This window comes from Bos javanicus, chromosome 11 (assembly GCF_032452875.1).
Source record: "Bos javanicus breed banteng chromosome 11, ARS-OSU_banteng_1.0, whole genome shotgun sequence".
Classification (NCBI taxonomy): Eukaryota; Metazoa; Chordata; class Mammalia; order Artiodactyla; family Bovidae; genus Bos; species Bos javanicus.
In genome coordinates this window covers 21,314,940-21,375,887 of record NC_083878.1, presented here as the reverse complement: position 1 = coordinate 21,375,887, position 60,948 = coordinate 21,314,940, and the positions used below count along the sequence as shown (strand labels likewise).

The window sequence follows — 60,948 nt, the reverse complement described above, 5'->3', positions numbered from 1 at the left end:
TATTTCTCTGCCTTCATCTTCTTTTGGTTAAATGTTGCTTGGAGTAAACAGACTGGGACTTGGGAGACATTCTTTTAAAGCAAGGATGGGGTTATAATCACAGCATCACAGAGGTCGCGTGGAGCAAGCTCACTTCCGCTGCTTCATTTGTTCGTCCGTGAACAGATGTACTTGGATGTATACAATAAGAGAACGAGGCCATCCCCACTGCAGCTATATTTAGCCAACATTCAGGGAGTGACCTACATAAAATCTGTAATAGACTTTAAGTCATACCTGAGTTTAAAGAGATAGTCACACTCATTCAAATGCCATACACAGGTCAGGCGTTAACAGAGGGGAGGTGGCAGGGAGGTCTTGGACAGACAAGTGAAACATCAGATCAGCACCAGAAGGAAGATTCACTTCCTGTTTCCAGACCATTGTTCAGGCTAGTCCCTCTGCCTAAAATTACCCTTCCCCACATCCACTTACCAAATGATTAACTTGTTCTTACAGGCCTGATCCAAATCCTTCAGTTAAAATTAATTCATCCCTTCTTCATTTTCCACAGAATTTTATCAATACCTCTGTTGAAATTCTTCCAAACAGCCTACCTGGTATTTATTGTATGTTTTTCAGGACACTTAAAACTCAGTAGGAATATCTGTTTCGTCTTCCATTAGGCCAAACAGACTTTGCACATAGTAACTGCTCGATAAATATGCATTAGGTTGAAATGAGGCTCTTTTCTTCAACCTCTCTCTTTGCTGGTCTGGTTCTAAGAGCAACATGATTACAATGTTTTCATACTCTTGTGCTGGTTTCCTAATTGGGTCCTCAGCAGTGATCTCTTACATGATATTTTTGGGAGCTAGTTGTTATTTTCATTTTATTGTTACTCAAAGTAAATAAATTTAAATTACATTTCCCCAAACTACCTGCTCCTCTGGATTCCTGTATCTCTATTTGGGGACCACTCTTTTTCATAGTTGTTGTTTCATCCCTCAGTCATGTCCGACTCTTTTTCGACCCCATGGACAATAGCCCACCAGACTCCTCTGTCCGTGGGATTTCCCATGCAAGAATACTGGAGTGGGTTGCCATTTCTTTCTCCAGGGGATCTTCCTGACCCAGAGATAGAACCTGCGTCCTCTGCATTGGCAGGCAGATTCTTTACCACTGAGCCACCATGGAAGCCCCGTTTTCCTAGGTGTTGTTGTTGAGTCGCTAAGTCATGTCTGATTCTTTGCGACCCCATGGACTGCAGCACACCAGGCTTGTCCATCCTTCATCATTTCCTGGAGTTTGCTCAAACTCATGACCATTGAGTCATGATGCCATCCCCCTTCTCCTCCTGCCCTCAATCTTTCCCAGCATCAGAATCTTTTCCAATGAGTCAGCTGTTTGTAGCAGGTGGCCAAAGTATTACAGCTTCAGCATCAGTCCTTCTAGTGAATATTTAGGGTTGATTTCCTTTATATCTCCTTGCTGTCCAAAGGACTCTCAACAGTCTTCTCCAGCACCACAATTTGAAAGTATTGATTCATTGGTGCTCAACTTTCTTTATGGTCTAACTATCACATGTGTACATGACTACGGGAAAAATCATAACTTTGACTATACAGACCTTTGTTGGCAAAGCCACGTCTCTGCTTTTTAATATGCTAAGTTTGTCATAGCTTCTCTTCCAAGGGGCAAGCATCTTTTAATTTCATGTTTACAGTCACCATCCTCAGTGATTTTGGAGCCAAGAAAATAAAATCTGTCTCTGTTTCCACTTTTCCCCCATCTATTTGCCATGAAATGACGGGACCAGATGCCATGATCTTTGTTTTTTTAATGTTGTGTTTTAAACCAGCTTTTTCATTCTCCTCTTTCACCTGCACCAAGAGGCTCTTTAGTTCCTCTTCGCTTTCTACCATTAGAGTGGTATTATCCACATATCTGAGGTTGTTGATATTTCTCCTGGCAATCTTGATTCCATCTGTGAGTCATCCAGACTAGCATTTTGCATGATGTACTCTACATATAAGTTAAATAAGCAGGGTGACAATAAACAGCCTTGATGTACTCCTTCCCCAATTTTGAACCAGTCCATTGTTCCATGTCTGATTCTAAATGTTGCTTCTTGCCCTGCATACAGATTTCTCAGGAGACAGGTAAGGTGGTCTGGTATACCAGGGCTTAAAACCTTAAGAGCCAACTTTGAAATCACCGTTTCTCCCAACCCCCACCTAACCCTGTCAGTTCTTTCTTCCTTCTCAAGTATTCCAAATAACAATGCCTTAAGTCTAGAGAGTAGCATGGGTTTCCCTAGCCCAAGCTATTTTCATGTTACATATTATGTCAGAATGAACTCTGTGATTTTTAAGGGAAGAAATTTACTTTAAATTACAGTTGGTAGATAGAAACCAAAGAAATACTATGTAGAGAGCCAAAGTGACTGTCATTGTAAACATATTACATAAAAGTTAGCAGAACATTTGTCTCCCTCATAAATCAAATTATTCCCATTGTTTGAAAAGAGCTTAACTTTTTTTCTGTTATCATATATGAACATTTGCAGTGTTAACCCCCTTCTATTCTCAATTCTCCCCACTAAAATAGAAGACTAAAAAAAGCAGATCTTGCTCTCTCCTTCTGATGGAAATGTTATTACACAGGATAATAACCAGGGTAATGGCCAGAATGATGGTGACAACAAAAAGAAAAGCATCATTGATGTGGGAGTGGTGGTGCTGTATTTTATAAACTGGGTAAGCTGTCCTTCAGTCATCAGTTTTCACCAAAGTACAACGTGAATGGTACTCTTGACCCTGCTTATCTCACAGTCTTAAGTGAACAAACCCAGTGATACATGTAGAAGCTTTTGTGAGTGCTAAAAACAATGGGTACATAAAGGACAGTCATCATTGTGATACATAAAAGAGTTTAAAACAATCTGTGTTTTTACCTGGTAAATCTGTGCGGAAGGATTATTCATTGGCTTATGTTCATTATCTCCTGTAGGGAAAAGAGCTCAGTTTAATCAACATAATTCATTCTCTCCCTATTCTCTTCAGACATGCAGGGAACGAGGGGACTTACAGGATACTAAATCTGTACTTACGTGGTAAGCCAATGATTCAACAGAAACAGAAGATCAATTGGCATAGGTTATTTTATATTACATTCTAATGATCAAACTATATCTACCTGATATATCTCTTGTAGTAGAAAATCATCTGCTACCAAGGAGGGGAAGTTTCTCGATCAAATTGAATGATAAATGATTATTCATTAGCCAGAAGGGAATACCCATGAAGGGTCTCTTTCAGACTTCCCTGGCAGTCCAGTGGTTAAGACTCTGAGCTTCCATTTCAGGGGACACAAGTTTGATCCCTGGTCAAGGAACTAAGATCCCACAAGCCACATGGCAAGGCCAAAAAAAAAGGGTCTGTCTTATTCTTGGGGCTGAGTGAAGTTTATCTGAGGAGCTAGTTCCAGTCAGGAAGTCATTTATCCAGTGGTCACCCTATTGTTCTCAGGAGGCCTGTGTAAAATATTCTTTACTTCTCCTGCTTCTGATCCTTGCTAAACTTCAGAGCTCTGCCCTCTGTCATGCCCAGATCAGCTAAAGGAATTTTGTTGTCCTCCTGGGCAAGAAGGTTGATGGAAGGAAATTTCAATACAAAGGGTCTCAGAAGGATGCAGACAGAAAGAAAACAGTATTGTCAACAGTAGAGACAGGTCAAACATAAAGAAAGTAGTAGGTTATGAAAACCATTTGCACTAGGGAGGAAAAAGATTAGCCTAGAATGTACCTGTCAGAACCTCAGCCCTGAGGACGAGGTAAATTGCATAAAATGTACACCTCATAAGCACCCCTTTGCTTATCCATTTTAGCCACATCTCCTTTGTATCACATTGTATGAATCAAGCAGTTTATACATAAAATCCCCAGCTGCAAATATTTGGATGTATAGATGTGTACATTGTTCTCCTAGGACATTCAGGTACCGGAAACCCTTCCTTAGAGGAACCAGCCTCTATGTTAAGTTTATAAATAATATATAACCTCAGCTCAAAGCTTCTACACACCAAGGGCAGTCTCTATAAAATCCAGATGGTTTGAGATCACCAAAATCCCCCTCGTGAGCTTGAGTGGATTTACTTAACCTATTTCATGCTATGTCCCAACAGCCTGGTATAATGGCAAGAACCAGAACCTAGGGACAGAGATCAGATTCCCAGATCAAACTCTTGACATTTTGTAGCTATAGCCTCACTTCTCTATGACTGTTTCTTTACCTATCAATGGAAGATGATAACAGACCCTACCTTTATATGGTTGATTCTGTGTGGTAAAGTTTAAAAGAGAAAGCCCTCATGTTTCTAGGTCGCGTTGGCTGTCTGTTAGTTCCATATATATCTTGACCCTTTTCAGGAGGTCATTCTGAGGCAGTCCTAAAATTATTGCTAAGAAAAGTAAGAAACTACTCAAATTATAGATATACATGTAGCATTTCCCGTTTCCCCAGTACCACATCTGTGCTCTTCCTGGTCATTCTGTTATGATAATGAAATAAGAATAGTCAAGTTAACATCTTATTCATGTTGCGAGATAAGGGCAAGACAAGCCTACAACCTATATTTCTTAAATCCTGAGCCTTAAGCAAGACATAGGAAAAATCTAACCTTGCTTGGTTTTGGTCTTTTCCATGGTGCCTGTTGCTTCTCTCCTCCAGCTTATTCAACATTGCATCTTCATCGTCCCTGGATCAGGCCATCCCCTCGTCCCCAGACCTGTCAGTTGAAATCAAGAGTAAGGGAACAGGTGAAGTGACTGGACTTACTTTATGTGCTAACTTTAAAAAATTGAAACAAACACAGAAGCAACAGGTGTTATGTGCAGCTTCAGAAGAGTGAAAATATTAAGTTGAGCACATATTTAGCTTAAAACTCAAAGGTAAATATTTTGTCAGCAAGTATGAATTTCATTACTTAAAATTATGGTAGTTTTTAATATACTGAATTCTGTTGGGGATCAAACCATTAACTTAAACCCATTAATTTTATTAGCAGGGTATAGTTTGGGGAAATTAACTTGAGTAAGCATGAAGGCTGATATATCTGTTTCTATTTCATTAAACAGTAAGTTCTGTGATGGCCTTGTCCCCACTTGCACCATCTGTAGACTTCTTTATACCAGGAGATGCTACTCAAATGTGGCCTGGCTGGTGTGATGTTTTGACATGAAGCTGCTGGTTCAGAATGCAATCTAACAAGTAAAAATAGTATTGTGGACACTGGCACTCTTTTTATCCCATCTAGAATTTTAATCCTTTTCAGTGATGGGGGAATTCCCCAACCTTATGCAGCTTGATCAGAGGCCTCCCCTTATGCGAAGGCTGAAAGTGCCAGGTTCTCCTAGCCTCCCTTGCAGCTAAGGCATGATGGACATGTGGTAACATTTTGATACACTCACCTCAATTGGTGCTGGCAGTTGCAGAAGGATTTTCTAGGGCAGATATACTTGATACACTTTCTACTTTCTTAGAAATAGAAATGATTCTTAAGACAAGCAGCAGCAGCATCAACAAGGGTGGTAGTGGTGACCATGATCTGGTATAGACAGTTTAGGTAACTCCAGCTGCTGCTTTCCTCACCAGAACAGCTCTGCTACATGATTTGGGGCATTGCTGCTGGATGTATAATCCCAAACCTGGTTCTCCAGTCTCCCAGAGATTTTATGAGCTGTGCATATCCTTTTAACAATGTCCTTTGCTGCGTAAATCAGCCAGTTATTTCCTATTGCTTTGCAATTAAGAAACGTAATTGAAATATTAAAAATATATTAACACTATTCAAGATTGAGAAAGCATAAGTTACAACTTTGTTCCTTGCTGTAGAAAAGACACATCTAATTTCTGGTGATAAAATGCAGATCAGTGTTTACCGGGGGCAGGAGGTGGGAGTTGAACTGGGAAGAAGCACAGGGAACTTTTTAGGTTGATAAAAATATTCTATTGCTTAATTGTGGTCGTGTTTATCCAGGAGCAAAAATTTGTCAAAATTCATCAAAATGTGTACTTTGACTAGGTGCCTTTTATCCTATATAATTTATACCTCAAACTAGAAATTACTGTTTCATGCATATATTGAGGTCTGTGAACCAAAATGATAAATTGACAGACTCTGGAAGGCACACATGGATGAAAAAGCATTGGTCAATAGCTGCACAATTATAAATGGGGGATCTAAAGAGAGGCCCAAAGTGAAGGCTGTATGCTATTTGGAATCTTGTACATTTTTCATGTGAGCATGGAAATTATGTCAAGGTAAGGCATCTTCCCTAGCTATCTGAATCTCTTTCATAGCTGATATAAACATTACTAAGATGAAAAGTTTCTGCTCCTTAGCAAATAATCATTTGATATTTAATGAATTCCATGATGAATATAATTAAATCACAGAAAGTTAGAGCCAAAAGACACTGAGAAAATTACTTGATTTAACTTCCTCATTTATTGGAGAAGCAACCGAGGCGTGGAGAGGGGAAGATAAATCATCTGCTCAAAACCACACAGCTTTGAAAGTAATTGTTAGAAGTGATTTCTGTTACTATTTGGGGGAAAAAGTATTAAAATATGTGAAGCCACATTTTAATGGGATTTTTTATGGATAATTAGTTCCAGAAGATTTATTGATCTAATCTGCAGCTAATTAAAAGCAAACCCCCAAACTGCCATCTGACATAGGTAAAATGTAAATTTATGCATTTTCAGAAGTAAGACATCAAGTTCACAAATGTACAAATAGTTACTGATTTCAAGAAGTAAGATAAGGTATATGGTCACTAGAAAATAAATTAGAAATTTTATTTATTTAATTATGAAAGCAACCAAACCACATTATAAAAAATTTAGTAAATATTGAGGGGAAAAAAAACAACTCTGATGCCTCTACTTTTTGATCACTTGATTTTATTGCTAGTCAATCACTTTTCCCTTGAATATTTTACCTGATTGTTAATGGAGCCTATAATTTTATATCTACTTTTTTACCTATATTAAGTATTTTTCTTTCTTTTACAAATTGGACCTTTATTATTCAAGTTGTTTTTATTGTGGTTTTTTGTGTAGAGGTACAAGTGTCCCTCCTAAGACTCAGTCAGTGTTAACAATCTGCTGAAATTCTTCATTCCTTTCTCCATCCTCATAGAGCCACATTCAAATGTATATACAGAATATACAGATAAGGCGGGGGTTGTCATTGTAGGTTCATACTCTTCCTCTCTGCATCATCCCCTCTCACTTCATATATCATGGCAATCTTTCCAAGTTAACTGGTGTAAATCTAACAAATCACTGTTAGTGACTGAGTAACATCCATGGTAGGAATAATCTGTTTTAATTGTTCCTTTATTGATGGGCGTTCCCTTTATTTCCATTATTTTGTCACTGTAAACAATGCTACAACAAACATGAGCTGTATATATTGGTGCTTTTATATACTTGGGGGTTTAATAAGTAAGACTCATTTATTCTTAAGTATTGTATAGTTTTTACTGCTACTGTGAATGGCATTTTTCAATTTCCAATTCTCTCTAGCTGGTGTTTGTATTCTCTCTCTTTTTTAAATATTTATTTTGTTCTCAGCCATCTTACTAAATTCCTTTATTAATTATAGAAGATTTTAAAATAAATACTTCTAGATGATTTTTATTCTTGTTTTCAAATTTTATACTGGTTATTTCACAGTTGATTGTATTTGCTACAGCCTCTAGAATAATGTTTACTAATAACAGTGACAGTGGATATTATTATCCATCTTCTTATTTCAATGTAAATGACTTTAAAGTCATTTAGAATCATATTTTCTACCTTTGGTAAATAATGTATATCATATTTAAGTAACTTTAGCCTTGTTTTACCAAAATTTCTTAAAAGGAATGGCTACTGTATCTTATCCATCTTTTAGCAGCTACTGATAGACTTGCCTTTTTCTCCTTTGTCATAATAAATTATACTTATTCTCTGATGTTGAATCATCCTCACATTCCTGGAATATTTGCTTGGTCATAGGAGTTAGTTTTATTGACACCCTGCTGGATTCTATTTGTTAATATTTAGACATTTTTGCATCTATATTCAGAGAAGGCAATGGCAACCCATTCCAGTACTCCTGCCTGGACAATCCATGGATGGAGGAGCCTGGTGGGCTGCAGTCCATGGGGTCGCTGAGAGTTGGACTCGACTGAGCGACTTCACTTTCACTTTTCACTTTCATGCATTGGAGAAGGAAATGGCAACCCACTCCAGTGTTCTTGCCTGGAGAATCCCAGGGATGGGGGAGCCTGGTGGGCTGCCGTCTCTGGGGTCGCACAGAGTTGGACACGACTGAAGCGACCTAGCAGCAGCATCTATATTCATGAGTGATTTTGATCTGTGGAAGATTTATTGCTTTTTTATTTTTTATTCTACGGCAAAGGGACATTCACATTATCCTAGCTTCTTAAAATGAATTAGAGAGGTTTTTTATCTTGTCCTATAATCTAGAAATGTTTCAATTAAATTGGAATTGTCTGCTCGTCAAAAGATAGTATAGCATAGCTATGAAAACATTTGGTCTTAATGCCTTTAAAAAAATAGACACATCCTTAAACCCAATTCAATTTCTTAAAAGGTAATTGGTCTAGTTAACTTTTAAGCTTAATTTTATAATTTATATTTTCTTAGGACGTCATGTATTTCCTTAAGTTTATTAACAAATCTGTTGATAGAGGATAAGTATCTACATTTTTTGAACAGCTGCTGTGGTCATAGCACCGTCTTCATGTTTTCTTTATATTGTCACATCTAATTGAATCCTCACATTGATCAAGTATCTACATTTTTTGAACAGCTGCTGTGATTGTAGCACCGTCTTCATGTTTTCTTTATATTGTCACATCTAATTGAATCCTCACATTGATCCTGTTCAGTGTGGATCATTATCTTCATTTTACAGATGAGCATATTGAGGCTTGGGAAAATGAGGTAATGATGTACTGAGAATCATGGATAAGATATGGCAGAGGGAGCCAGAATTGGAATAGGTCTCCATGACTTCAGAACTGATGGATTCAATTCCTAGATTTCTCCAAATAGTTTTGCAGTCATTATATTTAATTACTGAAAAATAGTTGTTTGAGGAATTATGTCACTGTTGTCTTTTCCTTTTCAAATTATTGAATATTAGGATCATTTTCTATTTGTCAGTATAGTTAATGGAAAATTATAGTTAATATAAAAAAGAATATAGATTTTTTTCCCTCTTATTTAAGGCATTTTTAGGCTAGGTTTACAGAAGAAAATTGCTAGTTTGAAGAGTATGATCATATTAGTGAGTAACATATTTTGAAAGATACATCTTAAAAGGGAAAATAACAGTATTATGTGGGAAAGTAGTATGACTTTTTCTGGGAAGAGCTATACAACATTATGAAATTCCTTTGAGATCTTACCTGTAGTCTGCTTCATTGTCTGTGGGCATCCCTCACTCCCTGAGCCCAGTAATTCTGTACTTTGTCCTTCATAATCCTTGAATCACTGCCTGTGCTGTGCTGTGCTTAGTCGTGTCCGACTCTTTGCGACCTCATGGACTGTAGCCTGCCAGGCTCCTCTGTCCATGGGGATTCTCCAGTCAAGAATACTGGAGTGTGTTGCCATGCCCTCCTCCAGGGGACCTTCCCAACTCAGGGATCGAACCCAGGTCTCCTGCATTGCAGGCAGATTCTTTACTGTCTGAGCCACCAGGGAAGCCCAAGAATACTGGAGTGGATTCTCTAGGCAAGAATCCTGGAGTGGGTCGCCATGCCCTTCTCCAGAGGAACTTCTCAACCCAGGAATCAAAGCAGGTCTCCTGCATTGCAGACAGATTCTTTACCAACTGAGCTATCAGGGAAGCCACCCACTCCAGTGTTCTTGCCTGGAGAATCCCAGGGATGGGGGAGCCTGGTGGGCTGCCGTCTATGGGGTCGCACAGAGTCGGACACGACTAAAGTGACTTAGCAGCAGCAGCAGCAGCAGCAGCCTCTAATAACATCCATCTGGGCCTCGGCAGACCCTTGAGAAAATACTGATAAGTTTTTAGAAAATGCCTGTTTGTCTCTAAACCATGTCTGATCATTACATAGAACAATAGTTTTTAGTCTCTACTTTGAAGCCCTTGGGCTTTTCTAAGCCTGCCTCGGGAGCAAAGAGAAAGCCACCAAGCTGGTGGAGTCCTGGGCCCCCCCTTCCCTTCCCCTGAAGCAGAGTCTCTCTGTTCTCATCTAATTTACATACTATAACTTTGGAGGAAGAAATTTCCTTTAAAATGGGTTTCTGCTGCTTTAAAAAAGGTTCTAAAATGATCACAATAGAGATATAGGAACATTGAAACATTCATCTAAAAAGTTATAGCCAGATTTTTATGACATTAACTCAAGTAATAAGATTAGCAGCATTAATAAAGTTAATAAAAGCAGAAAGAATACCAGAAAATCTTCTGACCCTCCCCCAGACTGACCTAGAATGTATACCCCACACACCAGTGCAGGCGTAAGACCACAAAAGCCTAGGATTGTCTATTACTTTCCAATTACTGCTGTGACAGAAAAGGAAAGTTTTGCACTTTGGGGAATTGAAATTAATTGAAAGCAGACTTGAGTTAATTTCCATTCCGATGTCCTTTATTGAATGGGTCTTTAGTGCACATTTCTAATTTAGTAGAATGAGAACTCTTTATGTTGGGGGGAGGGTGATGAGGAAATATTTTCCCCTGAAACTAAAGTAATTCATCAGGACAAATCTTGCTAATGTTTTCAAAGAGGAAAGTCCATATGAACTTTGTGATATAAAAAAGTACTTTAAAGAAAATTATGAAAGGTGTTGTTTGTTTTTTCCATACAGCCTAAAAGCAACATAAGTTTCATGAAATGACATATTTCATGACCTTTTTTGTACCTGCGTCTTAGTCTCCAAAACACTCACACCTACATTATCTCACCCGATGATTGTAGCCATGCTGTGCAGTGGGCAGCACACTTTACTATCCATTTTATGCAAAAGGAAACTGTTCCTCTGAACGATTAGGGAAGCAGTTCCAATAGGACCATTATTTTTTCTATTGCTTTCTATCTTTACATAAACTGCTCATGTGACAGGATTCCAAACCACTATTGTATCAAAAACCACTTTTACTGTCATTAAAAGTATATCAGTTCTTACATGGGGTCTGATATCTATTTGGAAAAAAAAAGATTGAATACATTGTAAAATGAGAAAAGTTTTGATAAGTCTAATGAGAGATATGAAGATTGAGAGAAAGAGAAAGAATACAAAGTAGAACAAAAAAATAGGACGTAACCACTGATTCAGAGGCTATAAAATATTATTAATAAAATTCTATGTTCATTTTATTATCAATAACTTTTAAAGCTAAATGAAATGGATAATTTTTAAGGAAAACATAGATCATTGAAATTTGCTTTATAAAATCAATTACAGCAACTATTTACAGAAGATATTGAAAGGGGGAGGTTGAATATCAACCCCCAAATAAGAAATCACCCAGGAAAATATAACAGGAAATGTCTATAAATAACAGTGACTGTGCCATTTAATCCATACCCCAAAATAAGATATGTACAAGTCACTAAATCCATTCTGTGAGGTTCTGATACCAAATCTACTCTAGGATAGCCTAGATATACAAATATTCTAAATAAAATATTAGAAAACAAAAATACAACAGTTTGATTAGTGGTATTAGGTTATAAAAATATCTTGATGCTTAGAAATCTATTGATGTAATTCATTATTCAATATAATGCAAAAAAAAAAAAAAAATCCAACCAAAAAAACAAAGAGCACAGTGTGACCCTAAGAAGCAAAATAAAGAGATAAGACAAATTTCACAATGCATAAGTATATACGCATGTGTTTAAAATGAGGATGTTTTAGTGATAATGTAACTTTTTATACCCACTTCCCTCAAATATATATAATCAAATCATCCTTGAAAACATAGCAATTTATGGAAAGGCAATACATTAAAGTAAAATAGGAATCTGTCAGCAGACAACTCAAACAATAAGTAGTCTTATTTTCAAAAAGTTCTTGGTCCTCAAGTCAGCTTCTTACTTGACCTTTTCTCAAATATAGGTGTTGCTAGAAACTGGATGACCCCTGCCACTGAAAAAAGGTCACAAGGCCATTGTCACATCCTTGGTTAACTGCCTGAATGCTAGTTCCCTCACCAGACCATAAGCAGAGAGTGTATTTTATTCATTTTTGTATCCCCAGCTCCTTTCCCCATTCTGAGCTTGTGGTCACCAAATATTTTGTGGAAGTGAGTTGAATTCGCATCTAATAGACTACCAGAGAAACATACTCTTTACCACATGTGCTTCACATGAGCAAAAAATAATCAGTGAAAAATATGGAAAGAGTTTAGCCTGGAGGTGATTTTTGTTAGAAAAAAAATCCAATTTTATTTTATTGAGCCAAGTTTCACTGTATCCACCATTGGGCTTGAGAAATCAAAAGAGAGTAGACAGAATTTCCTAACAAATGACCCTGCAACAAAACTAGTTATAACTGATACTCCATTGTTGCCAGCAACCGCAGAGTGCTCAGAACCAGTGGGAAGAGGGACAAAGCACAGAGAGTGGGCACTTCTGTAGCTCGTAAAGCACACAGAGGTTCTTTTTCCCTGAGTGTGGAAACCAGAAGTCCTCCCACCTCCACTCCACAGACACATTAATTTGTTTTTGTTCTATCTACAAATATTAGTCAAGATAATTTTCTTGAGTTGCTATTTGTCAACTCAGTCAGAAAAAGAAATATTATCAGCATGTCATTACACACGAAAATATCCAATGGCCAGAGATAATTATTTTAAGACTGCTTCGTTTAAGAGATCAAAACTTATCAAAAGCCTGTAATACTTCCAGAAGCTCTTCTGACTCATTGATTGGCAAAAATAAAAGGTGTTAAAATCTGATTTTGCAAACCTGGATGCTTCAGGGGCTCTGGGTCTGGCGTGGAAGATGTTTTCTTTTCCACACAGATGTTTTCTTTTCTTCCATCTCTATTCTTATCCTGGTTTGACTCACTTTAATTTCAACCTTTTAAACAGGTTCTCTCCCTGGATTCATCTGAGTGGAAGTTAAGAGCCTCCCAGAGACACTCTGCAAGAGGCAGAGGGCACGGTGTTACCTGAATACGAGGTAAATACTTCCTTCAAAAGAAAATTGACTCTTGCTATGTTTTTAGTAGGTCAGTCCTGATTGGAAGAGGGGAAAGGCAGTGGAGGGCAGGAGAGGCTCCTGGGAGACTTGTACAGGGAAGGAGCCCTGAGCTCCAGCGAGAGCTCCCTCCAGCCCTAGGGATGGCCCTAAATTACAGAGGGTAAATCCTGAACTAGTCCTCAGAAGTATTCTTCCTTCCAAAGCAGAGGCAGTGGCAGAACTCACTAGACCTGAATCACAAGCTGAGTTAGCAGTGCTTTGTAAAATAGAGCATCAGTTACCACTAACAACCTATTTTAGGTGAGAGTGGAAACCAGGTTACTGCTGATATTCCTGGGAGTATTCTTTTTCATAGTTCAGATGAAATGACATCTAATTTGGATCTGCCTTTGGCGCTTTCTGAACTGCTAAAAATGAGACTAGAGTAAAATCCAATCTTCAGAAAGACTAACCTCTCACCACCTCCCAGGGAACCCCAAGACTTGGAAATCATAGACGAATCCTGCACATCTATGACCTCAGTAGAAGAGTCACCCATAGCCCGAGCACCGTTGACAGAGGTCACCCTGCAGAGGGCAGAGCATGACTCATACTCTTTATAAGCCTGACTTGGCCATTCTCCTCAACTGTCATCTATCCTGCCTAGGGCAAGGATCATCCAATAATCTGTTCTTATTAGGGTTCAACAGCATAGTAACCTAGATATAATTGATAACAAATGCAATGCCATCATTAGTTCGATAATTTCTTTTTAAATTTTTGAAATGAATTTCTATTTCATACATGTCCTCCTCAGAGCTAAGGCATACTGAACCCAATCAATTGTAATTTCTTACCACATCTGGTAAGTTTGGCACAAGGATAAAAGCCCTGGGGAATTCCCTGTTTAGGACTCTGTGCTTTTACTGCTGAGGGCACAGGTTCAATCCTTGGTCAGGGAGCTAAGATCCTGAAAGCCACTCAGTGGTGTGACCAAAAAATAAAGAAGAAAAGAAAAATTAGGCCTAAAAGCATTCCATAAAGGGACCAGAATACATGAGGCACATTGGGGCTGGTTTTGCTGAGATGCTGTATTTTGATTCCTAAACTTCATACTGCACTATTTCAGTTTCCTTTTTGGAAAAAGTTAGGACAGGAATAAGTAAATAAAATATAGAAATGCTCCTGCCTCCCAACTGAATTACATACTTCTCACATCCCAGGTAGTTGGATAGCAATCCAGTTCTTCAGAGCCTTTAAAAATAAGTATGGAAAGATACTAAACAACCTCATTAGAATCTATCTAGGGCTCCTTAAATGTATGATGGGAAAAATCATTCCATGTGTAGATTATGTAGATTCATCTTGTTCTGATGTCATTTGAAAATAATTCCCTGAACTGAAGGTGAGTTGATCTAACGGGGCACATGCATGTCCTCTCCTCGCCCCATCACTTCCTGCCTTCACTGCTATGTATTTAGCACTCTTCTTAAGGCATCCATTTTGCTATTTTTTAATTTGGTTGCACTGCACAGCCTGTGGGTTCTTAGTTCCCCAACCAGGGATTGAACCTGCACCCCAGCCTACAACCCCTGCCCCACATTGGAAGTACAAAGTCTTAACTGCTGGACCACCAGGGAGGTCCCCATTTTGCTTTTTGATGATATAATCTGTGAACATCTTCATCAGGCTTCCTACCATGCTGCTGCTGCTGCTAAGTCGCTTCAGTTGTGTCCGACTCTGTGCGACCCCAGAGACGGCAGCCCACCAGGCTTCCCCGTCCCTGGGATTCTCCAGGCAAGAACACTAGAGTGGGTTGCCATTTCCTTCTCCAATGCATGAAAGTGAAAAGTGAAAGTGAAGTCACTCAGTTGTGTCCAACTCTCAGCGACCCCATGGACTGAAGCCCACCAGGCTCCTCTGTCCATGGATTTTCCAGGCAAGAGTACTGGAGTGGAGTGCCATTGCCTTCTCCGCTTCCTACCATAGATCTGTGTAAAAATGTTAAAAAAGAGTCGGGAAGGTACACGCATTGACCAGCAGTGTTGGCGGAAGGAAGGAACCCTGGACTGAGATCTGATCCTGACTTCTCATTCACTGTGTGACCATGAAAAAGCCAGGAACCCTCTCCAGGCTTCCATTTTCTCACCTCTATTATTCAGAAGCTCTCAAAATCCTTGCCGCTCTAAAATGCGAGGCTAAAATCTAGCAGGGCATCTCCAAATATTACTCAGCCATGTGATGATATGGCAACCAGGGGCCTTCCTTCCCAGCACCCAGTCCAGAGCCTTTCATAACTGTCCTTTTGTTCAATTTAAAAATCAAAAACCAAAAGATGCATTGTACCCAAACTAAAGTGATGCGAAACAGTTCACAATCTCCTCATTTCTAGTTCTTCCACTATGCAGTTTTAGCTGTCTTTTCAGTATTCAGGTCTATATTTCGAGAGAAGGAAACAAAACTGTCTTTTTGATCTTTTTTTCTGCTAAATGAATGCCCTTTTTATATATCTTGAACTTCTTTTCAATGAAAATTTGCACTTGGCTGTTCCAAGGTTACCTCAAATTCAAGCTGGTTAAATCACACTGGTCATCTTCAGCCTATCCAGGTACCCCCTTCAGATTTCATTCCCAGGCTCTGTCACAATTGCCACTATTGACCCAGACTTAAGCCCTTGGAATGATTTTCCTCTCATCCTATGATCCACCGCAGTGAAATCTTTGAGTCTTCTTTTACATGGTTTCTTACATTTTCTCCTTTCTTTCTATGTCACTTCTTTAATTCAACCTGACTGCTTTGTTCCCAAACATCTATAGTAACATCCTCATTAGTTTATCAACACTCTATACTTGTACTAGATTATTTTTATTTAAATATCTCTCTGATCATCTCTTGATCATGCTCTTGAATCACTCTCTCCTTGTTGAAATAGACAGTGAACCTCAAGGTCTTCCAATGTCCCAGACCTTCCTCTCCAACATTTTTTCTGATTCGTAGGAGGTATTCCAGCCTCCTAACGCTTACTCATCACTTGCATTCCTATCTTGTCTCTTTTCTTCCCTGTAGCCTGGTCTGCCCTCCTCACCCTACTCCAATTGTCAAATCCTTACTCATTCCCCAAAATCTAACTCAGGTCCAGTACCTTGCTGGGCTGTCAACTTCAGTCCAATAGGATATTATCCCTTTCTTGGAAAATTTGTAGAACTCAATTGGAACCAAAACCATGATTTTCTGCTGTATATAACTTATGTATATATAATCTCATCTTATAAACAAACTTCTTGAGTAAAGAGGCTAGTTTTTCCATCTCTGTATTCTTGGTGCCTGTTTTATATTCTTACATAGAATAGCAGCTCAATAAAAGTTCATTGAGACGAAGATGATAAACCTGCTAAACATTGTCAATAATAAGTATTTAGCACACAATCCTCCTATAACTAATTAGGTGTTATTAATTATTAATAATTACTTGTTAAGTGTTCTCTTACCTAACATCTGGTAATCAATGGTCATGGACATAAAGACTAAGAGAGAAAGAATATGGTCACAGGAAACCCAGGCTGAGAGAGTAGAACAAGGGGATTTAATATTCTATCTTAGTTTTAATGGGCATTTTCAGTGTGATGGAGTTAAAACAAGATGATCTGTAATGGCTTAGCCTTTGTTACATATATTAGATTCAAATGTTTGGGATTTAGAGAGCAAATTAATCCTTTTCTTCCTCTACTCATTTTGAGATGTACCTTAGAAACCTCACTTTCTGGGGCTTGTCTACCTCATTCCTCTTAAAACTCAAGGACCTGCTGTTGGTCTATTATGTCTACCTCTCCTCTTCTTGGGGATCTATGCTCCAGGTCTCCAAAACAAATATGAGATGGGCAGTGAATGAGCCAGTAGGTAGAAAATGAATCCAGAAAAAAAAAAAAAAAACTACACCCATCCCTTTGAAAGCAGTATTTCTAGCCTACTCGTTGAATTTTTAATTCCTCATACATCCTTAAGCTTAGGTTCTTTCTCTAAGCCTGTGGTTTATGAAGCTGAGAAAAGAAATACTCTAAATCTAGATGCAAAGTTTACATGCAAATCAAAGTCCTATTTCTTAAAAATCTTGTAAATTCAGTTTTAACAGCCTTTTGAACTTACTGCTAATACCGTAACCCTCATTGGCAAAAATTATATATATAAGTTGATGCAGTACTTTTGAAAAGTCATTAAAATGTTAATATAGAATATTTAGAATCACAGAAGCAAGAGAAGCTCATTTGTGAAAATCCAGGGGCCCCACAGGATGTGAGTGTAGAGGTGAGGTTGAAACTCAAACTCACATACCTCCACCAGGGCCATTTTGTTCCTATCAGAATTTTGACAACTTCAAGGTCTGGTCAAATTTACAATATCCCACAATCATCCATTAAGAATAAAAAAGTTCTAAGGCTTCTGGTCTCTGTTTAAATGTCAACTCCCTGACCACACGTATAAGAACAGGTCACATTTTCAAAGCCTGTATCCTTTCCATTGCTTCCGTTTTCTCCACAGCATTTACCATCAAACAACAATGCTGCCTGTTTATTTGTTTGCTCTTTGATCTTCTTGGCCCATCACCTCCACTTCATGAGGGCTTGGACATTTTTATTCACTCTGCATTCCCCAGGGTCTGAAAGAGTCTAGCACAGCATAGACCCCCAAATACATAGGTGTGAAGTAAATAAATGAAGCAGTATCATGGTTTAGAAAAATCAAACCAAACCATACCCAACCAGAACAACTTGCAATATAAATTAAGGGTTCAGCATGTGTGGTAAAGGTCAGAACTAAAAGATGGCCCAGAGACCATCCAGCCAAACCCTGTCATTTCACAAATAAAGTGAGGTCATGATAAAGTGACTTGACTAAGTCATAAGCTCTTGTTTTGACAGAAATAATAAAATGGTTCACTACAGAGTTCCAATTTCTTATGCAAATATGGTAATTATGTTATTTGATAATTTTTATCTCAGTGAAGTGGGCCTCATAAATAAGTGGAATAAAAAGACTGTCAGGTCAGGCCCTTCACCCAAATATACTTGACCTTACTATCACCAACATTGTGACTTTATTCCTTTGGATCCTGAGAGATTTTTTTAAAAACATGCTTGGGGCTGGTGCACTGGGACAACCCAGAGGGATGGTATGGGGAGGGAGGAGGGAGGAGGGTTCAGGATGGGGAACACATGTATACCTGTGGCGAATTCATTTCGATATTTGGCAAAACCAATACAATATTGTAAAGTTTAAAAATAAAATTAAAAAAAAAAAGAAATAAATTGCTATTTTCAAAAGATATTTTTAATATCTTCTACTACATTTGGAGAAAAAAAAAATATATATATATATATATCAGCAGCACTATCTTCTGTAGGTAACTTACTTACTTTGCAATTTCTGTATTTAAGTCTTTATGCTGAACCAGCCAGTGAAATACATTATTCCACTGGTAGAAGTTCTCTAGCAGAAACAAAACTAGAAATAGCACGTATTACTGAGAAGTCAGACACATTAATGCTAATCCAAAAAAAGGAAACAAAAACCAAACCAAGACTCTCAAGTTAGAGGTTAATAACACATCTCAATCAAAACCAGTGACATTTTTTATCAGACATTTGTGAAATTGCAGTTTTGAACTCTGACCTGCTACAAATTAAATTAAAAGGTGCTGTTCTAATTCCGTCTCCTGGTACAATGCAGCACTGATACAGAAAACAGGGAGCCTACACTGCACACACCCGGTTTACAATGGAAAAAGGAGGGTGATGCTTCCATTCTCCATAAGGAAGTTTTTAACACATGGTTCCTGAGTGGATTTGTCAATTAAAGGGTTACAGTAGCTGTCAATGCTGGTTTAACATTTCAATAAAGCAAATCATCAATTTAAACTCAAAAAAAAAAATAATAAAAAATAAAAATAAATAAAAACATGCTTTATTTACTTTGTTGTCAGTTACCACTTTCACTAGCTGAGAGCAATACTGAGAGCCAAGCTAGGTGCCAGTAGGGAATGGAGATGGGGAATCTGAGCTCTGAAATATGGTGCTTCTGGACTCAAATCCTAGCTTGATGATTTAAATAGCTGATTGACCTTGAGAAAATCAGTTACCCTCTCTAAGAGTCTGATTAGTTCATCCTCTGGTATGATTGTTTCTAGTAGTGATTATCACTATCCTTTTCAGTTCTGCCTAGGACAAAGCTGGAGGCTCTCACCTAAAATTGATAGAGATGAAAGAAGCAGCAAACTTGGATCCTCCCTAGAAGTCTAGATTCATCGGTCTTTAAAGGTAGGGACTGTATGTTAAGCTTCTTCTGCAGTCTGGAGCACCTAACTCACACAGGTAAGCACTGTGCAGGCTCCGGTGACCACTTCATGAGCCACAGTTAAGAGCTTGATCCACGGCAGCAACCTGAGCCCAGCCGTGGAGAAGGAGGGAGTCTCCAGTGACCAATTGCTTGGCAATATTGGGCCTGAAAATGGGGTTAAAAGCTTTTAGATTCAGGAGCTATGCATGCAGTTATCTCTCAGAAGTGCTGAAAGAGCCTGGAAGTGTGAAAGGGAGAAAACCATATCTATCAGGAATTCTCTCAGGTAAAATATCTTGTGTGAGTGAAAGAAATGCTTCTGTCAGCACCCTGAGAAAGTGTATGTATGTGTCTATGTTTGGGGTGGGGGCAATGGCTTGATTAGCAACAAGTGGTTGCTGAAAAGCCTTCTTAGAAGGGTGAGTCTGGTTTTCCTGTAGGATTTTGATTTTGCTAAGTGGTGTAGCCAATATGTGGAGAAGACAATGGCACCCCACTCCAGTACTCTTGCCTGGAAAATCCCATGGACGGAAGAGCCTGGTGCGCTGCAGTCCATGGGGTCACTAAGAGTCAGACACGACTGAGCGACTTCACTTTCACTTTTCACTTTCATATATTGGAGAAGGAAATGGCAACGCACTCCATGTTCTTGCCTGGAGAATCCCAGGGATGGCGGAGCCTGGTGGGCTGCCGTCTATGGGGGTCACACAGAGTCGGACACGACTGAAGTGACTTAGCAGCAGCAGCAGCAGTAGCCAATATGAGGCCAGAGCTGAACTGCTCTTCATCTTGGACAGGAGGCTGAGTACTGCCATTGTACTCTACCTCCAGGGAGGAATCAGACTCTTTTCTGAAGTTGAATAATGAAAGAAAACCTGTTTGACTGTCAGATTTTAAGCTGGCCACATGTCTCTGGATCCAACTTTGCCTATGGGACCTTAATTTTATGCCTGAGGGTTATTCCCAATGTGTCTCTGTAGCCAGTTAGACATTAGTTGGTGTGATTTTGCTACTTGCAACAGTTAATGACTGGACTAGCTGAACTTACTTGATTCATTTCTCTATTTCATAGTATTTCAAATAAAACTTTGTAGTAGTTAGTATATGATGCAGATGTACAGATGATCACAGTTCATGCATTTTATCAAACACTTGCCTGTGTGTCTTTGTTCGTTCCATCTTCTATGCCTCAAATATCTTTCCTTACCTAATGAAATGCTTCTCATCCTTCAAGGCTCAGTTCAAGCCCCTCCTTCTCTGTGAGCCTGCCCTGGTCCTCCAAGCCATCATTAGTTATTCCCTTGTCTTCCCTGATGGTTCAGATGGTAAAGCATCTGCCTACAGTGAAGGAGACCTGGGTTTGATCCCTGGGTTGGGAAGATGCCCTGGAGAAGGAAATGGCAACCCACTTGAGTACTCTTGCCTGGAACATCCCATGGACAGAGGACTGTGGTAGCTTACAGTCCTTGGGGTCGCAAAGAGTTGGACACGACTTCACTTTTTTACTTTCTTTCTTTCTTTCACTGCATTCTCATACTATGTTATTAGTGTCTCTTCCTGTTGGGATTTATAGGCAGTAGTCTGTTTCCACATGATACTATAAGCTCCGCCAGTGCAGGGACTGTTTTTTATTCATAGCCATTGCACCTGGTGAGTATCCGGTTCCTACCAAAGTAGAATGCTAGACTGCAAGCCTCAGATAACATAGACGATCTCTTTATAGGAGCAATTTTCTCAATGGTAAGCAATTTTAAAAATTATTATATATTTTTAAGTTTTCAGATGTTGCACAGAGAGGCATGCAAAATTAGCTTGAGTTTTAAAGATACAACATTTATGTCATTTGTTCATATTCCTCTGATATGAAAATGTGAGAAGTTTTTGCAGTGGACACTCAAGTCAAATTTGAGTTTAATTTAATTATTAATTCCAGAAGATTTTTAGATAGTGATTGACTTCTGGTTGGTAAAAGGGTACAAACTCTCAGTTACAAGTAAAATAAGGTCTGAGGATTTAATGCATAACATGGTGACTATAGTTGATAAGGGGATTCCCAGGTGGCATTAGTGGTAAAGAACCTGCCTGCCAATATAGGAGACATAGGAGACATGGGTTCAATCCTTGGGTTGGGAAATTCCCCTGGAAGAAAGCATGGCAATCCACTCCAGTATTCTTGCTTGGAGAATCCCACGGACAGTGGAACCTAGCAGGCTATAGTCCATAGGGTCGCACAGCGTTGGACACGAATGAGGCGACTTAGCATACAGGCACGCCAGTGTAGGAGATGCAAGAAATATGGGTTCAACCCCTGGGTCAGGAAAATCCCCTGGAGTAGGGAATGGCTACCCACTCCAGTATTCTTGCCTGTAAAATTTCTCGGACAGAGGAACCTGGCAGGCTACCGTCCATGGGGCTGTAAAGAGTTGGACACGACTGAGCAACTAAGCACTCACACTCATAGTTGATAAGACTGGACTGTATAACTGAAATTTACTAAAAGAATACAACTTAAATGTCCCCACCAATAAAGGAGAGGCATCCTTTCCCAATGCACAAATATATCAGATCATCATATTGCACACTTTAAGTATCTTACCATTTTATTTATCAATTATACCTCAACACAGCTGGGGAAAAGGAAAACAACACAGTAACTTATTTATCTTTATTAATAGCAAGGAGACATTAAAAATAATGAGCTAGAAAGGCAGACTGGGAAAATCAATTTTATATCTATATACAGTATATACCTAAATTGTAAATTTTGTTTTAACAAAAGTTCACTATCTATACATGTAGACTGAGAAATCTCTCAGAGCACTACCCTTTGGCAAAGACCAAATATTTCTTGTATTTTAAAAAGTTCTTATGATACATCATATACACAAAATAGCATATATAATACATGTACAAGTCTAGTCTTCAAAGCCTTTACAACATCTGATAAGTAATATTTTTAATGAATAATAAATATTTATCAGGTGAAATATCTTTGAGACTTTCGATGCTTACTTCAATTATGAAGCCACTGCCAAAAAGCAGGAGGTGAGACTAATATTGGGTATTGAGGTAGGTACATCAGGTGAAGTACAACCAAACAGAGACAAACAGGCTATAACACTGTTTGTAAGCCTGGCTTTCTACCACATTACTTTAAAACAAAATTACAGGGACTTCCTGCGTGGTTAAGAATCTGCCTTGCAATGCAGCGGACACTGGTTCAATCCCTGGTCTGGGAAGATCTCACATGCCTCAGACTAACTAAGCCTGCCCACCAGGAACTAGAGAGTTCCTGCAACACAACGAAGACCTGTGCAGCTAAATAAATAAATAACAAAATTAAAAAAAAAACAACTGTAAAAGTGATACATACTCAGTGTTAAAAAAAAAATGGAAAACCTGACCGATTGTACCCTCTTTCTCTTTCCTCCTCTTGGCAGTCAATAGAAAACCAAATGGTCCATCAGGAGTCACTGGAGGACAGTGGAGGACAGGAGGGTGTGACAGACCAGGAGTGGCACAGAACCCTGAGGGACTGACGCTTGGCTTGACTATATGGGATTCACTGCAGTGAGGGGGTAGCTGGACTGCCCAAATCTTGAGTTTTGTCTCACAAATACAGTCTCAGAGCTGCAGTCTCCCAATCTCCTTTGTAAAAACAGTGACCTTCTACTCAATTCCATTTGATTTTTACAATGTATCTTTTCAATAGCATATTATTTCATCAACGATCCCTCAAAAAATCTGAATCAAGTGGTCTTATCTCTTTCTTATAGCTTATTCTATCATCCACATGAGTATTCCCAGGATCATTTATTTAGTCGTGCATTAATTGTAGGCTTCTAACCTACAGTGATGAAATTCTTGTTCAGAATCCTCCATTGACTCCTAATATTCAAACATCCTAATACAATAGACAAACCCTTTCATGATCTGACCTCTATCTAGCTCTTCAAACTCATCTTTCATCCCCTTCATATACAAACTGGGCTCCTGACACAAAACACTCTTGTGGTTCCCTGTCCTTTCTAGCTTGTAGGGTCTGTAAGTGGTGTTTCCTCAGTCGACATCCTTCCCCTACTCTGGGCGAGCTGTCAAACTCCTTGTGTTCTTTAAGATTCTGTACAAGTATCACTCTTCCCTTTCTTCACATGTCTCAGGAAAGGCCTTGCTTTTCTGTGCTGCCTTAGTGTCTTGTCCACACTTCTACTATAGTATTTATCTATGTTAAATGACTAATTTAAGAATCTTGCTTCTACAAGATCAGGGGTCTGCATACTCTTAGAGTATCCATGAATCACCTGAATTATAAGCAAAATTTTATGCAGATCTATTTTCTTCTCGGGAGAAGGTTCAGAGCTCACGTCAGACTTTCAAAAGAGTCCATATTTATTCTCTCAAAATCAAATTGAGAACACTGCTCTAGATGATGAGTCCCTAGAAAAGAGTAAGTTCTGTTCTTTGGGTCTGTTAGCTGAATGAGATTTTCAGTTATTTAAAGATAGATGTTCATACTAGTGAAGATATATGGTAAATTCAACTTCCTCTATTCTTTGATGTTTTAAAGTAGACCAGAAGTGTGATACAATGAAAAGCACATAGAATAAAAAGAAAGAGATGGAAGGGTTTATACCAAACTACTAACAGTGGTTACTCTTGAAAAGAGGGATGGGTTAGGGGTCAGATGGACTTACGCCTTTTACTTATACTCTTCTATCTTGAGTTCCCTGGTGGCTCAGAGGGTAAAGCGTCTGCCTGCTATGCAGAAGACCCAGGTTCGATTTGTGGGCCAGGAAGATCCCCTGGAGAAGGAAATGGCAACCCACTCCGGTATTCTTGCCTGTAAAATCCCATGGATGGAGAAGCCTGGTAGGCTTATAGTCCATGGGGTTGCAAAGAGTTGGACACAACTGAGTGACTTCACTTTCTTCTATCTTGAACAAGTGTTTGTTTTGTAATGTGCACTTTTTAGATTTTAAATTAAAAAATAATACTTTGAACTATGGGACTTTAAGTGCATTAAACATCTTTAAGTGCATTAAACATTCAAATTCTAGCTGTTTCTTATTTAGCTTTGTGACCCTGGAACCTTACTAATCTTTATAAACCTATGTTTCTTCAACTGTAAAATCAGGATAAGACTTACTAATCCCACATAGTTTTGCATCACAAAGCCTAGTAGAAAGTAGACAGTAAATTTAGCTGAATGTAAAGTTAAGGTTTTTTCGCACTCTTCAAAAACATCTAAAATAGAACTCAAAAAACATAGCCATTATTATCTCAATACTGTGAGTAAACATTACAGTATGCTTAGTCACTCAGTCATGTCCAACCCCTGTGACCCCATGGACTGTAGCCCGCCAGGCTCCTCTGTCCATGGGGATTCTCCAAGCAAGAGTCCTAGAGTGGGTTGCCATGGCCTCCTCCAGGGAATCTTCCCAACCCAGGGATCAAACCCAGGTCTCCCACATTGCAGGCAGATTCTTTACCATCTGAGCCACCAGGGAAGCCCATATTATTATCTCAATACCGTGAGTAAACATTCATAAATGCAGTAAAAGTTTGATGTCATATGGCTGGTTTATGATGTGGCTATTAGCTGTGATTGCTAATTAATAAAGGAATCCCATAATACATTCATTTGTTTTTTAATAAAGCAGGGTTACAAAAATTTTCAAAACAATTTGTAATATTTGTACTTCAAGAATGAAGTACAAGCACTGGTTTAAACTAAGTAAAGTATGTTTAAACTGGGTTCTCAGTTTATCCATGTTCTTTCTAATTACAAATTCTTTGCAGTTTCACTCACCTTGTGGCCTGTCTCCACCTGTAGACATTACACCATATTTTGTGCAGCCTTCTTGATTTCTTTATAGGTTCTACAAAAAATAAAATGTCATTGATAATGACAGGTACCTTGTAATTTCTATCATCTTTTATCCTATAATTTCATAACTAAAAGTCTTATTATATATGCAATTGACTAAAATTTCTAATAGTTAAAAATACATAAATTAAATGCAGAAGTCCTTGTTCCTCTTAGTCTTTTAATTTTTAAGTCACTTGCTGTTAAGTAGGCACAATGACCTTGGTATTTGTCTCTGGAGTGACTAATAAAAATTAATTCTTATGTATTTGGAAATGTAGTTGGAATACTTTAACATGGGTTAGGGAGCTTCACTGAATCAAAAGAATTCAAAGCAGCTCATCTGACCTGAAAATAATGAAAGCCAAAAATCTAGAGATTTTCATGAAGTATCCCACATTAAATGAAATCACCTACATCAAGTGACAAGTGAAGTAGGTTTGTAATAGGTTTTTCTGTAGGGGCTAAGCCAGGTGATCTACAGTCAAAAGTAGGTATAAATCCTTTTGGAGAACACTCTATGAATTTTGTGAGTAGGACAGCAGATTCCAAGCCAGCTGTGTTTTATTTATTTTTCATTATCTGAAGCCTCTTGGGCAGTTTGGCCAAGTCTCTGAATCTTTGGACCTTCAGTTTCTTAATTGGTATAATTGGCACAGTAGTAATAATAGTCACCTCACAGTTCAGAAGTGAAGATCAAGGTGAGTGAGGGCTGAGGGGCAGGGCCAGGATATAGGAGTGGGCTTGCTGAACCACCTTTGTCATTTTGTCAAGGTCCCTGTCCTTTATCCAAAGTGAATCTATGTTTATTCCCAGCTTGGCTTGCTCTTTCTTTCCCTTTAACTTCACAGAAAATTTTTCTTAAAAGATTCTTTTTTTTTGTACAAATGCTGTTCTTTGTCCTAAAGGAATATGAGAGGCAATGGATGGCCTTACCGACCCCGTCAGTCACTGCTAATTGCCACCCAGTAACCATGTTCCCTGTTTTCTAAGAAACCTGTTAAAACAAAACAAAACTGTATTCCCCATTCTCCTTCACAGGTAGTTGTAGCCATGGGGATAGATTCTACTCATGAGTTACAAGTAGAAATAGTGTGAGTGACTTCTGGGAAGTCTCCTTAAAAGAGACAGCAGATCTTTTTCTTTCCATTCCTCGTTCCTGCTGGCTGAACACACAAATGAGACAGGTGGACTCCTAGCAACCTTCTGTACCAAGAGGTGAGACACTGAGGATGGCAGAAGAGCAAGACGGAAGGGATCTTGGTCTCTCACACCAAGGAATTGATTGAAGAGCTCTGGATTGCCTATCTATGGACCTTCTTTTTTTAACGTAAGAGGGAAGTGAGCTTCTAGCTTATGTAAGCCACTATTATTTAGGTTTGAGCCCAACCTTACTTATATGCTGGTCCTTTAGGAAGTTGTCTTGAACCAAGAACCATTTTTAAATCTTAAAAGTGTCATTACATTTCCTCTGATCCTACGTGTGCTTTCCTCATATCAACAAATTGTCTACTATTCACAAGCCTCTAGGGTATCCCTCCAGTTGTTTTTACCCTTTCTTTCTTGCATCACCCATATCTTGGATATTGTACATTGATTTGAGCTCTTCAGATAGGAACTTGGAAAATGGGGCCACTCTCGTAGGGAAGGAAAAAGGAATTTTGGCTAAAATTAAATTTTAGCTTTTTTGCGTATTATAGGAAAAGCAGAGTTCATTTCAACTCAGAAAACATTTATTTAGCCCATACTATGTAAAAGGCATTGTGCCAGATCTTGGGAGGGAATATAAAAATGATATTTTTATATCATTTTTCCTCCTTCAGGGAGTTTACAGACTAGTGGGAAAGATGAGACATACATATAGCTATAGCATATGATGGATTGGGAAAATGCAGTAAGAAAAGTATAAAGTACCTAAAACTTGCAGAGAAAAAAAAAATGAGTTCTGGTCATGGGGATTAAAGAAAGTGTCATAAAGAAGATAGGTTATGAGCTTGACTGTGAACAGTATGTAGATATGGCACAAAGGGGATCAGTGAAGTGGATAGTGATCAGAGGTGGACAGTTGCAATGCATCAGAGGATTTAGGGGTTCCAGGGAGTATCATTGGTAGAGTAGAAGGTAAGCCTGGATAGGTGGATTAGAGACAGATAAAGGGCAGTGAATATCTTCCTGGGAGTCTCATCTGATGTGGACAGAATAAGGAGTTACTGAAAGCCTCTGAGCAGGGGAATAACCAGATCACATGTTCTCAGTAAGAAGATGACAATTTTGACTGCAGAGGAAAGACCAGCTGCAGAGTGGCTAAGATGGGCACCTTTAATAATCCAAGTAAAAGGCAATGATGGCCTGAATTAGGGAAGTGACTATTAGAATGGAAAGGAGGGCACAGACAGAGCAATATTTCAAAGGTTACTGCATGAGCTAAATGTATGCTTTGCCCAGAAAAAAAAAAAAAAAGTTGGAAAAAGAGTAATTCCCTGATACAGAAGTGGAAAGAATTTTTAAAATTACTCTACACTGTCTTAAACTAGGAAACTAAAAGGAGGCTGAATATGCTATAATAATGAATTTATTGGTTCTACAATTTTGACAGAGACTTAACCTTTCTTTTTGCCCAGATGTCAATTGGGGGTACTCTGATTGACCCTGGAGGAGGTAAGGAAAGAATATTGAAGAGCATCTCAGGAAAGAATGCAACCAACCCTTCTGTCCCATTGTTCATCTTTTGCCCAAGTGTTATAGTAAATAGCAGATGGAAGGTATTTTACAAGATAAGGTTCTTCCACTTCTCCTCCGTTTATCCCTTTGCCCATCGTTATGCACCATCTCCACCCAGCCCAACCATGCACACATTCCATAAGAAATCCAGAGAAAATTTAAGAGGAGGAGGAGGTTTTCTAAATAGCATTAAGAATTTCCTACTATTTGCCTCTTCGTTGCTCACTAAAACCATGCCAGCATAGCTCCCCCAAAATGGAAAAGGCTAGCATAGACCCATATAAGGACATTGTATTCTCCAATAGCTTTCAGATAAAACACTCCCCTCCCCCAAATCCTAAATAGCTACTTCTTCATTATCAGGAGATACATTTTAGAGATCTCCTCAAATGGACACATTTGAGCATTTAATCAGCCGCCATTTTCTCTTTATATTTTCCTGATTATTGAGGAAGATTGAAATGCTTATTAAAACCTTGTAATCTCTCTTTTCTCGATAAGGGCAGGAGCAGACAACAAAATAACCATGAACCTACGAATCAGAAGCGTGTCTTGTGTAATCTTTTGCAATTTATGGTTTAGTTCATCTTATATGGGGCATTGAGAGCTATAAATGAAATAAAATAATGAGGGTTTTTTTCTTCCATGATTCCCAAGGTGATGCCTAGCACTCTCGAAAGCAGAAGTGATTAATCAAGTCATCGGGGACAAGCAGCAGTAATGTGACTGTCAAAACTATAGATATCCGTTAAACTGTGTTTCACTCTCATGTAAGGTGTTTGTGTATTTGCATGTGTGTGTGTGTGTGTGTCTGTGTGCTGGGAGCTAGTCAGTGGGAGAATCAGCATCTTCAACATTGTCTATGAGAGAAGATTAGCAGGAATTATTAATTTAAAAGATTCTTACATTTTATAAAAACCCAGAAGCTAAGAAAAATGTTGAGCAACTCATACTCTAGTCTTAAATTTCAAAATCAAAGGTCTTTAACCCAGGGTGTCCACAGATTGTATTTCAGGCCATCTATAAGTCTTCTGAAATTATATGCAAAATTTGGTGTGATTTTACATATCTTTGCAGAGAGGGTGGGCTGGTTTCTAAAAATTCTTAGAGTGATCCTTGACCCTCAAAAAGGTGAACTCCCTTCATTAAAGAAAAGAGGACAGAGCAGGAGAGAAGGAAAGAGAGAGAGGAACGAGGGGAAATAAAGAGAATTCAGGAGTCTCATCAATTCTGTCCCAAACAAAATCAATCAAATGTATGTGAAATTTGTACAAGGCACTTATCTATTAACCTTTATATTTGTATGAAAAGTTAGCAATAGTATGATCATCTTCCTTTCAGAAGCCTCTGAGGTTTCAGGCTGGTTTTGATTGCATTTTGGAGCCCATGGTATTAGCAAAAATTTAGATGTTAATTCAATTCTTGGAAACTATTTAAAAGAAAGTGTCTAAAAAGTTCTTTCATATAAATTCTGATTGTTTATGCTAAATCCTTCAGAAGTGCCTTTAAATGGCTACACCATTTGCAGCCAATAATTTTGTATTAAAAGGAGATTAAAAAAGACAAAATTTACACAAAGACAAATTTCTATATTTTTCAGAATATTATTGTTTCAGCATATAAAAACTAATTATAGTGGATTCCCATTCTCACTTAAGAAAAGAAAGCTTTCAAGTGAAACCTAATTCTTCTTATCATGTTCCCCAAGCCCCTGCAAAGGCTTTAGAATTTTCATTAATGTTCCTAATTAATTAATACATATTTTTCTGCACATAGAGGAGTAAACACTTAAGAATCCTCTATCCCTTTTCTATGTTACAAAAGGCATGAATTAACCTCCCTCCATTTCTAATCTTTTTCATTTTTCATTCTTAATCCTAAAGAGGCATACACATATTGGATTTATCTGCTTTGTAAAATAGGCAGTCAGTCATCCTTTCTTTAAGATTGCTCTCAAATTTTAAGTCAGCTTCAACTAAATATGTAAATAAGCAAACTCTTCAGTCCAAACATTTTTTAGTTGACAACCTGCAAAGGCAGATTATGACATCATATAAAAATTAAGCAAGAAGATGAATATTTTACAAATTGTTATAACTTTGAATACATAGTAATTTCTTTAAATGACTTCCTTAAATAAAAGTTAGCATATTTTGAACCCACATTAGTAAAGATTTATGAGATTTCTTCTCTTATGAAAATATTTGCCCTCTCAATGCCTCGCAAAGCATACAAAAGCACTACTTACCCCATGTTGCTGGCCGTGGTTATATCATCATCAGATCAAGGCGTATCTGGATTCTGAATTAACTTAAAGGTTATAAAAAGAAGCAGCAGAGGTTTGACTTCCCCGGAAACGAGACTGTCATATGCTAACTAGGCTTTTAAATGAGGAAAACTAGTGTCTCTTCTAATTATATAAGCTCCAGGTCAAATTCTAGCATCAACTAATCAAATAACTGAACTGCATTTAGTTTCAAGGAGTAAAAAAAAGAAAACTGTTTAAGATGAATGATTTTAGTATCTTTGAAAACTGGAGACTTGGGCATTGAAAGTTATTCTTATACCATTAAAAGTTAAATATTTTAAAAGCAATGTATATATCTTGCTACCTTAAATAATTTGAAGAAAAGTATTAGGGAAATTTTAGTTTGCAGTAAAACAGGTATTTTTCTGTATTTTCCAGAAGTTCTGAATTTGCATTGTATGTCCTGGTCCCTGAAAACATCCTCTCAGCTTATCTTAACTTGTCCAGTATTCATCTCCTTACAAATTTCAATAAATAAAAATATTTAACTCTAAAATCATACCAAGTTAATGCTAAGCAACATATCCAAAATTGTCTAATTTTTAAACGTATCTTTTGAACACTTAGAGTCTTTTAAATTAAATACAAAGTTATTGTGATTTATATAAAAATGCCATTTAATTTCAACATTTTAAAAGACATTTCAACCCAAATTTATCATAGTACAACTAAAAATAGAATTTGGCAATGATTTATTGAGGAAATACAAATTTTCACAAGAAGTTGAGAAAAGAAGTATATTACAGAAGTTATCTATTCCATACACCATTTTGGAGGAGTTAGTTTTACAGAAATAGTTTCAGCAAAAATGCTAATCTTTAAAAAAATTTTTAGTGGAGTGTAGTTGCTTTTCAATGTTATGTTATTTCTGCTGTACAGCAAAGTGAATTAGCTATACTTATACATATAGCCCCTCTTCCTCGGATATCCTTCCCATTTAGGTCACCACAGAACACTGAGTAGAGTTCCTTGTGCTATACAGTAGTAAAGTCTTTTTTTTTTTTTTTTTTTAGTAGTAAAGTCTTTATTGTAATTTTTAATAGGTAGCTGTCATGTACTGCTTTGGCAGTTTTAAAATTACTTTATCTAAAAGTAAAGGCGCTTCCTGGAGAAGGCAATGGCGCCCCACTCCAGTACTTTGCCTGGAAAATCCCATGGATGGAGGAGCCTGGTAGGCTGCAGTCCATGGGGTCGCTAAGAGTCGGACACGACTCAGCGACGTCACTTTCACTTTTCACTTTCATGCCTTGGAGAAGGAAATGGCAACCCACTCCAGTGTTCTTTTTTTTTTTTTTTTTCTAATTTTATTTTATTTTTAAACTTTACATAATTGTATTAGTTTTGCCAAATATCAAAATGAATCCGCCACAGGTATACATGTGTTCCCCATCCCGAACCTTCCTCCCTCCTCCCTCCCCATACCATCCCTCTGGGCCGTCCCAGTGCACCAGCCCCAAGCATCCATCATCGTGCATCGAACCTGGACTGGCAACTCGTTTCCTACATGATATTTTACATGTTTCATTGCCATTCTCCCAAATCTTCCCACCCTCTCCCTCTCCCACAGAGTCCATAAGACTGTTCTATACATCAGTGTCTCTTTTGCTGTCTCGTACACCGGTTTATTGTTACCATCTTTCTAAATTCCATATATATGCGTTAGTATACTGTATTTATGTTTTTCCTTCTGGCTTACTTCACTCTGTATAATAGGCTCCAGTTTCATCCACCTCATTAGAACTGATTCAAATGTATTCTTTTTAATGGCTGAGTAATACTCCATTGTGTATATGTACCACAGCTTTCTTATCCATTCATCTGCTGATGGACATCTAGGTTGCTTCCATGTCTTGGCTATTATAAACAGTGCTGCGATGAACACTGGGGTACACGTGTCTCTTTCCCTTCTGGTTTCCTCAGTGTGTATGCCCAGCAGTGGGTTTGCTGGATCATAAGGCAGTTCTATTTCCAGTTTTTTAAGGAATCTCCACACTGTTCTCCATAGTGGCTGTACTAGTTTGCATTCCCACCAACAGTGTAAGAGGGTTCCCTTTTCTCCACACCCTCTCCAGCATTTATTATTTGTAGACTTTTGGATCGCAGCCATTCTGACTGGTGTGAAATGGTACCTCATAGTGGTTTTGATTTGCATTTCTCTGATAATGAGTGATGTTGAGCATCTTTTCATGTGTTTGTTAGCCATCTGTATGTCTTCTTTGGAGAAATGTCTATTTAGTTCTTTGGCCCATTTTTTGATTGGGTCGTTTATTTTTCTGGAGTTGAGCTGTAGGAGTTGCTTGTATATTTTTGAGATTAGTTGTTTGTTGGTTGCTTCACTTGCTATTATTTTCTCCCATTCTGAAGGCTGTCTTTTCACCTTGCTAATAGTTTCCTTTGATGTGCAGAAGCTTTTAAGGTTAATTAGGTCCCATTTGTTTATTTTTGCTTTTATTTCCAATATTCTGGGAGGTGGGTCATAGAGGATCCTGCTGTGATGTATGTCGGAGAGTGTTTTGCCTATGTTCTCCTCTAGGAGTTTTATAGTTTCTGGTCTTACGTTTAGATCTTTAATCCATTTTGAGTTTATTTTTGTGTATGGTGTTAGAAAGTGGTCCAGTTTCATTCTTTTACAAGTGGTTGACCAGATTTCCCAGCACCACTTGTTAAAGAGATTGTCTTTAATCCATTGTATATTCTTGCCTCCTTTGTCAAAGATAAGGTGTCCATATGTGCGTGGATTTATCTCTGGGCTTTCTATTTTATTCCATTGATCAATATTTCTGTCTTTGTGCCAGTACCATACTGTCTTGATAACTGTGGCTTTGTAGTAGAGCCTGAAGTCAGGTAGGTTGATTCCTCCAGTTCCATTCTTCTTTCTCAAGATCACTTTGGCTATTCGAGGTTTTTTGTATTTCCATACAAATTGTGAAATTATTTGTTCTAGCTCTGTGAAGAATACTGTTGGTAGCTTGATAGGGATTGCGTTGAATCTATAAATTGCTTTGGGTAGTATACTCATTTTCACTATATTGATTCTTCCAATCCATGAACATGGTATATTTCTCCATCTATTAGTGTCCTCTTTGATTTCTTTCACCAGTGTTTTATAGTTTTCTATATATAGGTCTTTAGTTTCTTTAGGTAGATATATTCCTAAGTATTTTATTCTTTCCGTTGCAATGGTGAATGGAATTGTTTCCTTAATTTCTCTTTCTGTTTTCTCATTATTAGTGTATAGGAATGCAAGGGATTTCTGTGTGTTGATTTTATATCCTGCAACTTTACTATAGTCATTGATTATTTCTAGTAATTTTCTGGTGGAATCTTTAGGGTTTTCTATGTAGAGGATCATGTCATCTGCAAATAGTGAGAGTTTTACTTCTTCTTTTCCAATTTGGATTCCTTTTATTTCTTTTTCTGCTCTGATTGCTGTGGCCAAAACTTCCAAAACTATGTTGAATAGTAATGGTGAAAGTGGGCACCCTTGTCTTGTTCCTGACTTTAGAGGAAATGCTTTCAATTTTTCACCATTGAGGATAATGTTTGCTGTGGGTTTGTCATATATAGCTTTTATTATGTTGAGGTATGTTCCTTCTATTCCTGCTTTCTGGAGAGTTTTTATCATAAATGGATGTTGAATTTTGTCAAAGGCTTTCTCTGCATCTATTGAGATAATCATATGGTTTTTATTTTTCAATTTGTTAATGTGGTGTATTACATTGATTGATTTGCAGATATTGAAGAATCCTTGCATCCCTGGGATAAAGCCCACTTGATCATGGTGTATGATCTCTTTAATGTGTTGTTGGATTCTGATTGCTAGAATTTTGTTAAGGATTTTTGCATCTATGTTCATCAGTGATATTGGCCTGTAGTTTTCTTTTTTTGTGGCATCTTTGTCAGGTTTTGGTATTAGGGTGATGGTGGCCTCATAGAATGAGTTTGGAAGTTTACCTTCCTCTGCAATTTTCTGGAAGAGTTTGAGCAGGATAGGTGTTAGCTCTTCTCTAAATTTTTGGTAGAATTCAGCTGTGAAGCCGTCTGGACCGGGGCTTTTGTTTGCTGGAAGATTTTTGATTACAGTTTCAATTTCCATGCTTGTGATGGGTCTGTTAAGATTTTCTATTTCTTCCTGGTCCAGTTTTGGAAAGTTGTACTTTTCTAAGAATTTGTCCATTTCTTCCACGTTGTCCATTTTATTGGCATATAATTGTTGATAGTAGTCTCTTATGATCCTTTGTATTTCTGTGTTGTCTGTTGTGATCTCTCCATTTTCGTTTCTAATTTTGTTGATTTGATTTTTCTCCCTTTGTTTCTTGATGAGTCTGGCTAATGGTTTGCCAATTTTATTTATCCTTTCAAAGAACCAGCTTTTGGTTTTGTTGATTTTTGCTATGGTCTCTTTTGTTTCTTTTGCATTTATTTCTGCTCTAATTTTTAAGATTTCTTTCCTTCTACTAACCCTGGGGTTCTTCATTTCTTCCTTTTCTAGTTGCTTTAGGTGTAGAGTTAGGTTATTTATTTGACTTTTTTCTTGTTTCTTGAGGTGTGCCTGTATTGCTATGAACTTTCCCCTTAGGACTGCTTTTACCGTGTCCCACAGGTTTTGGGTTGTTGTGTTTTCATTTTCATTTGTTTCTATGCAAATTTTGATTTCTTTTTTGATTTCTTCTGTGATTTGTTGGTTATTCAGCAGTGTGTTGTTCAGCCTCCATATGTTGGAATTTTTAATAGTTTTTCTCCTGTAATTGAGATCTAATCTTACTGCATTGTGGTCAGAAAAAATGCTTGGAATGATTTCTATTTTTTTGAATTTACCAAGGCTAGCTTTATGGCCCAGGATGTGATCTATCCTGGAGAAGGTTCCATGTGCGCTTGCTCCAGTGTTCTTGCCTGGAGAATCCCAGGGACAGGGGAGTCTGGTGGGCTGCCGTCTGTGGGATCACACAGAGTCGGACACGACTGAAGTGACTTAGCAGCAGCAGCAGCAAAGGTGCTTCCTAGGCAGAGAATATGTGAGCCCACACTGATCTACTTTTTAAAAAACTGAGATATAATTCACCTATGTCAAGGAGAAATACATTTTCCTCTACCCTTCAAGATTCTTCTGGCTGGTCTAAGAATTACAGGAAATTTGACATGAGATAGATTAACAAGAGAAAATCAAAAGTTTAATAACATGGAAGAGAATCAGGAAAGCAAAATAGCTCACTAAAATGGTCAAAGCCCTGACCTTAAAAATCACTTTCAGCTAAAGACAAAGGCGGATATTGAGAGTAATGGTTTGGGACTTCAAAGGAAGGCAATTCAAGTAAGCAGGAAAAGCAAATGTTTGGTAAACAACTGTTTGTTGGGCCAGGGACAGACAATGAGGCAGAGTGGACTCTAAATGTCTGGGCCTTGCTGAGTTTCCCCCACCACATCTAGCCTAAATTCTTTACAAGCATCTCTGGTGATACCTCTATGCTGGCAATAGATGCTTTATCTAAATTCTTTAGGCAGTTAAGGGGCAGGTGAAAAGAAAGACTTTAGGACTTAAAAGAGACTTTTAAGACTGTTTCTTAAAAATAAATCTCCCTAAATTAATACTCATGCCAAAGAGACACATTTTGGGGTGGTACATTTGGGGTGGCTTCCTTATGTACAACATACATAAAATTTGCCCTTTTAATATTAATATGAACAATTCAATGGTTTTTTGCATTTGCAAGTTTTACAGCTACTAACTCTAGAACATTTGCATCACTCTAAAGAGAAACAACCAGTCCATTCCAAAGGAGATCAGTCCTGGGTGTTCATTGGAAGGACTGATGCTAAGCTGAAACTCCAATACTTTGGCCACCTCATGTGAAGAGTTGACTCATTGGAAAAGACTCTGATGCTGGGAGGGATTGGGGACAGGAGGAGAAGGGGACGACAGAGGATGAGATGGCGGGATGGCATCACTGACTCGATGGACGTGAGTTTGAGTGAACTCTGGGAGTTGGTGATGGACAGGGAGGCCTGGCGTGCTACAATTCATGGGGTCGCAAAGAGTCGGACACGACTGAGAGACTGAACTGAACTGAAAGAGAAACCCAATGCCTCCCAACTCCTCCCTCCTTTGCAACTGTTAATTTACTTCCTGTCTCTATGAATTTGCCTGTTCTGGATACTTCACATAAAACAGTATTATATGTGGCCTTTTGCAACTGGCTTCTTTCACTTGTTGGCTTCCCTGGTGGCTCAGATGGTAAAGTGTCTGCCTACAATGCGGGAGACCCAGGTTGGATCCCTGGGTCGGGAAGATCCTCTGGAGAAGGCAATGGCACCCCTCTCCAGTACTCTTGCCTGGAAAATCCCATGGACGGAGGAGCCTGGTAGGCTACAGTCTATGGGGTTGCAAAGAGTCGGACACGACTGAGCGACTTCACTTTCACTTTCTTTCACTTGGTACGATGTTTTAAGGCTGGTTTATGCTATATCATATGTCAGTACTTCATTCCTTTCTGTGGCTGAAAAATATTCCACTGTAGAGATAAATCACATTTACCCATTAGCAGTTGAGGGACATCTGGGTTTTCAGTATTGGGCTGATATGAATGATGCTGTTATAAACATTTGTATATAAGTCAATTCTCTTAACGTGCATGCTTAGGAATTGCTGGAACATATGATAATTATATATCAACTTTCTGAGAAACTGTTTTCCACAGTGCTGTACCATTTTTCATTCCCACCAGACCAATCTTTGTTATTATGTGTTTTTTAACATAGCCATCCTAGCGATTGAAATGGCATCTTATTTTGGGTTTGCTTTGTATTTCCCTAAAGAATAACGATGTTGAATATCTTTTTGTTTGTTTATCAGACATTTGTATATCTTCTTAGAAAAAATGTCCATTCAAATCCTTTGTCCATATTTAAATTGGGCTGTCTTTTTATTTCTGTATATTTATATATGAATTCTGTATATATTCTGAAAACTAAACCTTTATCAGATATATGATTTTGCAAGTATTTTCTCCTATTCTGTGAAAGGTCTTTTCATTTCCTTGATAATTTCCTTTAAGACATAGCCTTGGAAGGAAAGTTATGACCAACCTAGATAGCATATTCAAAAGCAGAGACATTACTTTGCCAACAAAGGTTCGTCTAGTCAAGGCTATGGTTTTTCCAGTGGTCATGTATGGATGTGAGAGTTGGACTGTGAAGAAGGCTGAGCGCCGAAGAATTGATGCTTTTGAACTGTGGTGTTGGAGAAGACTCTTGAGAGTCCCTTGGACTGCAAGGAGATCCAACCAGTCCATTCTGAAGGAGATGAGCCCTGGGATTTCTTTGGAAGGAATGATGCTAAAGCTGAAACTCCAGTACTTTGACCATCTCATGCGAAGAGCTGACTCATTGGAAAAGACTCTGATGCTGGGAGGGATTGGGGGCAGGAGGAGAAGGGGACAACAGAGGATGAAATGGCTGGATGGCATCACTGACTCGATAGACGTGAGTCTCAGTGAACTCCGGGAGTTGGTGATGGACAGGGAGGCCTGGCGTGCTGCGATTCATGGGGTCACAAAGAGTCGGACACGACTGAGCGACTGATCTGATCTGATACTTTTTAAAGATGACAAAATTCAGGTACAGGATTGGAAACTGACTTTGTCAAGATCTGCATAGTTTATATTAAAATGAACACACAAACTCTCAGTTGAATCATATAATTTCTTTCTTTCTTTCTTTCTTTCTTTTCTTTTTTTTGGCATGTGCTATCTTAGTTCCCTGACCAGGGATCAAACCTGTGCCCCCTACAGTACCAGTACGGAGTTTTAACCACTGGACTACCAGGGAAGTACCCACATAATTTATTTTAAATTAATTACAAGATGATCAAAAGAAAGTTCAAAAAGGTGTAAATGAGTGATGGTTTTATTGGCAAAAGTAAATAGATAGTGTATGAGTTATTTCAGATGACAGATTTAGTTGTTTTCCTTACAAGTAAAAGCTGCAATTGCCACATTAAAACTTTAATGTAGGCTATCTACATATGGAGCTTTAGCCTCAGGCCTGGAGCAGCTGTGAAATGAAAGTTACCACACCATTCTAGTCCTTGGATATCAGTATATTGTCCTTCACCTTCCACCCTGCAACAGTAAAAAATAAATGTGTTCATTAACAAGACTAGAAATTTACAGTCTAGGTATAAGACTGTCTAGTATATTATATACTATGTCTGAAGAATTATATCATTCTGCTTTCAAACTTTGATTTAAAATCTGACATCCTGTTTTTATATCCTACAAAAAAAAATACTACTATTCCAACAAACATTGTCACTATACAAATTTTTACGTCTAAGATTTTAGGATTACATATGCTTAGTTTAGACAAAACCAGAACAGTCACAAAATGAAAAGTTTATATTGGTTATCTGACTTAGTTCATTTATTCAACAGATGTTTATTGATTTTCAACTATGTTTGAGATACTATGCTCTATGCTGGTGTTTTCTGGACTATTTGGAGTGGTGAAAATACACTTCACAGAACCAAACAGACCTTTATCCCATGGGTTAGAGTTTTCTCCCTTTATTAATATCAGTGGGAAAAGTTTATATGCTGTCATCACAGACTTGGCAACAGAAGAGGTGAACACTTTTCTACCCTCCTCAATATGTATCAACCACTTCATAACAATCAGGTTGCATTTTTAATTCTGGAAATAATAAGGGGGTAGTTATAAATTAACACGAAACCTCTGGATGACATATCTGGTGTGAGGATTAAATTTATAAAGATGTGTGAGGGTGGGGGTGGAGATTTGGATGAAGGTGGTCAAAAGGTGCAAATTTCCAGTTACAAGATAAATAAAGTATTAGGAATGTAATGTACAAGATGATAAATATAATTAACACTTTTGTATGTTATTTATAAAAGTTAAGAGAGTAAATCCTTAGTTCTCATCACAAGAAAAAAATATTTTTCTTTTTTTATTACTTTATATCAATGTGAGATGATGAATGTTCACTAAATTTATTGTGGTAATCACTTGATGATATATGTAAATCAAATCATTATGCTATATACCTTGAATTTATACAGTGCTGTATATGAATGACATCTCAAACTGGAAGAAAATATAAAATAAAATTTAAAACTATAAAAAAACCTTATCAAGATATTTCAAGCAAAAATAATTTTTGGCCTAAATTTTCTCAATAATTGCAACAAACTTTCCCTCTCTAATATGACTGCAAAAAGTTCCATAGGAATAAAGAAGTCAAGAGAAAATAAATGAAAAAATCTAATAGATTATCACTAGGAATGATATCAGAGAAGGCAATGGCACCCCACTTCAGTACTCTTGCCTGGAAAATCCCATGGACGGAGGAGCCTGGTAGGCTGCAGTCCATGGGGTCACTGAGGGTCGGACACAACTGAGCAACTTCACTTTCACTTTTCACTTTCATGCATTGGAGAAGGAAATGGCAACCTACTCCAGTGTTCTTGCCTGGAGAATCCCAGGGACAGGGGAGCCTGGTGGGCTGCCGTCTATGGGGTCACACCGAGTCGGACATGACTGAAGAGACTTAGCAGCAGCAGCAGCAGGAATGATATGTTTTGGAGGCTCATGATGGCCTTAGCCTCTCTCATAACATTTTCCCCCAAAATGATAACCCAACAATTCTTCTAAAATGTAAGTATATTTTAACTAAATACATTACAAAAGAAATTTAGCATTAAATTTTTAGGCAAATATGCCTGAAAAATAACTTTTAGACTACAGTGACTTTTTATTTTAAACTCACCTGTTTTCATTGAAATTTCCAGTGTACTTTGCCCCATTTGGGAATGTATAAGTTCCCAGTCCATGAAACATATTGTCCTTAAAGTGTCCTTCATATATTGCTCCTGAAAAATGCTCAAGTCTTCCAAAACCATTCATCTGTTTGTAACAAAGGAAATGACCTCAGTAACTAATCTTCAGTTTCATTAGTGTATTTCTAAGAAGTATACACATATGTCTGTCATCCACTTAGTTATTATTTAATCTACCATTGCATCACCCTTTATTTCCACAATGATAAGACAATATTTTTATCATTGTCCTTTTTATGTCTGTCTCTGTGAAGCTGACAAAGTCAGTGTTTCTGATCTGGGGCACTTGAACATCTTGCAGGTCCATAATGATAATAACAGGGCTCCTCAAGATACCTTGAATATATCGAAAATCTTAAAGGCCAACCAGTTTAGTTAGCCCAGAAATGGCACAAAGAAGTTGTGAAGAACAGAAATTTGTATTCAAGCAGACCCAAGAACATATTTTTCTTTCATCACTTACTAGCTAGGCAAGAAATCTGAGCCTATGCTATGCTGTCACTTCAGTCGTGTCCGACTCTGTGCGACCCCATAGACGGCAGCCCACCAGGCTCCCCCGTCCCTGGGATTCTCTAGGCAAGAACACTGGAGTGGGTTGCCATTTCCTTCTCCAATGCATGAAAGTGAAAAGTGAAAGTGAAGTCACTCAGTCGTGTCCGACTCTTAGCGACCCCATGGATTGCAGCCTAATAGGCTCCTCCGTCCATGGGATTTTCCAAGCAAGAGGTACTGGAGTGGGGTGCCATTGCCTTCTCCGAATCTGAGCCTAATTTCCCTCAATTGTAAAATAGCAATATTAATGATATTGAACTCATTAGGCTGCTATAAGGATTAATTGAGAAAATTCTGTAATGAGTTTAGTTTGTTTAACGAATAGGAAATGAGAAAGATGATGACAGCTCTCTGAATGAGTTTCATACTATTCCTTATATTCATATATATTAAATATAATAATTTGTTATTTTTATTGCATGGCTTACTCATACGTGTTTTTTGAAATGGTGAAATGCCAGGAATCATTTAACCAACAGAGTTACTTATCCACTGTCAATATTCAAAACAATAATAATACCTTGTCATCTTTCCAGCTTCCTGTGTAGACAATCCCATTAGGAGTGGTATGAATACCTATTCCATTTCTCTCAATGACTCCAGAAGATGTTCTTATACAGTCCCCATCTAAGTAAGAGAGAAATACTGAAGATTATAAACGAGAACCCTGTTTGGCTAAATAATAAAGTATGTTCAGGCTTAATCAAAACTGCATCACAGTGGGTCTCTCTGCTTTCCTATAACTAAAACTAATGAGACCAGAGATGAGGCGCTCCATGGACCTTTAAATCATTGACTCAAGGGCCTGGAAGACTGACATATGGCTATGGCCTTCCCATAGGTTTCCAAGGCACACTGTCTATACTTTAGAGTTAAAGATTTAAAATCTGTTCCTCCATTAGTATCTTTTTTTCTCTCCATCAGTATTTCTGTGTGATTTTATTTAATGGAGTTAATATCTCAAAAGTACTTTTATCAAGTGTGACAGTCTCAGTTTTGCACTCTTAAGCTATTTAATTTTAATCTATATAGGAAAAAGTAATTGAAATGTATGCTTACCATACTTGTCTCCATTTGGAAATATAAAGTTTATCTTAAATACTTCTGGAGCTGTTTTAAAAGATTTAAGAAAAATCACATAAACATATTTTTTAAAGTTTTTTATTCTTTGATATGAACAATTTTTAAAGTCTTTATTGAATTTGTTACAATATTGTTTCTGTTCTATGTTTTGGTTTTTTGGCTACGAGGCATGTGGGATCTTAGCTTCCCAACCAGGGATCAAACCCACATCCCCTGCATTGGAAGGTGAAGTCTTAATCAGTGGACCACAGGGAAGTCTCAAACTTAAACATTTTTATATTATAAGACCTATAACAAATTTGCTTTAAGAGCCAACCAGATACTCACTTTATATTCATGTTTACTTGGCATTTCCATAGTCGAGTGTAGGGTTCTGGGGAAATAATTTTGTCTAGATGATCTATTTTTATTTGTTTATTTTAACAGCTGTATTAATATATAATTCACATACCACAAAAATTACTCTTTAAAAGTATACAAAATTCATTTGTTTTTGCATACTCAAGTTGTATAACTGTCACAATCTAATTTTAGGATATTTTAATCACCCTCAAAAGAAATCCTGTACATATTATCAGTTGCTCTCTATTACCCTAAAACCTATCCAACCCCATCCCCAGACCCTAGCAAACAATAATCTATCATCTGTCTCTATGAACTGGCATAATCCAGACAGTTCATAGAAATGGAATCATACGATATGTGGTCCTTTGTGAGTAGCTTCTTTCACTCAGCTTCAAGTTTGACCCATGTTGCAGCATGTATTAGTATTTTATCACTTTTTATTGCTGAATAGTCCATGGTACAAAAATAACACATTTTGTTTATTTATCCATTCATCAGTTGATGGTCAGTTGAGTTGTTTCCAGTTTTGGCTGTTATGAATAATGCTACTATAAACATTCATGTATAATTTTTTGTATGAGCATATGTTTTTATTTCTCTTGGGTATATGATCTATTGATTATTTCACAGAGGTAAGGTAGAGTGAGCAATCTCAGAATTGGCAGTAGAAAGAAATAGAAAAAAAAGATAGTAAGCGAGAAGAGGCGGGGGAAGGAGTAGGGTCCAAACAGAATGAGATTGGAATGAAGAACAGGTTAAAAATGAAAAAAGAAAACCACAGGCCTGGGGGGCAGGGGTGGAGTGGAATCTATGCCTCAGAGCTCTGGGACATTCAGTGGATTAAAACTTTAGAAACTAATTTTTTCCAATACTGAAGAAAACATATATTGGAGATGATAAGTAAACTATAACTTCTAGAACAACAGCCTATTAGAATGTTACTCAAAGTGTGGCCCATGCACTAGAATCATTTAGGATGCTTTACAAGTTCCTAGGCCCTACTCCACAATGCTGCTGCTGCATCGCTTCAGTCATGTCCGACTCTGTACGACCCCATAGACGGCAGCCCACCAGGCTCCCCTATCCCTGGGATTCTCCAGGCAAGAACACTGGAATGGGTTGCCATTTCCTTCTCCAATGCATGAAAGTGAAAAGTGAAAGGGAAGTCACTCAGTCGTGTCTGACTCTTAGCGACCCCATGGACTGCACCCTACCAGGCTCCTCCGTCCATGGGGTTTTCCAGGCAAGAGTACTGGAGTGGGTTGCCAATGCCTTCTCTGATACTCCACACTACTGAGTCAGAATCTCTATGAGTGGGACAAGAGAACTGATCTTTTCAACTGGAATACTAACCTGAGTGCCAGTTATGAAAGGCTGGAAGCTCATCTCCTCTGAGGAAACAGAGTTAATAAACAAAATAGGCAGAAGACTTAAACATCATCAAAAAGGGAGAGTCCAGCAGCCTCGAGACAGGAGTAGAAACTTATGAAAAATAATTAACAATTTAGGAAATGAATAATTTAATTGTGAAAAGAAGAGAAGCAAAAAGCAAAGGCGAAAAGGAAAGATATACCCATTTGAATGCAGAGTTCCAAAGAATAGCAAGGAGAGAGAAGAAAGCCTTCCTCAGTGATCAGTGCAAAGAAATAGAGGAAAACAATAGAACGGGGAAGACTAGAGACCTCTTCAAGAAAATCAGAGATACCAAGAGAACATTTCATGCAAAGATGGGATCAATAAAGGACAGAAATGGTATGGACCTAACAGAAGCAGAAGATATTAAGAAGAGGTGGCAAGAATACACAGAAGAACTGTACAAAAAGATCTTCATGACCCAGATAATCACAATGGTGTGATCACTCACCTAGAGCCAGACATCCTGGAATGCAAAGTCAAGTGGGCCTTAGGAAGCATCACTATGAACAAAGCTAGTGGAGGTGATGGAATTCCAGTTGAGCTATTCCAAATCCTAAAAGATGATGCTGTGAAAGTGCCGCACTCAATATGCCAGCAAATTGGGAAAACTCAGCAGTGACCACAGGACTGGAAAAGGTCAGTTTTCATTCCAATCCCAAAGAAAGGCAATGCCAAAGAATGCTCAAACTACCGCACAATTGCTCTCATCTCACATGCTAGTAAACTAATGCCCAAAGTTCTCCAAGCCAGGCTTCAACAGTACATGAACTTTGAACTTCCAGATGTTCAAGCTGGTTTTAGAAAAGGCAGAGGAACCAGAGATCAAATTGCCAACATCCACTGGATCATTGAAAAAGTAAGAGAGTTCCAAAAAAACATTTATTTCTGCTTTATTGACTATGCCAAAGCCTTTGACTGTGTGGATCACAATACACTGTGGAAAATTCTTCAAGAGATGGGCATACCAGACCACCTGACCTGCCTCTTGAGAAATCTGTATGCAGGTCAGGAAGCAACAGTTAGAACTGGACACGGAACAACAGATTGGTTCCAAATAGGAAAAGGAGTATGTCAACGCTGCTTATTTAACTTATATGCAGAGTACATTATGAGAAACACTGGGCTGGATGAAACACAAGCTGGAATCAAGATTGCAGGGAGAAATATCAAAAACCTCAGCTATGCAGATGATACCACCCTTACGGCAGAAAGTGAAGAACCAAAGAGCCTCCTGATGAAAGTGAAAGAAGAGAGTGAAAAAGTTGGTTTAAAGCTCAACATTCAGAAAACTAAGATCATGACATCAGGTCCCATCACTTCATGGCAAATAAATGGGGAAACAGTGGCAACAGTGAGAAACTTTATTTTTTTGGGCTCCAAAATCACTGCAGATGGTGACTGCAGCCATGATATTAAAAGACGCTTACTCCTTGGAAGGGAAGTTATGACCAACCTAGATAGCATATTAAAAAGCAGAGATGTTACTTTGCCAATAAAGATACATCTAGTCAAGGCTATGGTTTTTCCAGTGGTCATGTATGGATGTGAGAGCTGGACTATAAAGAAAGCTGAGCGCCAAAGAATTGATGCTTTTGAAGTGTGGTGTTGGGGAAGACTCTTGAGAGTTCCTTGGAGTGCGAGGAGATCCAACCAATCCATCCTAAAGGAGATCAGTCCTGAGTGTTCATTGAAAGGACTGATGTTGAAGCTGAAACTCCAATACTTTGGCCATCTGATGGGAAGAGCTGATTCATTTGAAAAGACCCTGATGCTGGGAAAAATTGAAGGCAGGAGGAGAAGGGGACGACAGAAGATGAGATGGCTGGATGGCATCACTGACTCCATGGACATGAGTTTGCGTAAACTCTGGGAGTTGGTGATGGACAGGGAGGCCTGGCGTGCTGCAGTCCATGGGGTCACAAAGAGTCGGACACAATTGAGTGGCTGAAATAAACTGAACTGTTGAAATATACCACCTTAGAAGGGCTGAAGAGCAGAATGAAAACCGTTGAAAAGTAAATTAGTGAACTGGAATACAAGGCTGAATATTTTTCCCAGAAAGAGGCATAAAGGAAAACAGAGATATCACCTGACAAAACTTTCATATTTCCCCTCATCCCCAGACTCTTCTAGGACCCCCCACACCACTCTTGGTCTATCCCCACTGTAGTGTGTGTGTGTGTGTGTGTGTGTGTGTGTGTGTTGGTCTATCCTTACCATAGATTGTGAAAGTGTGTGTGTGTGTGGGTGGGTGGGTGTGTTGGTCTATCCCTAGAGCCCCCACAACACTCTTGGTCTATCCCTACTGTAGTGTATGTGTGTGTGTGTGTGTGTGTGTGTGTGTGTGTGTTGGTCTATCCTTACCATAGATTGTGAAAGTGTGTGTGGGGGTGGGGGGGGATGTTGGTCTATCCCTACTGTAGTGTGTCTGTGTGTCTGTGTGTGTGTTGGTCTATCCTTACTGTAGATTGAAAGTATGTGTGTGTGTGTGTGGGTGGGTGTGTTGGTCTATCCCTAGAGCCCCCACAACACTCTTGGTCTATCCCTACTGTAGTGTGTCTGTGTCAATTGCCCTTAAATGGTTCCACACCCGAAACTTCGGAATGTTAGAGCTAGAAGAAGGGAACCTAAGAGGTGCAGACTGGCAGTACGCTGGCACTGGCCTAATGTGTCACAACAGCGAATCGACGGCCGAATGACAGCTAGAACCCAGATTCCCGCTCCTGGGGCTCTCTGCAAGTTCTGCTTAAGAGACGTTGAGAGGATGGGGCACTCACTTGACACAGGGCTGCGGGAGAGATTTTCTGGACTCTGCGATTCTCCCTGGGCCGCCAGCTCCGTGGCCTGGAGGAAAGGAAGCCGTACTTCAGCGCCGGGTGCGACATGGTTGCTAGGCGACCAGGCACCTCTCACCCGGAAGCGAATATGGGGTGGGGGGGCCGAGGTTGAGCCAATCAGAAGGCGCCAGGGCTGTACCGCTGTAGCTGGGCCGCTGCGGAGCCGCTCCAGGTAAGGTCCGGGTGGGAGGCAGCGCCCAGGCAGGGCCCTTGGCCGCTAGGCGCCACGTCCGAACAGGTGGCCCGGGAAGCAGCGCCACAAACCCGGGACGAGGGATGTGTGTCCGTGTGCGTGGTCCGCGCGTCTCCGTGGTGGTCAGTGTGCGGACCTTTCCACCGTCAGCCTCTCCCGCAGTGGGCAGGGTCTGAGGAGCCTCCCGGCCCGGTGGGATCCAGCCTGTCTGGCAGGGGCCGGTGAGTCTGGAGCAGCAGGATCCTAGGCCTGTGACCAGGCCTGGCCTGGGTCGACAGCTGAGGGTTGTACAGCTGAGGCCGGGGAGCTGAATTCTGCGAGATAAAGGGTTGAATTGGAGGGCCTCGGGCTCGTTTCCTGTATCTTGGCTCCGTCTCCAGTTGGTGGCTGTTTGGGGAGAGAATTGGCTACAGTGTATGCTGGAAGAAAGATACCAGGTCTGGGTATCTGCAAGGAGCTGGATATATGGGGTCAGTCAGAGATTTGCCTGGGAGGGGAATGGTTTGTGGTCAGTTTTCAGCGCCCAGCTTGGTGATTCTGTTCCTGGGAGCCAAACTTAGGTTCTCGTGTCCACGGTGAATAAAGATAGTTGAGATCTTCCCAGGCTAAATGGATTTCTGATGTTTTGCCGTCTTATGGGGCCTGCCCGACCAGGGAAAAACTGCCATTCCCCGGGCTAGCAAATTAACGATTAATCTGACAGCATGCCTTTCATATGCAAACCAACCAATCCTGCCTGCCTTAGCTCCAACAACCTCCTTTGTCTAACTACCAAGCCTGTAGTTCACCTGCCCTAAATCAGTCCAGGGCCAAGTACCAGGCAACTAGGGACAAGCCCTAGACCTTAGAGCCTGCGGGAGTTACTCAAAGTAGCCAGTGGTAAGCTGGTTTCCCTGCCTGGCCTCTTCTTTCCCATGGGAAAACCAAGAAAGGATGCGGGGTGGCCTTCTCCTTACTCCTTTCTGCCTGCTCCTGACACAGGTGCTTCCCTGGCGTGGCCCACGGTAACAGACAGACCTCTCCTTTTTAGGAGAGCTGTAAGTAACGTTAAACTTTTTCTTTTGATGGTATTAATCTCTCTGTGTCAGCACTCAGTCACCTTTATAAATTAAGGCCCAGGCACAAATCAAAGCAGGGCTGGCTTAACATTAAATTTTGAATTGAAGATACAAAGTACATGTTTGTGGGGTGAAAGGTAAGTATGGGGGAGAGAATTTCAGCTTTGGAGTCAAATGGATTATTTCAGACCCTAGCTCCAGGGTTTGTTTCTATAGTAGTGACAGTGGACAAGTTGTGTAATTTATCTGTACTCTAGTTTCCTCCTCTGTAAAATACAGAAAATAATATTTACCTTCTAGGAATTTTACAGAATTAACTGAAATAATCTTTCCCCTCCATGCCGACTTATATTTCCAACTGTGTTCTACACATTTCTATTTGAATGTCTAGAAGGCATCTCCAGTGTAACATCCATTCTGAACTTGTGACACTCCCTATCATTTCCTGTCCATTCCCTGGTGGCTCAGATGGTAAAGCGTTTGCCCGCAATGCGGGAGACCCAGGTTCGATCCCTGGGTCAGGAAGATCCCCTGGAGAAGGAAATGGCAACCCACTCCAGTACTCTTGCCTAGAACATTTCATGGACGGAGGAGCCTGGTAGGCTACAGTCCATGGGGTCGCAAAGAGTCAGACACGACTGAGCGACTTCACTTCACATTCCCATTCTGATCACATGGCTGAGCACAGAACCCCTATTCACCTAGTTAAGCTAGGACCTCAAGTTTTACAGTAATTCTAGACACTTCTTATACCTTTCATCTAATTCATCTACCATTAAAATGCACTGAGACTCTATGGCTGCTTTTCAACTGTACTTGTTCCCTCCGCAGTCCAACTTGCTTAGTTTTGCATTTCATCTCCTACCTGCACAATTACAGTAGTCTCCTAACTGGCCTCCTGGTTCTCCTCACCTCCCTACAGTCATTTTATTCTTCACATAGCAGCTCGAGTAATTGTTAGAACCGAAGTCAGTCATACCAAGCTTTTGCCTTTGCCCTCTATTGACTTTCTATTATATTTAGAGTAAAATTCAAAGTTCTTCCTAGGGCTTATATGGCCATCTCTGCTCTCTGACCTCATCTCCTTTGCATACTACATTGCAGACCCACAAGACTCCTCACTGTTCAGCTCACTGCACTGAAGATGTTATTCTGGACTTGGAGCCTTTTCACCTACTATTGCTTCTGCTTAGAATGTTCTTTTTACAAATATCTCATGACTCATTTTCTGCATGTTCACATGTCTGCTCAAATATGACCTCAGAAAGATGATCACTCTTACCTGACCACTCTATCTGCAAAAAGACTCAGTTTTTTTCTTCATAGCACTTAATTAATATTGTATATTTGTTTATTGTCATCTTAATTTCTAGAGGATGAGCTTCATGAGGCAAGAATTTTGTTGTGTTTGCTGTTGTATCCCTAGAATCTAGCACTTAATAAGTGTTCAATAAATATTTGTGGCATGAATAAATAAATGAATGGCTCTCCATTCTCATATCAGTAATTTATTCAACCCTCAGCTATTCCTCAAATACATATTGAATTCCTGTTATATGCCATACACTGTTAGAGGAACAGCGGTAATCAACATGGATATACTCCTTGCCTTCAGAGAGCTTTCGGGGGCTGGGGGAGGGTCGGGAGATAAACATCAAAGAAACAATAAATACGTATAATTATAAAGGATTTTGAAGAAAGGAATATCAAGAGACCTAGTCCAATTGCTGCGTGTTTGTGAGTTTCCCAGTTATTTCCCTGCTTTTGATTTCAAATTTCATTTTAGTTTGGTTGCAAAACATACTTTTTAAATTTTTGTCTTTTTAAATTTATTAAAGTTTGTTTTATAGGCTAGTATATTGTCTATCCTGGAAAATTTTCCTTGTCCACATACGAAAAATGTATATTTTTTGTTGGGTAGAATTTTCTGTAGATGTCTCTTAGGTCCAGTTGGTTTTTACTGTGTTTCAAGTCTTCTGTTTCCTTACTGACCTTCTGTGTGGGTGTTTTTACCGTAGCTGAACGTGGGCATTGCAGTTTGCTGCTGTTGTATGTTGTGTATTTCTCTGTTCATTTCTGTCAGTTGTTGGTTGATGTGTTTGGTGCTCTGTTATTAGGTACAGTATATTTATAATTGTTGCATCTTTCTCATGGACTGACTCTCTTATCTTTATGAAATGTTCTTCTTTATCACTAACAAGATTTTTTTTTTGCTTTAAAGTCTATTTTGTTTGATATTAGCGTAGTTGCTGCAGCTTTCTTGTGGTTTGTTTGCATGATTTCTCTTTTTCCATCCTTTTACTTTTCATTTATTTGTATCTTTGAATATAAAGTGATAGACAGCATATACTTGGATCTTGTTTTTATTCACTAATAATTTGTATTTTGATTGGATTGTTTAATCCATTCACATTTAATATTGTTCTTGGTATAGTGGGATTTATTTTTTCCATTCTACTTTTAGTTGTCAATATGTCTCATGTCTATTTTGTTTCACTGTTCCTACTTTACTGTTTTCTTTTGCATTAAATTATTCAATAAATATTTCCTAATGCAGTATTTTAATTTCTTTAGTGATTTTTTTTCACTACATTTTTTGAATTTTTGGTTTACTTTTTAGTGACTGCTCCAGGATTTGTCATATACCTCTTAACATATCAGAGTCAACTTCCCATTTATACTAACTCAATTTTGGTAATATATAGAAATGTTACTTTCGTATAGCTGTATGCCTTTCCCCTCCTTTTTGCAGTAAAGGTTCCACATGTAAGCAATAGCATATGGTATTTGTCTTTGAGTTACTTCATTTAGTATGATAATCTCTAGGTCCATCCATATTGTTGCTAATGGCATTATTTCATTCTTTCTTATGACTAATATCGGAGAAGGCAATGGCACCCCACTCCAGTACTCTTGCCTGGAAAATCCCATGGATGGAGGAGCCTGGTGGGCTGCAGTCCATGGGGTCGAGAAGAGTCGGGCACGACTGAGCGACTTCGCTTTCATTTTTCACTCTCATGCATTGGAGAAGGAAATGGCAACCCACTCCAGTGTTCTTGCCTGGAGAATCGCAGGGACGGGGGAGCCTGGTGGCTGCCGTCTATGGGGTCACAAAGAGTCGGACACGACTGAAGCGACTTAGCATAGCATAGCATGACTAATATTCCATTGTGTATATATACCATGTTTTCTTTATCCATTCATCTGTCAATGAAACCTTAGGTTGCATCCCCAACTGTACATTGTTATAGTTATTACTTTACCATCTGTAGTCATTTTATTAACCCAATCCATCTGTGCTCCCACCAACCTGCTTTGTTCTGTTATAGCAAATACATTACATTTTTGCATATCACAAACCCACTATTACATCATATACATATTATTTTATACGGTTTCTTTTTAAATCAGTTATGTGAAGAAAGAAGAAAATATGGATGTACACTGTTTGGTAGGTTTGGAGGGGGTTGATTTTGTTTTATATTTACATAGTAAGCTTTACTGGTGCTCCTTTTTTTGTGTGTGTGAGTTCAGATTACCATCTAGGGTCACTTTCTTCAGCTTAAACAAATTCCTGTTAGTATTTTTTTGTAAAGCAGATCTTACTGGGTTTATATCTGTAAGTGACAAGTTGTTTTTCTCTAAATGCTTGCAAGACTTCTTGTCTTTAACTTTTAGCATTTTTATATTGTGTCTATTTATGGATCTCTGGGTTTATCCTATTTGAAGTCCTTAGAACTTCCTGTATGTGTAGGTTATTGTCTTTCAATAAATTTGGTAAGTCTTCTATCATTATTTCTTTAAATATTTTTTCTGTTCTTTTCTTTCTCTCTCTCCTATCCTTCTGGTGTTCCTATTACGCATACTACTAACTTTGGACTTAGTTTGGGTGTAGTTAGTTGACTTAGTTTGAGCTTAGTTTGTTCTTTATTTCTGGTTCCTTAAGATGTAAATCTAGGTTGTTTATTTGAGATCATTTCTTTTTCTTAACATAGACATTTATTGTGATAAACTTCCCTCTTAAAGAACTCCTTTTGCTGCATCCCATAATTTTTGGTATGTTATGTTTTTATTTTCAGTTGTTTGAGGATATTTTAAAATTTCCTTTTGATTTTGTCTTTGACCCACTGGTTGTTCAGGAGCATGTTATTTAATTTCCATACGTTTATGAATTTTCCAGTTTTCCTTCTTTTATTGATTTCTAGTTTTATACCGTTGTTATCAGAAAAGATGTTTGATTTGTTCGCAGTCTTTTAAATTTGTCAAGACTTGTTTTGTGGCCTAACATATGATCTATCCTGAAAAATATTTCATGTGGCTTTGAATGGAATGTTCTGTGTATGTCTGTTATAGTTCAAGTTGAATTTTTCTTTTACTGGATGATTATCTTTCTGGATGATCAGACCATTGTTGAAAGTGTGATGTTAAAGTCTCCTATTCTTGTTGTATTGCTGGCTACTTCCTCTCAATTATGTTAATATTTGCTTTATATATTTAGATGCTCTGATATTGGGAGCATAAATATTTGTAATCGTTAGATTCTCTTGATGAATTGACCCCTTTATCATTGTATAATGATCTTCTTTGTCTATTGTTAGAGTATTTGACTTAAAGGCTATTTTGTCTGAGTATAGCTACCCCTGCTCTCTCTTCGTTTCCTTGTGCATTTACTATCTTTTACAGCCCTTCACTTTCAGTCTGTGTGTCTTTGCAGCTGAAGCTATTCTCTTGCAGGCTGCATGTAGTTGAGTCTTATTTTTTTTATCCATTCAACTATTTTATGTATTTTGATGGGAGAATTTAGTCCATTTACATTTAAAGTAATTATTGATAAATAAGGACTTACTGCCATATTGTTGTTTCCTGAGCATTTTTAAGATCTTTTGTTTCTTTCTTTCTCTCTTGCTGTCTTCCTTTATGATTTGATGATTTTCTATAGTGGTATGCTTTGATTTTTTTTTTTTTCCTCCTCATCTTTTGTATATCTACTATATAATTTTTTTTTAATTGTATTCTTTTATAGTTTCTATCTTACTATAGATTTTTAATGTGTAATTTTTAGTTTGGTTGTTTTTGTTTGGTTGTTTTTTGGTTGTGAGGCTAATGTAAGACATCTTATAACATTTTACTTTAAGCTGATAGCATCTTAACTTTGATCGCATACAAGAGTTTTACACTTTTACTCCCCGCCAGGCACAATCTCTTAGCCAGAGCTATTTCTAAAAATATGTATGTAAATATAAATTTTATTTATCAAATCATATATTAATACATAATATATTGAAATACATGAAACATCTCTTCTAGGGTTGTTTTTTTTTTTTCTTCTTCTAGGGTTTTTAAACCCTGTGCCAAACCTAACCAAATCAGAATGTAGCATGGGACCCCTACACACCCCATGTGTGATTTGAAAACTTCTCCATGTGTTTCTGATGCACCTCCTGGTTAAGAAACTGTGTCAAAGAAACTTATTAAATATTAGTCTGGGGAGATGTGCTTCTAAATCTTTTGTGAAGCAGTTTATTCATGCTTCTTTTAAACTGGCCCTTTGAGTGAGTTTTCCTTTTTTTTCTTTAAAATGGGCTATATCCTTAACTTTGACTAACAAAGGATTATTATACTTATCTGGTTTTATAATGTATGTATTACTTTTTTCTCTTGCAGGTGAAAATGAGTTCTTCAGTAAGAAGGAAAGGCAAGCCAGGGAAAGGAGGTGGAAAAGGGTCTTCCAGAGGAGGAAGAGGAGGCAGGAGCCATGCTAGTAAATCTCATGGGGGTGGCAGCAGTGGCGGTGGTGTTGGTGGCAACAGAAAGGCATCAAGTAGAATCTGGGATGATGGCGATGACTTTTGCATCTTCAGTGAATCAAGGCATTCATCCAGGTTATTATACTCATTGAATGTTCAAATATGAAAACAGTGTCAATTCCTGATGTATGGGACAAAAGATGGTTAAGACAAAGGGGGGAAATGCCAAGTAATTCTGGCTAAGTTACTCTTCCTATTATTTTAAAGCCTTGCAGTCCCCTGCTTTGTGAATTTTTTTAAAAGCATATGGTAAATAGCACCTTTGGGAGAGGGTGGGCATTGAAATCTGAACTGAACTTTAACTTCCATATGACACTGTAAATTGAGTGTAATATTGTTATTGTAATCAGTATTACAGAAAAGTAAATATTGGAAATGGTAGGGTAATTGAAAATTATATTAAGTATTTTTAGGCATTGTAGTTTGAAGGTCCCCAAATGAGATCTGGCTATATCCCTTCCGTTTAGTTGATGAATTATCTATTTTCCAACTGATCAACCAAATATTTACTGAAGCTTAATGTGATGACCAGAGATAGATATCATGCCCAGGCTTCTCTCATAGTCAACTTTTAATTAGTGAATGCTGTTTTGTTGTTGTTCAGTCACTTCAGTCACGTCCAACTCTTGGCAACCTCATGGACTGCAGCATGCCAGGCTCTTCGGTCCTCCACTGTCCCCCAGGGTTTGCTCAAATTCATGTCCTTTGAGTCAGTGATGCTACCTAACCATCTCATCCTTTGCTGCCCCCTTCTCCTTTTGCCTTCAGTCTTACCTAGCATTGGCGTCTTTTCCAATGAGTCAGCTCTTCACATCAGGTGGCCAAGTATTAGAGCTTCACCATCAGTTCTTCTAATGAATATTGAAAGTTGATTTCCTTTAGAATTGACTGATTTGGTCTCCTTACCGTCCAAGGGACTCTCAAGAGTTATCTCCAGCACCACATTTTGAAAGCATCAATTCTTTGGCACTCAGCCTTCTTTATGATCCAAAGCTCACATCTGTACATGACCACCTTCGTCAACAAAGTAACGTCTCTGCTTTTTAATACACTCTCTATGTTTGTCAGAGCTTTCCTTCCAAGGAACAAGTGTCTTTTACTTTCAGTCCTCAGTGATTTTGGAGCCCAAGAAAATAAAATCTATCACCGCTTCCACTATTTGCCCTTCTATTTGTCATGAAGTGATGGGACCAGATGCCATGATCTTAGCTTTTTTAATGTTGAGTTTCAAGCCAGCTTTTTCATTCTCCTCTTTCACCCTCATCCAAAGGCTCTTTAGTTCCTCTTCACTTTCTGCCATTAATAGTGATATCATCTGCCTATCTGAGGTTGTTGATATTTCTCCTGGCAATCTTGATTTCAGATTATGATTCATCCAGCCCAGCATTTCACATGATGCACTTTGCATAAATTCTGATAATTCTAATACATGTTTAATGAAAGTAAAGATTTTCTACTGCATGTTATGCAGTATAAATATAAAATTCTCATTGTTTTTCTAATTGCACTTTAAGCCATTTACTTAAATTTTTAGAGATAGAGAGACTTCTTTGGAGTTATGTATATATACACAGGCATACACACACTCTTGTGGGAATAATTACCAGCTAAATATTGGTTAGAAATATAGGTGAGTGCTGAAGTTTAACTGCATCAGACATGCTTTTAATTTAAATGAATTCAATTGTATGCGTTCAGGAAAAAAAGAAAAAGAAGAACAAATGGTATTTAAGTAGTTAAACTTGCCACTAAATGAATCTGAACTCCACCATGAACAGGATAATGAGAGAGGAAGGTGCTCATTCCTGTCAGTCTCATTGTCTAAGTGCTGTATATAGTTTAAGCTTCTTGATGCACTGAGTAGGTGATATTAATGTGTATTTCTTAAATATATATTTCTTATACATAGTCTCTACCATAACCAAATACTTTGCTTGGTATGCAACCGGAGAATCTACATTTTTTTCCATTCTAAACAAAATGGTCATTTTTGGACATACTAAGAGATTATATATCAATCTCAAACTTGATTCCTTTTTAAGAAATCTTCCAGAATAATTTAAAGCTACATTTTCACATTAGCTGCTGACCTAAGAACCTGACTGCTAAGTTAGATGCAGCTCCGTTCTTTCTGAAAACACTTAGTTTATAGGTTCTTAGGGTCTTAGATGTTCATTCACACAGGAAATATTGACTTAGTGCCTACTATGAGCCAGACTGTGTTTTAGTGACCAGAATTACAACAATGAATAAAATATTGCCCTGGTGTTCATAGAAGGAGGTTTGAGATATAAAAACTGTAGACAAAGGTGTAATAATATGTCAAGTGGTAAGTACTATGGAGGAAAATAAAGGACAAAGGGACAGAAAATGCCAAACTGGATTGCTGGTGTTTACTGTTATCTGTGGAGTGATCAGAGAAGACTTCTCTCTCGATGTGTCATTTGAGCCAGGACAAGAAAAAAGTGAAGGAGTAAGCCATGACTCTATCTGAGGGAAGAACGTTTGAGACAGAACAGCGAGTGAACAGTTCCTGAGGCAGGAGTTTTAAGAAGATTTAGGGAATGACAAGGAAGCCATGTGGCTAGCATGGATGGGTAAGAAGTGTTAGGCAGTTAGATTCGACAGGCTATGCTGTATAGAATCTTATAGGCCAGTATAAGGATTTTGTTTTAAGTTTTAAAAATCATGTGTATTGAAGTGTAATTTACATTCAGTAAAACTCACCCTAAAATTTGACAAATGCAGTCATCTCTGTAACCAGCAGTTCTTCAAAACTCGCCCATGCCCTTTTGCAATGAACTCCTCCCTGATCCTTAGGAATGCATTCATCTGTTTTCTGTCAGCAGGATCAAATTTAGTTACTAAAATGATTTATTGTAGGAAAAATAAGCACATGAAACCAAGGGATTTTTTTCTTTGTGTGTGGCTATTTGTTTAGTTGGTTTTTGGCCAAGCTGTGTGGCTTGCTGTATGGCTTAGTTCCCTTACCAGAGCTCAAACCTGGGCCTTCTGCAGTGAAAATGCAGAGTTCTAACCACTGGACAGCCAGAGAATTCCCAAAATTCAAGTTTTTAAAAGGATACTTTGGAATGTGTACTCTTCAGAGTAATCAAAAGAATTGGGATTTTAACATAACCTTTGAAAATTAAAGCACAGTTGTTGACAAAGTTGTCTTAAGATAGTTGCAGAATAGCTAGTCTAGTTACTATGTCAATCTTCAGCCTGGGGCTGTTTGGTAGAAAACTATTTTAGATAATGGAATTGAATTATACAGAAATTCTCTATGGGGCAGATATATATTCTCACAGATATCTGCTGCTGCTGCTAAGTCGCTTCAGTCGTGTCCGACCCTGTGCAACCCCATAGACGGCAGTCCAGGCTCCGCCATCCCTGGGATTCTCCAGGCAAGAACACTGGAGTGGATTGCCATTTCCTTCTCCAATGCATGAAAGTGAAAAGTTAAAGTGAAGTCAGATATCTGACACCTTCTCAAAAGATCACCCCTGCTGCCACCATGAAAGGGACAAGGAAAGCAGAAACATCTGTTCTGTTTATATCAGTCATCTCATGTTCAGATATACCTTGTTGTCCAGTCGCTAAGCGTGTTCAACTTTTTATGCCCCATGGACTGCAGCATGCCAGACTGCCCTGTCCTTCACTATCTCCTGGAGTTTGCTCAAACTCATGTCCATTGAGTCAGTGATGCCATTCAACCATCTCATCCTCTGTCATCCCCTTCTCCTCCTGCCTTCAGTCTTTCCCAGCATCAAGGTCTTTTCCAATGAGTCAGTTCTTCACATCAGGTGGCCAAAGTATTAGAGTTTCAACTTCAGCATCAGTCCTTCCAATGAATATTCAGGACTGATCTCCTTTAGGATGGACTGGGTGGATCTCCTTGCAGTTCAAGGGACTCTGAAGAGTCTTCCCCAACACCACAGTTCAAAAGCATCAATTCTTCAGTGTTCAGCTTTCTTTAGGGTCCAGCTCTCACATCCATGCCTGACTACTAGAAAAACCATAGCTTTAACTAGATGGACCTTTGTTGGCAAAGTAACATCTCTGCTTTTTAGTATTCCGTCTAGGTTGGCCATAGCTTTTCTTCCAAGGAGCAAGCGTCTTTTAATTTCGTGGCTGCAGTCACCATTTGCAGTGATTTTGGAACCCAAGAAAATAAAATCTGTCACTGTTTCCTTTGTTTCTCCATTTGTTTGCCGTGACATGATGATATCAATATAAAATTAAATGATATATTAGATGAGATCATTAGTATCTTGTGAGTGATAATAGTATTATGGTTATATAAAAGTTTGTCTCTATTCTTAGGAAATAACATGCAGAAGTATTTACGAGTGAATATGCTGTCAGCAGCTTACATGCAGATGGTTTAGAACATGCATGTGTATATATAGGGGAGCATATATATATATATATATATATGCATATGTGTGTGCATATAGAGAGGAAATAAGGGCATAAATGTGTGTGTGCATATAAGTATGGCAGGTGTGAACAGTTACTGGTGAATCTTAATAAATGCTATAGATTTTTATATATTAAAAATTTTTTGAAACAAAAAGGGGAAATGATGAATTTTGGATAACATTTCTTTCAGAAGTTGGAATTATGTGGTTAAAAACCGTAGTTTCTTCTATTTTCTCCTTTGGTACCCAGTTGAGAGAGTGTAAATGTGTGGTTCTTTTCAAAATCTCAGTAATATGTTGGATATTCAGTACAGAGAAGTTTCTACCATTTCCCTAGATTTGTGAAAATTTATAATGAAATATGCCAAGTGAAAAAAAGAAAAGAAACTTTGTGAGTAAAGGTAAACTTTAGAATTCATTGTTTTTTTAAATATTAAAAAGAGTCTCTAAAAAGTCTAAATTCCAAAAATGAGATTAGTGAAATAGTGAATAATGAAATAAATTCTAGTCCCTCTGTGTTTAAAATTTAAAAATTAAGTTGTAGGAAAATGTTTAATTTTGGGGAAATGCCAGTTTGATTTTAATAAGGAAATAAAGCAAATTATAAAAAATTACATATGCTGCATAATTTTATAAAAAATGTATGTGCAAAGGAATGATATTAGTTAAGATGTTTTCTGTTCTTTGTTCTCTATTTTTCTACAGTAAACATGTATTATTATATTTGTAATCAGGAAGTAAAAAAGTTAAATATTTCAAAAAATAGGGCCTAATAGTCATCTTAGTTGTTTTCAGATTAAATACCTCAGAGTGATATATATGTACTCTTTGTACATAGCATATTTCTCGTGAAAGAAATATGACTCCTCCACTAGTGCAGGAGTCATCATAGCATTGCTTTCCCCAGAAGATTCTTGAGTTAGTGAAGCAGGATTTAATGGTGAAGAATCTGATCAGATTTTTTCCCAGCATTTAGAATATAATGAAGTTGAGTAAATACCGTAGAAAATGGAGACTCTCTCCACATTGATGTCCCCTTTCGTAAGATACATGACAGTCCAGTCATATTGTGTATGTATGGAGACCCTGAGGAGAGAGTAAAAATTCTGATAACAAGTAAGTGTGTAATTTTGTTCTTGTGTCCTTTGCAGACCTAGTAACAGTAGCGTGAGAAAAGGGGATGGACGCCCCAAATGGAAACCCGAAGCCAAAGTGCCCCTGCAGACTCTACATATGACTTCTGAGAATCAGGAAAAAGTGAAAGCTCTTCTCCGAGACTTGCAGGAACAAGATGCGGATGCTGGATCTGAGTAAATTATTATATTTGAATAAATTATTATATTGAGGAAGATAAAATATGAGGGTCCTGTGTGTCTTTGGAATACTGTGTCAATACTAATTGTGTTGTGGCTGTGTAACTAGTTGAAAGTGAGCCAAGAGAAATAACAAGAATAATTATTCAGCAACTAACGGCACGCCACTCCAGTACTCTTGCCTGGAAAATCCCATGGACGGAGGAGCCTGGTAGGCTGCAGACCATGGGGTCATGAAGAGTTGGGCACGACTGAGCGATTTCACTTTCACTTTTCACTCTCATGCATTGGAGAAGGAAATGGCAACCCACTCCAGTGTTCTTGCCTGGAGAATCCCAGGGACGGGGGAGCCTGGTGGGCTGCCGTCTCTGGGGTCGCACAGAGTCGGACACGACTGAAGCGACGCAGCAGCAGCAGCAGTTGTCCTTTACAGTGTAATCTTTGGTTTTTAATTGTCTCTTCAAGTTTTAGTTGATCATCTGGGAAAGAAAAAAATGGAGATTCCAGTAGTATCTGACTGGGTTGTTGTGAAGATTTTTAAAGAGATAGTACATATAAAACATTTAACATAGTGCCTGGCAAGTAATACGTGCTATTAGTTGCCAATATATAAGTTATTAGGTCAGTAAATTAGTCACTCAATAGTGGTCAGGATCCTATGTCCTTTGGTTCTGTGAATTCTTAGACCCTTAACAAATTTTTCTTTGAAGCAAGTAGAAATTAATATATGATATATGAAAATGTTACTTTTGCCAGAAGAGGTGTTTCTGGGGAAGAAGAAGATGATGAGCCTGATTATGACGACGAGCAGTACTGGTCACCTGGACGAGAAGCTTCCCTTGTTCCTGACTCTGATCCTTTGGAATGCGCTGGCTCAGGCCTGGTGGAGCCTCATAACCCAGAATTTACAGTCTCAGCATTTGCAGTGCACAGACTTTCCAGGTTTGCTTTCTTCACTTACGGGAGGATTGAAGGAAACGAAGTCGTGTTGTAAACCCAACTACCTCTTCCTGAGTACTGCCCTGTGGTGTAGGCTCTAGCAGTAATACTTCCCTGTGGTGTGGGCTCTGGCAGTAATACTTCCCTGTGGTGTGGGTCATAAAAGTAATACTTCCCTGTAGTGTGGGTCATAGCAGTAATACTTCCCTGTGGAGTGGGTCATAAAAGTAATACTTCCCTGTAGTGTGGGTCATAGCAGTAATACTTCCCTGTGGTATGGGTCATAGCAGTAATACTTCCCTGTGGTGTGGGTTGTGGCAGTAATACTTCTCTGTAGTGTGGGTTCTAGCAGTAATACTTCCCTGTGGTGTGGGCTCTGGCAGTAATAACTTCCCTGTGGTGTGGGTTCTGGCAGTAATACTTCTCTGTAGTGTGGGTTCTGGCAGTAATACTTCCCTATGGTGTGGGCTCTGGCAGTAATAACTTCCCTGTGGTGTGGGTTCTGGCAGTAATACTTCCCTGTGGTGTGGGCTCTAACAGTAATACTTCCCTGTGGTGTGGGTTCTGGTAGTAATACTTCCCTGTGGTGTGGGTCATAGCAGTAATACTTCCCTGTACTGTGATTCTGGCAGTAATACTTCCCTGTGGTGTGGGTCATAGCAGTACTTGATAGTATCAGTGTCCTC

At 38.5% G+C, this 60,948-nt stretch overlaps 2 protein-coding genes and 2 long non-coding RNA genes across 8 annotated transcripts in view; 2 read left to right on the top strand and 2 right to left on the bottom strand.

Annotated features, from left to right (window-relative positions):
- Nucleotides 1-2,934: 2,934 nt before the first annotated feature.
- Nucleotides 2,935-25,459, bottom strand: LOC133256912 (uncharacterized). The gene is made up of 3 exons (XR_009739332.1): nt 25,359-25,459; nt 4,660-4,767; nt 2,935-2,985 (listed from the first exon to the last, which is right to left on the bottom strand). It is a non-coding gene; the product is annotated as an uncharacterized LOC133256912 (long non-coding RNA).
- A 668-nt stretch (nt 25,460-26,127) lies between these two features.
- Nucleotides 26,128-37,351, top strand: LOC133256908 (uncharacterized). Its single transcript, XR_009739331.1, has 2 exons — nt 26,128-28,073; nt 36,198-37,351. It is a non-coding gene; the product is annotated as an uncharacterized LOC133256908 (long non-coding RNA).
- Nucleotides 37,352-38,330: 979 nt separating this feature from the next.
- Nucleotides 38,331-49,853, bottom strand: MORN2 (MORN repeat containing 2). Its single transcript, XM_061431326.1, has 7 exons — nt 49,772-49,853; nt 46,858-47,108; nt 46,469-46,745; nt 41,907-41,957; nt 41,368-41,474; nt 40,226-40,362; nt 38,331-38,561 (listed from the first exon to the last, which is right to left on the bottom strand). The coding sequence occupies exons 1-7, from the start codon at nt 49,851-49,853 to the stop codon at nt 38,459-38,461; spliced, it is 1,008 nt and encodes a 335-aa protein (XP_061287310.1). The 3' UTR covers nt 38,331-38,458.
- Nucleotides 46,619-60,948, top strand: part of DHX57 (DExH-box helicase 57) — a 59,992-nt gene continuing 45,662 nt past the window's right edge. Inside the window, exons 1-4 of one of the 5 annotated variants that reach the window (XR_009739329.1) lie at nt 46,619-46,700; nt 53,444-53,661; nt 59,162-59,320; nt 60,080-60,265. Coding sequence is in view for 4 of the 5 variants with exons in the window: in XM_061432120.1 (XP_061288104.1) it covers nt 53,450-53,661; nt 59,162-59,320; nt 60,080-60,265 (557 nt within the window). In the remaining variant the exon portion in view is untranslated. Of the gene's footprint in view, nt 46,943-53,443; nt 53,662-59,161; nt 59,321-60,079; nt 60,266-60,948 lie in introns of all 5 variants that reach the window. The other 4 variants (XM_061432120.1, XM_061432119.1, XM_061432117.1 and 1 more) reach the window with 4 other exon arrangements.

Coding starts and splice junctions, on each gene's coding strand:
- MORN2 (XM_061431326.1), bottom strand. CDS start 49,853: ATGAACAGAGAAATACACAACATACAACAGCAGCAAACTGCAATGCCC. Junction 46,746..46,857: donor GAGAGGCTGACGGTGGAAAG/GTCCGCACACTG, acceptor CGTGGCGCCTAG/CGGCCAAGGGCCCTGCCTGG. Junction 41,958..46,468: donor CTCCCGCAGCCCTGTGTCAA/GTGAGTGCCCCA, acceptor CTTTTAAAACAG/CTCCAGAAGTATTTAAGATA.